This window comes from Sceloporus undulatus, chromosome 1, assembly GCF_019175285.1.
Source record: "Sceloporus undulatus isolate JIND9_A2432 ecotype Alabama chromosome 1, SceUnd_v1.1, whole genome shotgun sequence".
Classification (NCBI taxonomy): domain Eukaryota; kingdom Metazoa; phylum Chordata; class Lepidosauria; order Squamata; family Phrynosomatidae; genus Sceloporus; species Sceloporus undulatus.
The window spans coordinates 218,803,080-218,875,168 of record NC_056522.1 but is presented as its reverse complement, the minus strand read 5'-3'; the positions used below and the strand labels follow the sequence as shown (position 1 = coordinate 218,875,168).

The following is a 72,089-nucleotide window of genomic DNA, read 5'->3' as shown; positions in this document are numbered from 1 at the left end:
CTTTAGTATTTGAAAATCAGTGCTATCTTCATGTTTGCTATATAAGCATATTAATATTTTACTTAGGGCTTCTTAACAAAAGATGTACACATTACAGACTGCTTGTCCCAAAGCTGAAGGCAGACTCTCTTAACATAGACAAATACATAAACAAATACAAGATTGCTATGCCTCTTGGTTCAAACTGTCACTTAGAACATGACAATAGATATCCACTTCCTTCCCAGGACTTCAAAACCACCTAGACCTGAAGCTCTGGGTTCTAATTAGGAGAGGAAAACAGAAAATGGAGTCACCACACTATACTGCACTTCCCAGAAAGATAAGCTTCTTTGCTCCTTCTTATGTGGTCAACAGTGGAACAAAACTGAAACCTCCAGGACAAAACTGGGCCTCCTAGATCCCCTTTTGCCCAGTTGAGAAACAGTTTTCAGAATAAGTTCTGTTCTCCAGTTTTATTAAATGTCTCCCTCCAGCATCAGACCACTGTTGTTGTTGTTGTTGTTGTGGTGCCTTCAAGTTTTTCCAATGTATGACAAACTTAAGGTAAACATATCACAGGGCTTTCTTGGCAAGTTTCTTGGGGTGCAAGGAGTGTTGCCATTGCCATCTTCTGAAGCTGAGAGAGTAGAATTGCCCAGTAGGTTTCATGGCTGAGTGGGGATTTAAACCCTGTTCTCCAGAATCATAGTGCAACGTTCAATCTACTACACCACACTGCCCACTGAACCATATCCAGTATCATTCCAGAAGAGAAATAAGCAATCCTGCTTTTGAACATTTAGATGTTTTGGACTCCAGTTCCCATACCCACAAGACAGTCATGATAGTTCAGGTGGTACCATACTGCTTTAATTCTGCAGTGTGGATACACTCTAAGGATCATGAGTTTCAAGTGGCGTTACCCCCATTGCCTCCAAAATTGCCAGTGCTCTCTGCATATGCTTCTCTACTAAACATGCTGCACATTGCCCAATGCTGAAAATAATGAATTAACCCTAACTCATGGAGAGCTTCATGCACACCTGAAGCTCCCGAGCTCTCTCTCACACACAATAGAGTTGTGAGATTTGGGCGACTGCATTTTATCCTCCCATATTTTAGTAGGTTTTCAATTTGTCACATGAGAGCTTAGCTAAAGAAAAAGAATAACAACATGATTCATAGCGCAGCCCCGTACTCTCAAAAAGATACCCAGTGGATAGGTATGTAAACCAGGTGAGCTGGCAGGTCAAGTAATTTCACAAATGGTTGCAAATTTAAACATGATCCTTGAAATATGCATCCACATGGCCAAGCTGTTCACAGATGACAATTTTTATAACCAAACCTTGAGTATTCTCTCCCTTATACTCTGAGCTGAACTTTCAGTATATGATTTTGCACACTTTACATTGCAATTCATACTTGCTGGGTGGAAGTGGGGGTCAGAAATAGGCTTGGATTAAGATTCCACAATTCTGTATTAGGCAATCATGTGTGTGTAGTATGGTAAATTAAATTCAAGATCCTATACATTTAATAACAGAAGAATTCACATCTTACTACAGTTGCATTTGTCATTTTGCAGAAAAACAAACTAGCATGTGGAATGTTTTATTAAGATGACTGGGCTGTTGAGAGAAATGATTAAGTTGCTATAAGAGCAAAGACAGACCACAAGACCTCATTCATTGTAACACTAGTATTAATCACATACATAATATAGGTGTCTCACTATAAGCCACATTCCCTTAAAATATATATTATACACCCTGAGGGCAAACAATAGCACAACAGACGTGAAATAAATCCCTCCAAAGCCATGGTGGCCAGACGAAAATCATTTATATCCTGACAGATTAATGTACTTCCTTCTTATGCATAATAGATGAAAATATTTACAACAATATCAGAAACAGCTATAGAAAATTAAACCTCGCTAATCAACCTGCTCCAACCAGAATTTAAAAATTCTCTCCAAATTTTATAGTATTGTCAGAATTCTTGCCAAGGAAACAATATTTCTCTCACATCTGGAATTGTGGGCACTCATGGTAGAAGAGTTGCTTTTAATTAGTTTCCATTTGTTAAAGCCTTGCCACAAGGCTGAGAGAAAGGTCATCCTAGAAACCTAACGGTGAGTCCTGAAACAAACTCCAAAAGTAGTGGGAAAGTATTGAGGTAGAGTAGGGCAGAACATACAGCACTCCAGAGGTTGTCAGAGTGGAACACCCAGCATCCCTTGCTATTGGCTATGCTGGCTGGGAATTGTAGTTCAACAGCATCTGAAGAGCCGCAACATTTAGGGAAACATCGTTAGCAATGTCCAAGCTGGCAAAGGTCATAGTCTGTTTAGGTCTAAACAACCCAGATAAAGACCATCTGCATTGTCAGACCTTAGCAGCATGGACTGTCTCTTTTGCTAGGGCATGGTGATTGTAGTAACAAAATGCATCAAATCTGTATTCTTTTTGAACTGTGTGTAGAAATATAGTCCTCTAGGTGAAGCTCTAATCATCTTTCACCATTGGCTATACTGACTAGGGCTGATGATAGCTGCAATCCAAAATATCTAGGGGACAATACATTTTATAGAGACTCCAATTTTGGAATCATACTCAGCTTTCATTTAGGATTTTGGATGTAGAATGGTGGTGGGGTGTCATTTTATCCTTTACTTTAGACAACAAAATGTTTTGTGCAAGCCCTGTTAGGATGGGCTTGTAACTGATATTGGTTTAGTTGACCTTGATGCATAGCCTGGATTGTCAAATGACAAATATACTATATTTAGTCTGCAAGATTGCTCACCAGCTTTTAACACCAAGATCTGCTGAGCAAAAACTTTCTGGAGCAATAGAACTATACAGATGGGCCACACCAAAATAGATTTGCTCTTTTTGATCAGAAAGGTCCAGAATTTAAGTGAAGAGTTGTTGCACTTCTAATGAACACAAGTCTCTATCTTGTCTGCATTTCTCATTAACATCATCATAAAGCTACTACAGTAGATCATCTGTAATTCTGGAGTGCAGTGTTATCAATATGATGATGATATCCATCTCCATTTTAATTCTCCACCACCTTCAGCGGCAAAGAATGGTCTTCCAAAGCCAAAATCTGAGAGTTGTAATGTACTAGATGAGGAAGAATTGTGAAAAGAAAGTTTATATTGGAACTAGTGATATCTGGTGATCCTTAGAATCTGGTGGACAGAGAGTCCCTGTTACTTAATAAAGTAACTGTATCTATGATTGATCAGATCCGCCATCGGATTTTCTGCTGGATCTAATACTTAAGATGTACAAGCACAGGCACTAGCTCCATGTGCCTTTTTTCATCTGCACTTGCTGTGAAAATGTCCTCACAGCAGGGACCTAGCAACTTTTATCCATAACTTTTAAACTGTGGATGCTTTAAATAATTGTAGCTTCCTTCAGAAACAACCTTCAGGGACTGACCCTTTCAATATACATTTTGCGGAGGTAGTCCTGGAGAACTGTTTAGACACTTCAGTGATGTGAAACATTGAAGTCTATCTGGTTGGAGAAATAGAAATGTCAGCATAACACCAGCTTTGAAAAATATTACTCTGACTTCAAATGACTTTTTACATAGAATTTAAGGTGTGGGCTTAACAGCTATAAAACTGTAAACAAGGGGTGTTGAATCTGTGGCTATGGGTTCCCCATCCCTTTCTTAAACAGTTTAAGATCAGAATACCTTACAGCAGCAGTGGGGAATCATTGGACCTCCTCATATTTTGGTTTTTGACTCCCAACAGCATGGCCAGTGGTAAGAGCTTTCTGGGAGTTGTAGTCCAAAACACCTGAAGGGGCAAAAGTCTCTGCCCAGTCCTTGCAAAACACCTGTCCATTGGCAGCACCGATCACAGAAAGGTTGAACCCTAAGGCAGGCCCCATGTCATGAAGATATCATGGGGTTTTCTAAGGACCTTATCGCACTCACAATTTTCAACGTTTTGGGGACGGAAGGAGGATGCTCGTGTGCGCGCGCGTCCTGCAAAAAACAGAGTTTATCGCACACGAAGATGTCCTCCAAGAGGCCCCATTCCACCCCCCGGCACGCACCCGTTCGCATCCAGGCCTGACGGGTGTGATTTTTGCCCGACTCCGTTGGCAAAAAATGGCACCTGTCAGGCCTGGACGCGAACGGTGCGTGCCGGGGGGGTGGAATGGGGCCTCTTGGAGGACGTCTTCGTGGTGTAATAACTCCGTTTTTTGCAGGACGCGCGTGCACACGAGCATCCTCCTTCCGTCCCCAAAATGTTGAAAATTGTGAGTGCGGTAAGGTCCTAAGGCTGTGAGTAGATGACATCCAAGTTCACCCAATGGTTTTCCATAACTGAATGGGGAATCAAGCCCTGGTCTCCAGGGCCATAGTCCAGGGCTAAAACCACTACATCATGCCCATGTCCCCTTACTAATGTGTATATGTATGTATCTTTATTTGAATGTAATCATAAAATCATAGAATTGAAAGAGTCCACCAGGGCCATTCAGTCCAACCCTCTGCCATGCAGGAATACACTTTCAATTCACTGCAGACAGATGGCCATCCGGTCTCTGTTTAAAAACCTCCAAAGAACTCCACCACACTCCAAGGCATCATATTCCATTGTGAAACAACTCTTACTATCAGGAAGTTCTTTCTAATGTTCTAATATTAAACTCTGCAAGCAACATTTGTTTAGTCAAAGGCTTTCATGGCCAGCATCCATAGTTTTTTGTGGGGTTTTCGGGCTATTTGGCCATGTTCTAGACCTCAAAATTCTTCTAGAACATGGCCACACAGCCCAAAAACACCACAAAAAACTAACATTTGTTTAAATTTTGAGGGGGGGATTAATTTCAATTTTTAGTTTAAATAAATAAAGAAGCCATGTTTTTTTATGTATGCCCCCCTGCAAAGCCTTTCTAGCCAGCAATAGTGTCCATCTGGCTTGTCCAAGGTTGGAAAATTGATTTTCCAATCCCAGTTATGGGTAGCCTGCAGTGTTTTGTTCATGGAAAGCTGTTCTCCCTCCCTCTCTCTCTCCCTCTCTCTCTCTCTCTCATGTCACTGGTGACCTCGACCTTCCTCTGCGATTCCTCTCCCCATGTCATGAAGATATGATGTAGCGCATTCGGGCTGACAGTTGGGAAAGACCAACTCTATTTGCATCTCGTTTGTTCACATCGCTGGAAAAGAATTATGAGCAAATAGATAAAGAGGCCCTCCATTTGGTTTGGAGAGGGGGCTGTTAGGAAATCTCACCAATGTTTATATAGATGACCTTTTACCTTAATAACAGACCATCAGATTGACATCTTTATTCAGCTCCAGAATATATATTTCTATAATGTCTACTGCATGCTTGAAAGGCCCGGCTCTGCTCCTCTGCAAAATCAGAACTCAGCAAGAAATTTAAATACCTATGGAGAATATGATCTACAGAGAATTGCCTGAGACTGAAAGTTGTAAGGATGGGAAGAGGATTTTTAAAAAATATATCTAGGATCCGATGAGGACAGGATCTGATGCACACACGTTCCTTATTTAGTTTAACTGAGAATGGAGAATGCACATGTTTTCTTCTTATTCCTCTAGTGAAATGCATGAGGTTCCTACTGAAAGTGCTCATTTATGAGTATCACAGCTCCCAGAGAATCATTTAGGATACTGGCTCAGCCTTTGCACCTTTGATGTATGCAGTGGGACACAGAGAGGAGAGTCTGTATTTCGTGTGTACACAAAGGTCGGGTAACAAGTGTACACACAGTTTTCGTAAAAAGCTGCCCCATCAGGAAATCTTCTCCAAGTACCATTCATATAATCAGTTCAGAGATAAAATAGCATTGCTTTTAAACAGTTGCACTTTTGCACTAAGGGGAGATATAAATGAATTTAGTTGCAGAAAGGAGGCTTGGGAGCAAATTGTAAATAGCCTATTTGAAAATGTGTCCCTGATGGGAAAATAGACAGTTGACATCTTTAGAAAATAAGTCTGGACCTCTAGGGGGAAAAAAAAATACTTTGCATACTACCCAAAACTTTTGTTAGGTCTTTCTCTAAGGGCAGCATACATTGTCTTGAATTTCCCATCAAAGCAATTATGTGTGATTCCACAGTATCAGTGCACATTGTTGAAGCTCTCCTTCTGTTTGCCAAGGAAAAGAGGAGATAATGGAAATCTGTTAGAAGAGATTCTCAAAGCATATGGTCAGTAATAGCACTCTCATTGTTTGTTTCCTCAGCCATTTAATAGAATTCTAGAACAGCAAAATCACATACTTAACCAGGACTGCCAACACATAGCCATCAATGGCTTGGCTGAACACTTTGTTCAAATGTTAAGAAGCAGATTATTGACTAAGAAGTCAGAAAAGGGCACTTTAGCAGAAGCAGTTGGCTCAGAGGGAGGGTGCTTGACTTTACCTTTTCCCCATGACTGGTGGTAGATCTATTTTTTAGGGGAGATTTGCAATGAAAACAGGTATGGGGGATTAACTGAATTAACTACTGGAGCTCTAGACAAGCACAGTTCAGCAACTTTCAGAGCAATTAAGCAGCGTTGGATCCATTAGATCCAAAGCTATGTCAGTCCTGCATTGTCCCTCACCCAAAACATTCAATTTCAAGGCTTACTACCCAAAGGGGCATGAGCTGCAGTGGATAAATATACAAGGATGGGAAGTTTTAAAGAGCTTGGGGACCAAAGTTTGAGCTCCATCACCTATTGACGCCTTCACTAAGTATGGAAATGGCCAAAATTAAACAAAATTGGATGTGACTAGACATCCACTTCCAGTTTTGAAATTGAGGGTTTTGGCTGTCCCCATGCCAAATTTTTTTAAAAGGAGATGGTATAGGAAGCTTCCATGAGCTGAAATTGGGTGAAAAAAATGGAAAAAATGTAAAAAAGGAAGAAAATCAAATATGGAATGTGTTATTTTAGCACAGATCAATAAAATCTTCAAGACAAGGTGTTTATATATTCTCCAAATCATTTCTAAAGACTTCGTACAGTATCAAATTATTCTAATTTCTGTGCATTGAATGAGGACAAGCAAGTCTTAGGTTACAAACTGAACCCTCCAAGGCAAGAGCAAGATGTATTTCTTCCTTTTGGCAGCACTGAAAGAATCTGGTCTATTTTTGGAAACACACACTAAGGAGATTATCACACATCTTAATAACACGACTACATCCAGGTCCTACCGCATGGCTTTGTCGCCAAATCCACCATCCAAGTACAGGCTGGCTGCAGCTCGGGTCCTTTAATGCGCTTCGGTGGCCTTTTTCAAAGTTTGGAGCTTTCCAGCTTTGAAAAAGGGACCAGGGCCACAGCTGGGCTATACTTGGATAGTGGATTTGGCAACAAAAGCCATGCAATAGGACCCAGATGCAGCCCAAATTAGACTTCAGTTTGGGAGAGGTAAGTCACGTTATTAAGATGTGTGATCACCTAAATCAAGAAATAAACTGACATGTGACAGGGTAGTGAAGCTTCTTTTAATCCAGGTACACTTTCAGTTTTTAGATGTCCATGATAACTGCAATGATGCCAAACATAACAAAGCACAAGCAGAGACTGAAACAATACTGATAACCAGGACTGCATCCACACTGCAGAAATAATGCAGTTTGGCACCACTTTAACTGCCATGGTTCTAAGGAATATTGGGATTTGTAGTTTTGGAAGACAGTTAGCCTTCTGTGTTCTGGTGCCACAACATACTAGAATTCCCAGGATTCCTTAGCACTGAGCCATGACAGTTAAAAGTGGTGTCAAACTGGATATTTATGTAGTGCAGATGCAACCTAGAACTTGGAAATTGAATCTGATTAAATTTCATGCCTATTAATTGAATCTTAGTCCCTCCACCCTTCCACACATTTCCTCCATTCCCTCCTCAATTCTTTTTAAGGAAATTGATGATTTATGTATATTTGATACTGTGGAGAAGCAATATAAATATTTTTTTTTTTTTTTGTTATTAATGTTGATGAATTCTTCTGTGGTTGTTTTTTGTTTTGCTTTGTTTGGCCTGCTCCATATAAACTAGCAAAACCAAAATTCAGGAGATTATTACTCCATTTGTTACAAATCATTTAAAAAATAAAAGTAAATTCTGTTTGTAATAATTATTTGAATACACTGTGTTTTAATATACCAGTTGTGATAATTTTATGTCAGATCAAATTGTACATAGTCACATTTTATGTTCCTAAAGTAACAGTGTGAATTTCAATCTGTAAAAAGTGCTAATGTTGCATTTTTTTAAGTTTTCCAAAAATTTCCATTTTGGAAATTTTGAACCGTGGCTTCAACATTTTTGAAAATTTTACATCTGTAGGAGATGCCTCCTGCCTGGCAGCAAGGTACCATAATATTCCATCAAAGTACCGGAGTACTGTAATACTCCATCAGGATGGATGAAGTTATGTGTATTCACTTACCTTTCAAACTCAGACTTCCAGCTACAGATGTTCTTTATCAACATGTCTCTTGCTTGCCCAGTGGAGAGTAGAGGGGAAGATGGCAGAGAAGCGTCATGTGCTGCAAATCCGATGGCTTTGTTTAGATGTTCCAAGAATATCAAGTTTGAACTAGCTTTCCATGAAACTAGTTGAACTTTGCAGAAAAAGTCTCAAGACAGCTCCAAGGCCCCCTCAGAGTGACACACTGTCTAGTCTGCTATGCTCCCCCATTTTGCTGTTTTCTGCATGTCTTTTGTTCATGCCAAGACTATATGTGGGCTGTCTTTTTCTTATCTTCTCTACACATGACACATTTTCCCTAGCTTCTGCTTATTTAGACTTCTTGCCAAGTTTACATGAATTTCCAGTCTTGAATCCTACCTACTCCTGAATTCAACTTTCTAAACCTTCTGCTACTCCTCCTTGATATGGAAAAAAGAATATTATAACAGGGTAAGATGTGCTGTTTGGTCAGAAGACCAAGGGTGAAACTGTAGAAATTTGCAGTTTGACAACCCATTAAATGATGTAGCTCCATCCAAAGGAATCCTGGGATTTGCAGAATTACAAGGACTTTACTTCTCTGCTCAAAAGTGTTGATGCCTCACAAAAGTACAAATCCTAAGATTCTGTAGGATGAAACCATGGCCGTCAAAGTGATGTTCAGCTGTATTATTTCTACAATGTGAGTGTACCCCTAAATCCTGCATCTAGTGACTTTTTATACCTCTTCCAAATTATGCCATGAGCTCTTTCTTGGCTTAAATCCATCAGAGAATTACTACTTTGAGTACTGATACTGTGAGAATTCTGACCATGATTTCAGTAAGGCCCTTGACAAAGTTCCCCATGACATTCTTGCAAACAAGCTAGTAAAATGTGGGCTAGACAAGGTAACTGTTATATGGATTTGTAATTGGTTGACTGGCCAAACCCAAAGGGTGCTCAACAATGGCTCCTTTTCATCCTGGAGAGAAGTGGAGAGTGGGGTCCCACCAGGCTCTGTCCTGCGGCCAGTACTATTCAGCTTCTTTATCAATGACTTGGATGACAGCATTGGGAGATACATATCAAATTTGCAGATGACACCAAATTAGGAGGAGTAGCAAATACCCCATAGGACAGGATCAAAATTCAAAATGACCTTAATAGATTAGAAAGCTGGGCCAAAGCTAACAAAATGGAATTCACCACTGAGAAAGGGAAGAAAAATGAAATGCACAGATATAGGATGGGGGACACCTGGCTGAATGAAAAGTGTGAAAGGGATCTGGGAGTCCAAGTAAACCACAAGTTGAATATGAGTCAACAGTGTGATGCAGCAGCTAAAAAGGCCAATGCAATTTTAGGTTGCATCAATAAAAGTATAGTATTTAAATTAAGAGAGGTAATAGTGCCACTGTATTCTGCTCTGGTCAGGCCCCACCTGGAATAGTTCTGGGCACCACAATTCAAAAAGGACATTGAGAAACTGGAGCGTGTCCAAAGGAGGACACTAAAATGGTGAAGGGTCTGGTAACCATGCCCTATGAGGAACAACTTAGGCAGCTGGTGATGTTTAGCCTGGAGAAAATAAGATTGAGAGGTGATATGATAGCCCTGTTTAAATATTTGAAGGGATAGCATATGGAGGAGGGAGCAAGCTTGTTTTCTGCTGCTCCAGAGAACAGGACCCGGAACAATGGATGCAAGCTCCAGGAAAAGAGATTCCACCTCAACATTAGGAGGAATTTCCTGACAGTAAGGGCTGTTCAACAGTGGAACAAACTTCCTCGGAGTGTAGTGGAGGTTCCTTCCCTGGAGGTCTTTAAACAGAGTCTTGATGGCCATCTGTTGGGGATGCTTTGATTGAGAGTTCCTGCATGGCAGGGGGTTGGACTGGATGGCCCTTGCAGTCTCTTCCAAATCTATGATTCTATGAGAGTTCCTGCATGGCAGGGGGTAAAATGGGTGGCCCTTGTGGTCTCTTCCAACTCTACAATTCTATGATTCTATGTCCATAATTACTTACAGTTGGACTTTTGAGAAATAGGATTAAAATTATAATACCATAGTTACAGTCTATTAGTTGCATTTTAGTTGGGCATGCTGTGTGGTCATACACATACTATAATTGTGAATATCTGTGCCATTTTCCAGTGCCAAGAGTAGTTTTCATTGTAAGTTAATTTCTCAAAAGTAACTAAATAGTTATTTTACATTATTTCTTCAGTGTGCATACTACAAGATGGTCATGAATGGTGCAAAACAACTCTCCTCTCTTCTACCTCATGACTTGAGAAAGCATGAAACAGCAGCACAAGGCACAGCATGAGCCAACATTTGAACAAGGTGGTACTCCTCCTCCACTATTCAGAAGCCACACTTTCATAACTATAAAAGCAATATAAAAGTTACATTCATCCCTTTTTGAGTTATGATCTTAATGTAATGTAATTGTACCTTCATTATTGTAAAAAGCAGTACCTGAAAGTCACTAATATTACCAATTATTTCCATATTCTGTCTAGATTCAGAAAAGAAGAGCCATATCATTGTGTATCATAAATAAAGTGTCAATGGGAAAAAAAATTGGAAAGAGACAGGTTTTTTCCTAGTAGCCACACTTCATACTGTTTATTCAAATTGACAAATGTACATTACAGCAGAACAGGTTAAGTCAGGGACTTCTGGGAGTGAATAAAATCTAACCAAACAGTTCAAACGCATGAATTCTAACCACATTCATTGCACCTATGAGAAACTACATTATCATTTTGTATCCATGACCTCTTCTCTGTGCTTGTGACAATACCTCTTACCTACACTATGAGATTATATAGAATAATTAAAGTCTTTACATCCATCGTGCACTTTATTTGATCTAACTGTGATTATAACTCTTACTTGGCTGGTGTGCTATATGCCATCATAAACTTTATGCTCCTTGAAATCATGTAGCCAGCAATATTCCAAAGTGTTAACTTAACACATGTTAGATGACATATTTGCTAGGAAGAAATAAAAAAAGGGGACTCAAAATGCAGTCCAAAAGCAGTAGTGATATAGCCCAACAGCTTTTAAATTAGATATGCTCTGATTTAGGATACAAATCTCTGCCACCTTTTCTTACATGTGTTCTTTGCACATCTTAAAACAGAGCAACACATTATGAAGCTATTAATCACCTCTTTCAATTAATTGTTTCAAAACGACCCAGGCTTTAGCAGTTGTGTTGCGATTGAAAAGCTTGCTGATATTTGGCAAGGTAAAGTAACAGGCCATTGTAATTTGAGACAGCCAGGCTATTAGCTGGTGTTTAGAATCTCAATTACTCTTAAGATGAATAATTACAAATAAAGTAAACCTGTGATCTAACATTAACAAGCACATTTCTCCTCTTATGAAATTTGCAAGCAATTTTCAGAGACTGGATTTAATTTCCAGATGAAAAATTGACCTTAACAGTATGAAGTATGGCTACAAGGGGAAAAGCTGTGTTTCCACTGAAAAGAATAAATGCATTTCCTGAACACTAGCTGTTAAAGCTAATTGATTTATTGGCTCTCTATATCATGTACTATTGTCTTTAAACTCATGGGACAATGAAACTCTTCAGAACAGAAGTAAATTCTGCCACTCTTGCATTGATAACCAAAGAGTATTTAAACATTATGTGTGGGCTTCTTGAAACTACAAGGAATTTCTGAACTATTGGAATAAACAAACTAGACGCATGTCCACTGGCTTATTAAATGTATGTTTTAAGCAATTTGCTGTGTTATCCTGTGCATACCTGCTGAACCCAGTTTCGTTTTCAGTGGAGCTCTGAACAGGGTAAAGGTGTACAGGATTGCAGGCTCAATATTCTTCAGAACTGATAGGGAAGTTTAATCTAATCAGATTCCTTTCATTATAGTAAAATATTTGTTCAGGCAAATGTGAAACACCCCTCAAAGGAACAGAAGTAAGAAATTTCCATTTAAAAATAAAGTTTATAAGTTTATTTTAAAATTCCTGAGTTTAGTCCACAACCCCTCAAATTCCTCTTTTGCATTACGAATGATTATAAAATACATGGCTTTGTTATCACCTTCATCCCATATCTGGGTTACTATGCAAATTGTGTATGGGTATAAGAGGAAAGGAAATGCTTATCTGCAGATGGAATCATATTCACATAATCATAGCTATTTTAAAAGCTATGAAGAAAAACAAATAGGAAAGTGGGAGGGGGGGATCAGAACACAAAGATGATGTTCCCAGGAATAATATTAAAATGCATTATTTTCTCATCTGACCAAGGAAAAAGTGATTTTCATCCTGAAGTATTTATGTATGCTGAAGTAAAGTTGTGGAAATCAAAGCAACTATTCCACATATGGATTCATACAATGAATTACATCAAATCAGTACTGTTGTCTCTTAATTGTTATTTTGAGACTACTACAATTGCCTTAACTTGTCTGTCACACTCTTTCAAGGCCACTAGATCTGCATGTGTTGTCTTGACATAGACAGGCACCTGAAAGAACACTGCACAGTTTTACAAATCAAAACACAACTGCTGGCTTTGTCTTTTATGGCTGTAAACCAACAACATAATCTGCTCAATTAAGAGAGAACCACATCTCGTGCAGTCACATGTGCTTAAGAGGTCAATGTGAGTTATTTACTCAGTATATGTAGATATGTAACATAGGACTGGGAAGGACAGCTATGAAAGAAATGCACCAGATCATAAAGAGCAAAAATATCACTCTGAACACTAGAGTGAGAATTGTCTAAGCCACTGTATTCCTCGTCACCATATATGGATGTGAGATCTGGACGGTGAAGAAGACCAACAGAAAGAAAATAAATTCTTTGAGATATGGTGCTGGAGAAGAGTGCTGAGGATACCATGGACAGCCAAAAAAACATACAAATGGGTCCTTGAACAGATCAAACCAGAACTCTCCTTGAAAGCCAAGATGATCACATTGAGGCTGTTGTACTTTGGCCACATAATCAGTGGTGCCACTAGGGGGTATGGACCACACCAGGTGACACTCCAGAAGATGTGACACCTGGCTGAGCACTCCCACACACCTACCACATGCCATGGTGCACAGCATGGAAGGAGAGGCCTAGGGCACCCCTTCCTCCCTGCCTAGCACAGCTTTACAAGTGAGTGAAACCATGCCAGGCAGGGAGGTGAGGGCGTGCCTTTTGGGGGCCTGCCCCCTGAAGCCCCACCCCTAAATCCCCACCTACTGCACTGGGTGACACCCCAGTGTGGGATGCCACTGCACACACTGCACATAGTGAGAAGGCATGAATCACTAGAAAAAACAATAATGCTAGGAAAGGTAGAAGGTATAAGAAGGAAGTGAAGACTACATAACAGATGGATGGACCCAAGCAAGGTAGGCTTGCCATATCCCACCTGGGAGCAGGACTTTCCTGGTTTGGGGCGGGTCTGCACGGTCCCGCCCCAGGACAACCCCCCCTCCAGCAAGGCCCTGGAGGCTGGGGCTTGGGAGACGCTGTCTCCCAGGCCCCAGGGAGGCCTTGGAAGCAGCTCCGCAATCGCGGAGCACTCCTCCAAGGCCTCTGGGGCTTGGGAGACACTGTCTCCCAGGCCCCTTTGGAGGCCCTGGAAGCAGCTCTGTGATTGCGGAGCACTCCTCCAAGGCCTCTGGGGATTGGGAGAAGCTGTCTCCCAGGCCCCTTTGGAGGCCCTGGAAGCGGCTCTGTGGTCGGAGCTCCGGCCGAAGGGTCCTCCAAGGCCTCTGCGAGGCCGGGGAGGAGGCCGCTTGCCACCATGGTGATCACCGCGATGACAAGCGACCCCCACACTCCTTCCCGGCCTGGGAGCAGGCCAAGGCTTCCTCCCAAGCCGGGAAGGAGAAGGAGGACAAGGTTCAAAAATGTAGGACCTTTTTTTTTTTAATTTCCTGGCCAAGAATTTTTTTAAAAAGTCCTACATTTTTGAACCTTGTCCTACATTTGTCCCGGTTTGGAGGTCCTCAGCTATGGCAACCCTAAAGCAAGGGTGTCACAGTCACGGGTTTGCAGGGCCTAAGCAAAGCAATGGAGGATAGGGAGCCATGGAGATGTCTCATCCACAGGGTCACCATGAGCTGGAGTTGACTCAATGGCACCTAACAACAACAAGTAAAATGTTGCCCTTTATATAAAATGGCAAAATCGTGGTCTGCTTTCTGAATTTTTTTATTTTTTTATTATTATTTTTCATATTCACAAGCTGTGGATGGTACAATCTGTGGATATGGAGAGCTGACTCTAGTGATTATCATCTCTGCAGACTTATTGGTAGATGTGGTTCAGTTGATCTAAGTGCCCAGTTGCTTCCTTGTGGTCTTGCCTCAGTGGGATACCTCAGGTTGTGGAGTTCTGGGGCAGAAACCCACTCAGCATCCCTGCCCCACTGCTCTCCTTCTACTCTGAAGATGCTCTGCTTTACAGCTGCAGCACAAGTTTCAAAAAAATGGAGACAACAGTCTAGTTGACACATTTTCACCCTGTAGCAGTTTCCAAGCACTCTTTAAAGGCAACCCTACTTAGAGCAGATCATAGGCATCTAATCCAATTGAAATCTGCAAATTTGGGCCAGATGTATTCAAGACTCCTGCCTGAAGAATTATTAACCTTTATTTAGAAAGTGCTGTAAATTTACACAGCGCTGTACATACAATCTTTTTAAGTAGACAGTTCCCTGCCCTCAGGCTTACAATCTAAAAAGACACAACACAAAGGGAGAAGGGAGTGGTGGTGGGGAAGGGGATGAGGTCCAGCAGTTCTTCTCTATCTCCAAGGCCTGGACCAAGGGAGATGGACTGGAGGGAGGGCTTGGCTTCTTAATGGATGGTTAATCTTCTTCCAGGCAGGCCTGGTGGAGCTAGCCTGCCTCTCTCTCCCTCAAGATGGTGGAAGAAGGGAGGGCTTGTCTTCTTCCAGGCAGGCCTGTTGGGGCTAGCCTGCCTCTCTCTCCCTCAGAATGCTATACAATACCATTTAAGCAACTGTTTTATTATTATTTCCTCCAAGATAAAGGGACACTATGGAAAAGGTTAATATTCTGGACGATTTCATGCAGTTATTTTATAAAAGTATCTCTAATCTATGATTGAGAAAACTAATATGGAGAAGGGGGAATGTGAATTGGAAAATGCACAGATACAACACAGAGGTTTCCATAGCTTCAGTGGCCAGAAAAAGAGAACATCAATAATGTCTATAATCAAATATTGTTTTTTTCACACTTCTGTTTCCCTTATGATGGCAAGCAGACATGCACATATGTAGTCAAGGAAATGCCATGGTGGGTTTCAGCCTTGTATATATTTACTGAATCAGGGCTTATCTATACATTCCAATAAGACAATTAAGAAAGATTTCTTAGTTTATAAACCTTTAAACTTCAGGCAGAGGGGCTGAGAAAAGTGGCAGGGAGAAGGTTTGTAGATTCATAGATTCATAGAATCATAGAGTTCGAAGAGACCGCAAGGGCCATCCAGTCCAACCCCCTGCCATGCAGGAAATGCAAATCAAAGCATCCCCAACAGATGGCCATTCGGCCTCTGTTTAAAGACCTCTCCACCACACTCCGAGGGAGTTTGTTCCACTGTTGAACAGCCCTTACTGTCAGGAAGTTCCTCCTAATGTTGAGGCGGAATCTCTTTTCCTGTAGTTTGCAACCATTGTTCTGGGTCCTAGTCTCTGGAGCAGCAGAAAACAAGCTTGCTCCCTCCTCAATATGACATCCCTTCAAGTATTTAAACAGGGCTATCATATCACCCCTTAACCTTCTCTTCTCCAGGCTAAACATCCCCAGCTCCCTAAGTCATTCCTCATAGGGCATAATTTCCAGACCCTTCACCATTTTGGTCGCTCTCCTTTGGACACGCTCCAGTTTCTAAACATCCTTTTTAAATTGTGGTGCCCAGATCATTTGGAGGTTGTGTTTCCTCACCAGTTTCCCTATTCTGTCTATGACTTCTTTAATGTATGGTAAAAGTACCTTTCCTTTGGGTGGTTGTTTGGGTCTGGCAGCCCTTCTGATGTCTGAGCTGGAGTAACCATTAGCCTGTAGAGCCCAATCTAGGTGCTTCAATTCAGATCCTTTTTTGCCCAGTCTACCAGTGTTTTTATTCTGCTTCTGTTTTGTCCTGGGTGATGGTTAGAGTATGTATCCATGTGTGTAGGTTTTCTGTATACTGTGTGGCCCAAATTTTGGTTTGGTTTGCGGATGACCAGGACATCCAAGAATGGCAATGTTCCTTCCTTTTCTTTTTCCATCATGAATTGGATGTTTAGGTGGATGCTGTTCAGATGGTTCAGAAACATGGTCAGATTCGCCATGACTCCAAATGGTGAAAGTATCATCCACATGTTGAAACCATGTTGTGGGCTTTTTTGGTGCTGTTTTCAGGGCTTGCTTTTCAAAGTGTTCCATGTGAAAGTTTGCTATTGCTGGGCTCAGGGGCCTTCCTATGTCTACCCCATCTCTCTGCTTGTAGAGTCCATTGTCCCACTGGAAGTAGCTGGTGGTGAGGCAATGTTCGAACAGGGCTGTGATGTCTTCTAGAAAAAATTGTCAGATGAGTGCCATAGTGTCCATTACTACCAGGTCAGAATGCACAGAAAAGCCATTGAAATACATAAACACCTAGACAACTTCAACAGGAAAGAAGAAACCCTTAAAGTAAACAAAGTTTGGCTACCCGTCCTGCAAAATATCAAACTCAAGACCTAGCATGTGGAAATGAACATCACCCAGGGTCAGGGGTTTTCACAGCAGACAATGGATCATTAATTAGACACCTTGAAGCCTTGCCATTTAATAACAGACCAACACAGAAATTAACATGTAAATCACTTCTTCTCAATCAAGGGTCACACAGTACATATACCTCACTCACTTCCATGTCACCATTCTCTGAAGATGCCAGCCACATATGCTGGTGAAACGTCAGGAATAAACTCTTCCAGAACATGCCCACATAGCCCGAAAAACCCACAAAAACCTATAAAAATAAATGAAAGTTAATGTCTGCCCCAAGCAGATTAAGACAAATCTTATCTGCCAAAAAGGAAGGAGGATCACATTGATCAGATGGCCATCATCCAGTATCTCTGTGGATAACTCACAAACATAGTTATTCCAAGAATGTAGTTATTTCAAGAATGTAACAACTATTCACATTTTCCATGATGGAACTGATTGGTTTCCATTCAAATTCATTATGGGAGTAAGATGAAAAATTATATAAGTCCTTCATATCTCACCCCCCCCCCAAAAAAAAACCAATTTGTTCACCTGGTAGTTCCAATAAAAAATAAGATAATATTGTTTAAATGTTGCTCATAATAGGTCATTTATTCCAAACAGACTGAAGCATGTCAATGGCCATTAAGTAGTGTTTGCTCAAGAAGATATAACAATATTATATTCACCAATAATATATTTTGGGGAGATTTTTAAAAGAAAAATGGAAAGATAATTCAAAAGAATACAAGTCTCCCAAATGCTGTGTCTGCTCCCTTCATTTCTCAATCATCATATATTGCTTATGTCAATAGAGATGGTCAGCTTTTTGTATCCCAGTGCAAATGGCTTTGCTTTTGTTTTATTCTTATCTTTCCTTTGTCCCACTCCAAGACATAATAAGGCAGTGTCCCACGTAAGCTTAAACAAAATTTAGCTAAAACCAGTAAGTTATAAAAGGGTTGGTTTATGAAAAAAAGTTAAATAGCTACATCACATCAAAACCAAAAATTGAATTAAAAACTGGTGTGGATTTCTGCTAAAGCAATACAACTGAATTGAACTGAATTTGAAGCAGTTTTAAAGCATTCAGAAACATAACAAAAATGGGATGGGAAGGCATTTTTAAAAATCCCCTGCAAATCAAAAAGGTCCTTGCTTGCCTGCAGCAGAAGAGTAGGGAAGGTGCAGGAGAAGGTTTCTGTGGGAGATAGGTACGTTGTCTGGGAGCAGCCACCAAGAAGTCCCTCTACCATGTCTCCACCAGATGTGCCTGTGAGCATATTGAAACCATGAAAAAAATTTGCCCTGAAAATCATAGAGCCCTGATAGGTTCATTTGGAAAATGCAGTAGATAAGATAATTTGGATCCTAGATACATGTGGTTTTATATGTCATAATTGTGCCTGGAAATGGACCAGTAGCCAGTGAAGCCACCGCAACCTGAACACTTGCCAAAGACAGCTCTACAGATAGTGTGTTACCATAATCCAAATGGTATACAACTAAAGCATATGTCACTGTGGCCAGATCAGATATCAGATACAGTTGGCCCTTATTATACACGGATGTTGTATACACAGATTCAAGCATCGATGGTTTGAAAATGTTCAAAAAAAGTATAAATTTCAAATATCAAACCTTGATTTTCTATTTTTAATAAGGGACACCATTTTTCTATGTCATTATATTTAATGGAACTTGAGCATCCACAGATTTTGTTATCCATGCGGGATCTTGGAACCAAACCCCAGAGTATAAAAAGGGTCCACTGTATCTCTATTAATGTGTGCAGCAGGTGTGCTAGTTTTAATTGCACAAATGTATTCCTGGCCACCACCAAAACCCAGGCATTCAAGCTGTCCAGTAATACACCCAAGTTACAAGCCTATCTCTTCAGGGAGAATATATCTCCATTCAGCACAGGATGAACCCTCATTTCTTGATCTACCATTGAAATGACCAGGAATACCACCTCCTTGTTTGGAGTAGAATTCAATGTGTTCACCCTCATCCAGTCCGTTTCTGGCCCCATGCATAGCACAGAAATTAGATGAATTTGGAATTAGATTTTAAAAAAAGAAGATAAAGAAGATAGAGTTTAATATCCATTGGGACATGGGTGACACCAAATCCTCGAACTGCACAATTTTTACCACCATGTTCTGCCTGTCCAACTCCCACCGTAGATCATTAACAAAAGTAACCAGATGTTCTCATCTAGGCCTGAGGTCAGACTGAAATCAATCAAAATAACTGATGCTTACAATCATACCACTGTTAAATATGTTGTAACTACTGGTACATCTTGCCCATCCACCTGAGGGGGATTTTCTCTATTCTACCCAAGGTGAGAAAACCTATAATCTATTGTTGCATACTGGATGTTAGCGAATCATTCAATCTCAGGCTGAATCCAGACAAAACAGAGGTACTTACAGTAGGGGCCCCCAAACCAGGTATAGGGTTGCAACCTCCAGTCCTAGATGGGGTCAAGCTCTCCACAAAGGACTGTGTTCGCAGTCTGGGGGTGCACCTAGATTCGTCACTTCACATGAGAAATCAGGTGAATGCGACGATCAGGAGCGCCTGTTATCAGCTCCGGCTGATACGCCAGCTGCGCTCTTTCCTGGAAGTAAAGGACCTAGAAACTGTTGTACATTCACTGGTAACCTCAAGACTTGATTTCTGTAATGCGCTCTACATGGGGCTACCCTTGTGCCTAGTCCAGAAACTTCAACTAGTGCAAAATATGGCAGCCAGGCTGGTCACTGGAAAAACTAGGAGTGACCGAATAACATCTGTTCTAAAATCTCTTCACTGGCTGCCTATTAGTTTCCGGGCACAGTACAAGGTGTTGTACATAGCTTGGGTCCAACCTATTTGAGGGATTGCCTGCTCCCACATAATCCGCCCCGCACCCTCAGGTCCTCTTGGAGGGACCTACTGCAGCCTTTAAAAACCAAACTAACTGCTACCTCCCAGAGGGCCTTCTCTGCAATTGCTCCCAAACTATGGAACGGCCTGCCTGACAAGATCCGTCAAATTGCCAGCTTAGACAGCTTTAAAAAAGCTATCAAGACGGATTTCTTCCAGCAGGCCATTCCTGAATAAAAGTGCCCGGCCACAGAATGTCTGCCCCTCACATCATGTATTAGCCCACCGCTCTGTCTTCGTCATATTGTATATATTTTCTTTCTTTTTAATAGATATTTTAATTGTAACATGTTTAATCCTGTTTTAAGGGGGGGGGGAATTGGGATACAATGTTGTAAATGTGGATTTTAATATGTTGTGAGATGCTTTGATTGTCTAGTCACAGAAAAGTGGGATATAAATAAAAGTTTTATTTATTTTATTATTATTATTTATCATGCCAGATTATTCATTTTACCTTAGATAAGTCCCAAGCCTTTTACTTATTCAAATAGAAATGTTGTAGTTCTTTATTCAGTTATTTAGAATTTTCCAAATTAGATTACTCTAGGTTTCCACTAACCCAGAATAACCTAACAGTGAGCATTCTGAATAAATGTCCCAGTTAATCCTTTAAAAAAGGATCATATCATAAAAACTCTTATTCTTTTGAAGCATTTCAAAATGCTTTTTTTAATAGGCCATCTGTTGCTTTATAACCTTGAGAATAGTAGAAATGTTGGCTGTTTTCTTTACAGTTTTACAAACGTATCCTAATTTTGTTGACTGTGAGATACCAAGTTGCTAGGTACAGAAGTGTGTGTACATATTTTGTTTATGTCAAGATAGAAATGAAGGCCTGAATCCCATTGGTGACTTCAAGGGTTAGAGTTAGACCCCTTGAATCAATTGTTAAATGATGAATCAACACATAAGGAAATCCCCTTGATTCAATGGGCCTACTCTCATCAGGGCAAACAACTGGATGCTGGCCAAAGTGTATTAGGAGAACATTACAAGGAAGGCAAGAAAAGTGGAATTACAAGCCCTGTACCCTTGAAAACTTTCAATAAAAGAAGCAATTCACTTTAATGATAAATGAAGTTCTTGTGTGTGCCAGTGGTGTTGGAGAGGAAAACAAGACTAACCAGGATTTGATTTTTCCTTAAAATATAAAACCAAAGCAAAGGTAGAGAGGAAGAGCAGCTAACCTCTAGTGACTAAAGGTGCATTTGATCTGTTATTTTGTATTCCACACTCTTCAAAAGAGCAATATAAACAGAATTATTTATGCCCAGCAAAATGTTGCTTAATTACTTATGCACCACTGTTTGCTTGTATTTTAAGCTTTCTCTACCACCCACAGGCAGACGTTAAACAGCTGCTAAAAGCTAGCTTTAGTCTTGCCTGTTTGAAATTAGCATACTTGAGCTTTGAAAAAACTTTGTTGCCAATTTACATATGCATAGAGACTGATATTTAGACTCACCATATGATATGTCCCTCAAGAGCTTTTCTTATTGCTTCCATCCTCAGGTCTCAACCTAGAGACTGTAAATCTAGCAGGTGATTAATTCTATACCCTTGAGAAACTAGCAATTAGCACTTGCAACCAGTAAAAAATTGTCATTTCAAAACCTGTTTACTATGCCCATGTATCCTCTATGAACTCACAGTTAACTCTAAATAGATGTATATGGGGAGAGATTTACTGTCATTTCTTTCCCCCCTTTTTATAAAGCAGAATACTGCTCTGAACTAATCAAGCTATTAAAATAGATTGAAAATAAGAAATAATTGTCACCCTCAACCTCCCTCCCCCTTATACAAAATTGCAAGATGTAGCAAGGACAGTATGAAAATACTATATACACAATGTTTTAAGTAACCTAACCTTAATCAGCTCATTTCAACAGCAGATCTTTGTAGGTTTTACCTGTTCTGTGTCAATTCTTATCTCTGATAGCTGAAATTACCGTACTTCCAGATGTTCTTATGCATTATTGAGGTCTTCTGCAGTAGATGCTGGAAAAGGTAAGATAAGGTTTTATTTCTTTGTAGTAGTCACAACGCTGAGATCAAAGACGGCAAAGTGCAGTGCTTAGTACGGAAAACTATGATGAACTTAACATTTATTTTTCAAGTCGCACGTCTGTCATAAAACTGTTCATCAGTCTTCAGTTACCTATTTAGCGTTATCCCTGAGCCAACACCGAGCAGTTTTAAAGACTTGAAAATATGTGTATCTGTGTGTGTGTGTTTGTGTGTGTGTGTGTGTGAGAGAGAGAGAGAGAGAGAGAGATTTTTTAAAAAATGGGTGAATGTAGGCATCAGCACAGAGAGTAGAAACAGCACATATTGTAATGTTATAGCAACATTTCAAGAATCACTCCAGACATATGGAAAAGTCATAACTTGTGCATTGAAGTCACTGCTCAAATTAAACATTTCTAGAGCCATCATCAATGAGTTTCCTTTAAAATAAGTCTCTCTGATTCAACAATGGTTATTAGTTTCTTACAACTGTGCATAAGGATGAAGGTTTCTACTTCATATCAGGGTCACAGGCCATCATCTGAAATGTTTATTAATGAAACTTTGTTTTATTCTGTTTAAACCAACTAATGCCTTGAAAAGTTATTTAGCTGTGCTAAAGGGTGGGACAATGTTTTGGCATTTTTTCAGTGCAAATTGTATGTCAAATAAAAATCCAATGATAATTACTAACAAAAGGCCATTCTTGTTCTAGTCATAGAATTATGCTTTCTTATTTTTCATTTATTTCATTTTTATTTTAAAAAACAACCTTTATTTTAGGAATAGGATACTTTCCTTCTTCAGAAGGAAATGTTGCTGTTCTGTTAAGAATAAGAAGTCTCTTTAATCAGTAGCAAGTGTGACTAAATGCAAATCATGATCTCCAAGCACATGCAAGCTTTTTTTTTCCTTTGAAGCCTCACTCCATAATGCATCACAGTATTGCACTACTGTGAATAAGTGATTGAGTGCCCTCAATCAGACATGTTTCTGAGTAGACATGTTGCACTCACAACTCAGTGTACTATTGGGCTACAAATTGTGTGCACACTGTCTTGGCAGTAAGCCCCACTGAATTTAATGGGACTTGCTCTTGAATGCATGGGTATAAGACTGGGCCATTGGTGGAACAATATCTGCCCTGTTTCCATTCATTTAGGTCTGAGTGTAAGAAATCAGAAGCTGGAATGATGGTTAACGAAAGTATTGCTATACTTTCAGTATAGCTGCCATCATTAGGCCATGCACTGCTAAAGCCTGCTAGACTTTTACTTTCCACTAATTACATCATCAGATCATCATACTGGTAATATCAGTAGCAGGGTACTTGTATACAACTAAATCCTGCCTCTAATTACTATTTTAGTCTCTTTTCCTCATGACATCTTGGTGATAGATCATTATTTTTTCAGCAATTTGTTCGCATTTATATGCAATATAATTGGATCTGATTAATTATTATGATTAATGACTGCAGAATTTTCTTGCAAAGCTATTAATACTGGTAGTATCAAATGAAAGACAGGGACAAATTAAAGCCAGTGGAGTCCTGTTGCTTGCACTTACAATGCCTAGGCTAAAATAACCCTTTGCTGAACTGGTGAGGGTGGGTGCAGGGGGAGATATGGAATCTATATTTGCAGCAAAATGGAGGCAGACTGAGACAGGAAACATGGTTGGGTACCATATTGAAATACTTTCATGTCTGCACCAGTTTAACTGTCCAGTTATCAATATGAATTTGTTCCCTAATTAGGTGACTGTATGAGCACATTTGTAAATGGATGGAACTATAGGACAAATGTGTCAGATCCAGGCACATTTGGGTTTATCATTTTTGCAACGAACACAATAACATAAAGCATTTAATTTCCACTAAATGCCATACTGTAAATTTTTCAAAGGACATATTTATGTAGTAGATGTATTTTAAATTACCTTCTGGTTTAGAAATAGGATATTTCAGGGTTTTTTTTAAAAAAAGCAAACAATGACTGAGTAGCTTAGGGGATCGACTTTCCTGTTACCTCTGGGACATGACTTTAAATCTGGCTTTGAGCAAACTGAAGAAAAATCATTTCAATATATAAAAGATAGCATGAGCCCCATGCAGGTAGCATAAAGCTCTTCTTCTTTTTTCTTTTCTTTTTTAATGGTCCAGAATCAGATGTGCCTTGAGAGTTTTCTGACTTGGAGGAGCCGAAGGATTTTTGCAAAGATTGTCTAAATCTCAAAAAGAAGAAATGGATTGTGATTTCAATCTATAATAAGCAGCAGTCCTAATCACATCCTGAGCCAGAATAAGGTCACTGATATTTTGGATGCCATGTTAACGTAGAAACAGGTAACATTTCTTGAGGAATTTACCATATTTGAGAACTAGAAATATAGACATATAGATGCAAAATGCTTGCTGAGAAGTGGTCTTAAGCACCACATAGTTGCTCTGTTTAATCCCATTAGAAAATTGTGAAGAAAAACTGGAAGAGGATTATGGAAACATGGTGTGCCTTTTAAAAAATATGGACAATACAAGGCAAAATTAAATTATTGAATCTTCTCTAATTTAAACAACCTGGATTTTGCAGGACAATTTGCAAGAAAATGTGAAACACTTATGACAGGGTCACAAACAAGTCCAATGGAATAAGAGAAAGAAAGAAAGAAAGAAAGAAAGAAAGGTTAATTGTAAATAGTTGCCAGGGTGTACAGGTGTACATAAGTCTGCAAAAGTCTTCATAATTTGGAATCTCACTAGTACAGTATCTTGCTATGTCCAGTTTCTTTTGCATACTGTATATTCATTTTAGACAATCATCAGTAATTTCAAAAACACCACCTATATTCAAAAGAGGCAGTAATACACTCAGTATAAATTACATAATAATTATTAACCGAAACATGCATTAATTCCTTTTAATATTTACTGAGAGGAGATGCTTTTATTTAAATCCCAGGAGTGGCATTAGAATAGTCACTAGTGCATTGCCAAAAAAAAGAAGGGGGGAAAGACATAGATTTTCATATAATTTGCATGTGTTAATGGAAAGAGAGAGAAATGCACATTTGACTTAATTATCATAAACAGAGAGAGGCAGTGTTGTGTAGTGGTTTGAACATTGTACTACAACTCTGGAAATCAGGGGATGATTCCCTGCTCTGCCATGGAAATTCATTGGGTGATCTTGGGCAAATCACACACTCTCAGTCCCAGAAAACCCCATGATAGTTTTGCCTTAGGGTTGCCATAAGGCAGAACCAACTTGAAGGCACACAGCAACAACAAATCATAAACATTGTAGATGTACAATGAATCTCACCACTTGGGGGAAGTCTGTGACCTGTGTGTATCTGGCCAGTCCCTTGTTCGGTGTGTGACTATTCCTCAGCAACTTCAGGACCCCTTTTCTACCTTTTGTTGACTTTTGACATGTAAAGAGACTCAAACTGGAACCCTATCAAATAGAAGATGTCTTCAAATAAAGGATTGTAAAGGGGGACAAATAGCCACCCTTTGTGGTAACAGTCTAATGCTGCTTTGTTGGCTGCACCCCCCCCCCTTTTAAGCAAAACTATTTAATCAAAACAATAACTAAAATCACTTTCAGGTTTACAGTACAGAATCAGGGCAGTAAAAATGTGCCCCATGAGCCACATGCAGCATCCTCAGTGCTCCAGGACATCTCTCAGCACCCAGCATTCCCCCTGAATTTTGTTTAAAATGCTCATAAGGAGGCAGGGGGCATTTTGCAATGTTTTTGTCTTTTCTGACCTTCTTGGTGTTTTTTTTTCCAGTACTGGAAGTATGATTTAAGTAAAAAGTAAATAATAACAGATCATGAATTGCATATATCAAAAATCAGAGTAAAGTTGAATAAGAAAACAAAAACAGTAATTGTACCAAAATATGATTTGAACAACATCCCAGCAGAATTTGCTGACAATGGAAGAAACAGATTCCTCTATTATCTATAATTGATCAAGAAGCAAAAGAATTATGTGGAGAAGCCAAGGACATAATTAAGGAAGAATGCAGGAAGACAATAACAAGAGCCAAAAAAGAAGAAGAAGAAGAAAAACTTTGGATGATGGCAAACAAAATACTGCATGCAATAAAGGAAAGCAAAAGTTAAGGAAGACAGAAACAAAACCAGAACCATGAATGCAACTGTGCAGTGACTAGTGTGCAAGCATAAAGAGAACTATTATAACGATCAATGCAGAGAAATAGAAGAAAACAACATAAAAGTAAGAATGAGATATCTCCTACATACAATTCAGGAACTCAAAGGGAAATTCTAACAAAAGGCTGGGATGCTATGATAAGAAAAAGACCACAACTACAAGCCCAAGAATAAATAAAAAGACACTGGAGGCTATTCACAGAAGAGTTATACAGACAGCCCCTCATATACACAGATTTTTTATACACGGATTCAAGCATCCACAGTTTGAAAAAGTTCAAAAAAGTATAAATTTCAAGTACAGTGTGCCCACACCATGCGTGAATGCATTTTACATGGCTTCCTGCTTACGCGAAAACCGTTTGGGGAGAAAAACAATGGCACGTGCACCCGTGGCACATGCACGCCACTGCGCCACATGCATGCACCCCATTATTTCCTATGAGGCTCAAGCATAGGTGGATTTTCCCTTATGCAAGGGGATCCGGAACAGATCCCCTGCATAAGAAGAGGGCCCATTGCATTAAACCTTGATTTTCCATTTTTTTTTAAGGGACACCATTTTGCTATGTCATTATATTTAATGGGACTTGAGCATCCACGGATTTGGTTATTCATGGGGGATCTTGGGACCAAACCTCAGCATATAACAAGGATTCACTGTTCAAAAGAGATGAAAAAAATTAACGATACATGGAGTGAAGAATAAGAGAAATTAGAGAACACAAACTAGCAGGAACAGACTATATTCCAATTGAAGTGCTACAGTGCACACAGACAGAAGCAACTCTAAGGCTAAACTGACATATGACAACAAATATGGAAAACGACATGGTGGCCAACAGATTGAAAATGATCCATATATATCCTAATCCACAAAAAAGGAAACATAAAAGACTGCAGTAATTACAGGACCATACTATTAATCACTCATGCAAGCAAAATTATGCTAAAAATTCTGTAGAACAGACTCCAACCATACATGGAGAGAGAAATCCCAGAGGTTCAAGCAAGTTCAATAAAGGCAGAGGCACTAGGAGCCACGCTGCAATCATATAATGGCTAATGGAGAGTAGCAAGGAATTTCAAAAGAAAATCAGCATGTGTTTTATAGACTATAGACAAGCCTTTGACTATATAGATCATGAAAAGCTATGGATGGATCTTAAAGATTATCACATGTGCCTTATCTTTATTTAGGAAAAGAGGTTGCTGTCAGAACAGAATTTCAGAGAAACAGATTGGTTCCCAATTGGCAAAGGGGTCAGATAAGGATGCATTCTATCACCCTACTTGTACAACATGTATGCAGAAAACATCATAATGTCAGGTTTAGACTCAGAAGGAGGAGGAGTGAAGATAGGAGGAAAGAATGTCAATAATTTTAGTAGATTACTGCACAACACTCTTATATTCCACTTTTACTTCTGTGGTTGTATCCTGTTGCATTCTAGGGTTTGTAGTTCAGAAAGGCCTAGGAGTTCTCTGGCTGAGAATTCTAAATGCCCCTCCCTAAATTGCAAATCCCAGAATGCAACAGGAAGCAGCCAGAGCAGTAGAAGTGGAATAGCACTATAAGAGTGTAGTGTAGTAATTTCCAAAGATATGCGGATGACACCATATTAGTAGCAGAAAACATCACAAACATGGAACAATTACTAAAGAATAACAAAAATGAAAGTGCAAAGGCATGCTTAATGTTGAACATAAAGAAAACAAAAATAATGATCGCAGAAGAAACATGTAAATTCAACCTAGACAATGAAGTAAATGGAATAGTTTAAGAGTTCCTGTACCTAGGCTCAAACATCCACCAGAATGGTGACTGCAACCAACAAATAAGAAGATTAGGAGTGGGAAGGGCAACTAAGAAAGTGCTAGAGAAGATTCTAAAGAGTAGAGACAATTATCATTAAATTCAGAATTGTCCAAGTCGTAGTATTCTCCATCACCATGTATGGATGTGAGAGCTGGACAGTGATGAAACTGTATCAGGAAAAGTATCAATTCATTTGAGAGGTGGTGCTGGAGAAGAGTGCTGAGGATATCATGGAAAGCCAAAAGGACAGCAAATACTGTATTTGTTTACCTATACCAGATAAAACCTGAAACTTCCTTGGAAGCCAAGAGGATGAAACTGAGGTTGCCAAATTTTGATGACATCATGAGAAGGCATAACTCATTGGAAAAGACAATGATGCTAGAAAAGGTTGAGGGCAGTAGAAAGAGAGGTAGACCACCCACCAGATTAATAGAATCAATCAGGGAAATCACAGGCATGAATTTACAGGAACTGAGCAGAGCAATGAAGGATAGGGGGGCTTGGAGATGTCTCATCCACAGGGTTGCCATGCCAAGGCAACAAAGAAAAAAATAATTGCAATTTGGGGGAACATGGGACCTACCCTCCAAGTCTATGGGAAGGTCTATGTGGCCCCACGCCTCTGGAAATTGCCTACTCTTGCAGTAAACAGTAAAACTCGTATCACCAGCATTTCTTGGGAATATGATTTCTTGGGAATATGATTTCTTGGGAATATTTCTCCCAGAGCTCAAAACTGTTTTGAATTCCTGAACTCCCTTTCTTCCTCCTCCACAAGGTCAGTGCCAACAAGATCATTATTGATTTGGTTACATTTACATCCCCCCTTCCTCCTAGTAACACCAAGATAGCATATATGGTTTTCCCACTTCTCCCTACAGCAGCTCTATCACATAGGTAAGACTGTGTACAGTCACCAGGTCAGCTAACTAATGTTCAGACGTGGAGATCCCTGGTCTTATAGCACCTTTCTAACTATTGCACCACACTGCCTGATTAAGAGCCATCATTTGTAAGGTAGACAAGAAAGAGAGCTTGAAAAAGTTATCTGAGGACTACAACTCTCAGAGTTGCTCCCTTACACTACGACAGACTATTGGTCAATTTAGCTCAGTATTGTCTACACTGGCAGAGGCTCTATGGGGTTTTAAATAAAGGCTTTCCCAATCCCCATCCTGCCTAAGCATATCAGGGATTGAACCCATTAAAATTTGCAGGCAGAGCATATTCTCTCTTGCTATTATCACTTCAACCCTGAGTTATGGACTTTCCATGTGAGAGGCCCAATGTCTAGAACTTCCTTCCTGGCTATCTGCCTTCCAAGTCTAGCTATATTTCCATGTAGTTCTCATTGCAACCCACCAGTACAAGTCTAGAACAGATTTCTCTGCCCCCAAGTCAATAGAGAATTAAATATCTTTCCTACAAAGGTGTCTAAACTCAGAAGATTAGATCAGACAAAACATAAGCCTCATTAAGCAGATTGGCAAGAGCTCAGCTTTCCTTTTCAAAGCAAAGGGTGTTATCATTTGTTTTTTGGCTGCCTAAAACTCATCATAAACCACATCAAGCAGTCCAGTTAGTTCTTTGAGCCAACCAAAATTGATCTATACCACTGGTGTCCTGGGAATGAAAATACTTCCAGAGTGGAATTAATGGCATGCACAGCTCAAGGTTACACATACACATCTTGTTTTGGATGAGCCCAAAGGGCTATTTAGTAGACCTTTCAAAATTTCCCCTTCACCAGGCAGCTGCCAAACCCTGTGAGGCACTGCTATAGCCAATAAATGGCCAGAAGGGAGTGAAGGAATATCCAGAGGAGAAATCCTCCCATCCATGCTGCAGTTTTCTAGATAGAGGGAAGAAAAACAACTCATTCTCTTTCTCCTCTCTCTGGAGAACTGTAGCAGATGGGAGGCAGTCCCCACTGATTAGTCACCTCTCTTACTCCATCCATAGCAGCCCCCCCCCCAACCCACAGAGTTTGACAACTGCCTGGGGTGGGAGGCAGATAGCTGCACATGTGAAGTTTATGCTCTGCATACCTGGATCATTCTGTACATTAAATGCATCTCAAAATTCCACATACCATTATGAGTCAAGAAAGAACAATTAATACAGAAAATATCGAAGCTGGCCCAAACTAGATTGGAATCAATGAACTGATAGCTGAAAGATGAGCTAACACTTAAGTAAATCCAACTGATTAAGTATTTTGTTTCTCACCATTGTTCTGATCGAAGTTGAGTCTTTCCTATCTGGAATTCCAAAATCCAAAATACTCCAAAACCCAGAATTGTCCACATGGATGGCTGAGATAGTGACACCTTTGCTTTCTGATTGTTCAGTATACACAAACTTTGCTTGATACATAAAATTATTTAAAATATTGTGTATAAAATTGCCTCCAATTTATAAGGTATATACATAAAATAATTTCATGTTTAGACTTGGGTTTCATCTCTAAGATATCTCATTATGTAAAATAAATAAATAAAAAGAATCAGAAATCCAAAACACCTCTGGTCCCAAGCATTTTGTAATGTGACATCCCACAAAAAATAAGATAGATCATAGAATCATAGAGTTGGAAGAGACCACAAGGACCATCCAGTGTGAATGCCATATGTGAACCTGAGGGGATCTATGAACTACAGGAAGCTTAATTGAAGTATGTAGGACTCTTGGTAGCCTGAGCAGAGCAACTCAACAGTCTGAGATTTGATGCTCTTACCTCCCCCATACCCAATCTTCTTTCCTTTTACAGAGAGGTGTATGACTGATGGCTTGGAGAGAATGAAAAAGCAATGTAGCCTGTTCAGATTGAAATATCAGCTTACAGTTAGCCATTTTAAGAGGGCACACAGAATCCTATTGACCGTGTGCCACTCTCAGCAGCCTACAGCAGTAAAACTGCAATGCGGTAGATGTCATACTAACAATTTCCCTGGGGAGTGACAGACCTAGTAGGCCCTATTTCCACATCCCTACTGCCTTCTAGAAATACTATGGGGAAAATACCACTTAGCATAAATAAAATTTGTGAAATATTTACCACCTGCAAAAGTACCTACCATTCTTTGAAAAGTCCCAAAAGTGCAGGGTGGCAGCAGTGCCACTGTATACAGCAATTTGGAGGCCAGATGATTGCTGTAGATCAGAACTCTGGATGACAGCTAATATTTGTGTGTACTAGTATTTGTTTGTTTTAAAAACTGAACAGAGGGTGTGTTCACTTAACTTGTCCTAATAGTGCGCTAAAGAGTGCACTGGGTCTTGCCTTTAGGCACAACGACAAAGAATGCCACCCACTGCTCTTAGGACATCTATTAAACCTCTTGTCTAAAGCTGAACATTTTACAAATAAAATAAATGAGGGAGTCAAACCAAGATCATCTGTCTCAGCTGTTTGTTATTGTTATTAACTGCTGTCAAGATAACTTCCACTTATAATGACCCCATAAATGAAAGACTTCCAAGTCACACTCTCATCAACAGCTCTGCTCAAGTCTTGCAGGCTCAGGGCTGTGATTTCCTTGATTGAATCTATCCATCTGTAATGCTGTCGTCTTCTTTTCCTACTGCCGTCTACCTTACGAAGCATTATTGTCTTTTCTAGAGAGTCATGTCTTATGATATGCCCAAAGAGTGACATTCTCAGTTTAGCTATCTTAGCTTCCAGGAAGAGTTCAGGCTTGGTATGCTATAGGACCCATTTATTTGTGTTTTTAGAACCACATTTCAAATAAGTTGATTTTAGTTCCTATCTGCTTTCTTTACTGCCCACCTTTCACAACCACACATAGAAATGGGAAATTTAATGGCATAGATGACTGATCTAAAGTAACGTTATAGTATGACAGGCAGAAATACATCCAAAATATGCCAGGCACTTCACAAATACCACTATTCCTTTTCCTCCTTCCCAGAGGAAAAAGGCCAGGGGGGGAAGCAGGGTGACCAAAGATAGCTCCCGTGTACAAGACTCCAGGAACCAAACTTCTATAATCCAATATTGTAGCACAGAACAGGAGTTAATGAGGTTCAGAAGTAAGAAAAGAAGCAAAAAGGTTCTCTCTATTTTTAATCTCATATTGCAGCTACAGTCCAAAGAACTACTCAGTTACTTCCTCATCTTGGTGGGCATTTGTTCTCAAGGTTCTTCAAGACCTATAAGAAAAAACAAATTGACTGCAAACCTGAGGTTGGGGAAACTCCAAGATGCATTTAACAATCTATGAGATGAGACTGAGGTACTTTGAATCCAATCCTATGCATTTGTGATAGTCTAAAACCAGAATTACTAGGTAGATCAGTAAATGACTATTTTACTTTTCCTTCCCTCTTTCTTTATTTCCTCTGTCCCTTTTTTCTCCCCCTTTTCACAAAAATTGGACTGTAATAAGCAAACTGCATTAAATGAAATCATACGACCATAAAGTAGGAAGTTGAGACCAAATAGGTGAACGGGAAATGTTGGATGGAAATTAGCACTTGAAAATGAAATAAATTGGTTTTGATAGAACTTACTCCCAAATACTTATGTATAGGATTGCAGCCTGACTCATGCATGTTCTTGTGCAATCCTTTGTTCAGTTTCTAGATTGTGTTACACCATTTAATTTAAGTTGGCTTACCATATCCAAAGATATGGTGTTTGCTCTGAAATATAAATAAAATATAATTTGTATGAAACAAATTAGACAAAGCTAATGGGTTAAAGCTTGAGCATCGTTCCTTTAGGTTATACCTCCAAGCATATTTGTTAATAGTAACAGTTTATATCCCAGGTTCAGACATATACAGGGAAATATACCAGGGAGCATAGCTTTCTAACAGTTATGGGCAAATCCTTGTTTTCTAATTATAAAGACAACATTGAGGGGAAAAGGAAATTGTTCTTTCAAAACCATTTATCAGTGCCATTTTTTCAGGTATATCACTGTAGTTGAAATTGCCTTCCAACATTTTGCCAAGGTTAATTAGTGTCACTGATGTTAATCTGCCCACTTGCTTATTCCCAGGAGTTGGTAATGGCGCCACACTAAGAATTATCAAACTTTTGCTCTTAATTTTATCTTCCCTTAAAACATGCTCATTTGTTATCAGGAAAGCACTGTAATTCTTCCAAAAGACTATAATTATACTGCAAGTGTTGTGAAATGTAAGTTATAATCAGTAGCATCACTAGGGGGTGCAGGGGCTGTGAGCTGTACTTGATGAGACCCCTAAAGGGGGTGACACCCAGTGAACACCCCCACCTCCCTCCTGTCCCTGCCCCAAGCAGCTTTACTTCATACTAAAGACATAGACAGAGAGGGGGAGGGCATGGCTCCCCTACCGTCCCTGCCCCGCATGGCTTTACTTCAGAGTAAAGCTACATGGGACAGGGGGTTGGGAGTGGGCCCATTGGCCCCCCCCCAAAAAAAAGCCCAGCCTTCTGCACCAGATGACACCCTGGTGCAGGACACCACTGGTTATAATCAAGGGGAAAGGATATACATATATAAGGAAACTACCACCAAAAATTTGGTTTGAGAAACCTTAAGACAAATGATGATGCATTGCATATACTAGCTGATTATTCCAGTGCCAATGTTACACTCAATCCCTGATTCCAATTTAGGCCATAATTTTTAGAAGTACATCTTGCACAAAGACAGGAATAGAGGGAGAGGGAATGTGATGCACCTGGTGGCTTAATGCCAGTACTGCAGGTTGTGAGTTCGATCTCAGGCAGGGCTCCAAGGTCCACTCAGCCTTCCATCCTTTCTTAGGTCGGTAAAATGAGTACTCAGCTTGTTGGGATCAATTGGCTAACACACTGTAAACTGCTTAGGGAGTGCTAGTTCACTAATGCACGGTATAGAAATGAACTTGCTATTGCTATGTTACAGCTTATACAGTCAGCACATGATGTTGTCATATCCAGTACTATGTAAACTAACTCTTTACAGGATAAGGTGCAAAACAAATACATATGGACTAAGTATAATGCCTCTGTTTATTCCAAAGCAGAAGAAATAGCACTGTTATTCTATTAAACGTAAAAGTTATAGTACTTGAAAAAGGTTGAAACAGTTAAAATGACCACACAGACAAAGAGGAGTCTTGTAACTCATTCAAGAGATATTTAACCTTCTCTGTCACAGAGCAATGGTTTCACAGCAAAGTACAATTCCCAGAATTCCACAGCATTGAGCCATGGTAGTTAAAGTGGTGTCAGACAGGATTATTTCTGCAGTGCACATGCAGCCTAAGAGCATCACTAAAGCTGCAATCTTTAGTGGGAGAAAGTCTCAAGGAACACAGTACTTTAATTGTTATTGTCAGATGACTGAAAGTCAGAACTCCAGTCCATCTCCAGCAAGGTACTACAGTGATCTAACAGTAGACTGAAAGCTATTTTTCCCTACTCCTGATATAAATAATACGTACCCGTATATACTCGACTATAAGTCGACCTCATGTATAAGTCGAGGGCAAGTTTTGGGGCCGAAATTATGGATTTTGATATGACCCATGGATAAGTCAAGAGTAAAACTTAAGGGCATATAGCAAAGGATCTGAAGGATAAAGCAGAGCAAAACACTGTCAAAGAATTTACAAAATTCCAGCAGACATAACTCTTTGTGCTCAGTCTTAAGGCTGGATGGATGAGAGAGTAGAGGAGATTATACTCTTGCCTTTTACCAGGGGATAGTTCCTTCTATTAAATAAGTATTAAGATATAGTATTTATGTCGACCCATGGATAAGTCGACTGAGGTTTTTTGCATCAATTTTTTGAGCTAAATTTCTAGACGTATATAGTGTATATGCAGTAGGTTTGTCTACCCAAACAATATCAGATGCATAACAAATAGCAACAACAGTAGCAATAAAATAACAATGGCTGAAAACAGGTTTGAGTTTAGATTTGTGGAGGCCCTCACAAACCTGAAGATATCTGTTAACTGTCACTATATATTATAGCATTTGCTGTGTGGGGTATCATGTGATAGGGAGCATATAGCATGTACTATAACAATAGCAACGTAATTTCTATACTGCTTATCAGTGAACTCAATACTCTCTAAGCCGTTTACAATCAGTAAGTTAATTGCCCCCAACAAGCTGGGTATTCATTTTACCAACCTACAAAGAGATGGAATGCTGAGTCAACCTTGGAGCCCTTGTGATCAAACTCACAACCTTGTGGCTGCACTTCCACTGCACCACTGGGCCCTTCTTTGGAGAGTAAAATGTTGACATGTTTGAAAATCCAGTGTTGAAAATCTGAGTGAAAATCTCCCCATGAAGACAGCCTCTTTCGCCAATAGACTGTGTTGTTTTCCATTTTGATTATATGATTATAAAAAGTTCTGAAAGCCTTATTTAGGACATGTAAAGATGGCAAGTTTTGAAATATGTGAATATTCAAACATTACATATTTTCTTTTGTATCCTCTGACTTCCCAAATTTTCCCTTTTCACTTTCTGGGTAACATTAATCCAAGTTGTGAATAGAAGAGACTATATGAAATCATTCATGCCTGTAAAATGGAAGAAAAAAATCTTTGGCTCTTTGAGAAACCAGGATAATGGCAGGGTTATTTTTGTTTCCCTGTTTTCATTTTTTGGATGTGGTTTTTGTCATTTTTTACAATAAAGGCTGTCGAGATAAGTGAGAGATCAGTTCAGCTGTCAAGTCAGGAAACAAAATTTAGACCACACCAGTCGAATGAGCCTGAAGTTTCATAATTTGTTAGCGACTTTTGCATTGTATTAGCAAAATACCATGTCATCAATCTCCTCACGCTTTTTGTCCGACTCTGCCACCTTTAGCTTGCACACCCTGAGGAGCATAATTATAGTCATGTAACATATGCATTGTGAGCTTGAGAAGTATGGAATAGAATGGACTTTGAGACATAAATCACTGTTTGTGTATTTTAATTCTTCTCCTCGCCCTCCTCCTTCTCCTCCCTTTTTTAAGTACTGAAGCCAAGAAAGACTTTTTAGTGTGTTTGTTGCACTTTCTGAAATAAATCTAACAGTACTGTTTGCCTGTTGAATAACTTAGATTTCATAGAATTTAGTAACAAGTATGACTTGAAAGCCATATTTAAAATACTTAAAAGTGATTAAAAGTTGCATAGTGGTTTGAGTGCTGAACTACAACTCTAGAGACCAGGGTTTGATTCCCAGCTCGGCCATGTAAACCAAGACTTTGAACAAGTCACATTATCTCAGCCCCAGAGGAATGCAATGGCAAAACTCCTCTGCACAAACCTTGCCGAGAAAACCCCATGATAGGTTCACCTTTGGCTTGTGATACATTGGAAACAACTTGAAGGCACACAGCAACAGCAATACTTAAAAACATGACTGGCCCAAAATAGGCAGAACTAGCTCATGAATACATTTAGGACTGAGTTAGTCAGGCATTTCTATCACACTGAATCAATAGCCTGGACTCCACTGAAAAGTGTTTCTGGAAAGAAAAATAGGCTGCAATGGATATATCTTTTTAAAGCTCAACAACATGCATGCAGGCACACAAATACAAAATGCTGGCAAGGCTGCATAAAGCAGAAATATGTGGATATACGTGGCAGGGCTATAAAGTTGCAAAACAATTGGGGGGAAAGTGTTAAATTTGCTTAGAGATATAATTAATCCAACACCTGCTTCAGGTGTATTGTCATTATTTATCAATATTAATAAAGCATCAGACCTTGCCAGACACATTACATTTCTGCTTTTGGCAGCCAGGCTGGAAGTGGCTTTTGTTTGGGAAGATAATAAAAAAGAAGCATTGATGGGTGGTGGACTGAGGTTTCAAAATCCTTAGTTTTGAAGACTTATTTGTTCCTTCAGATATAATATTTTGGTCCAGTTTGAACAAATGGATTTTGACTCTTCTTCTGCCTGAGCTTAGCTTCCAATCTAACACCATGCTCACTTTCTTTTTCTCTCTTTCTTTCTAATTCTCTCTTTCTTTTCTGTTTCACTCTACAAAATATTCCCAATTACTCCCCCCATCCATGCTTCTACTTATTAACTTGTGTTACTCAAACAAATTTCACTTAAATGTGGAAGATCTGGACCACTTCCATATGAGCCCATTCTTGAAACAAATGAGGATCTTCTTGAAGATTGGGAAGTTCTGTAGTATGCATTAGAACTTTTGAGTACATGCATAAACACAAAAGAATCCCTGGAATATAGCATGCAGCTACCATTCAAATCCTTTTAGAATCTGGAGCAAAAGTGCCACTAGTGTGTGTTTGTGCATGTGTGTATGTGTGTGTTAAAGCAAAGTGGTTTGTTAAGAAAAAAGGGGGAATAAGAAGTAAAGCGTTCTGGAAAGCAGAAGAAATCTGAACCCTGCATCCATTATTTTCCAAACCTAACACAAATAGAATACTTAGACCTTAATCTTGCCCTAATTTAAGATAAGGAAAGCTAGCAGAACATCATTTTGGCTGTAATTATTATCTTCTGAAAGCCAGTGGTGCATTCTCTAGGGCTTGTGCATCTAGGGAAGATTAGAGTTCACTAAGAGGCCCCATTTATTTCTGCTTACCAATTTAAACAGGGATAACATATTACAGTTTGAAATAAGAAAAAAAAAATTGATATGTTCTGGTTAGCACAATCACTTCTTTCTCCCCATTCCCTTCTTCCTGCACTAACTATACTGATTGCTACTGCATTACAAATTGAGACAATAAGCTGATTTTATTGGTGTTAGAAAGATAATTTTAAGCTACAGTTGAAAGGGACTGGTTATGAAATATTCACAAACTGGTTTTTGAACAGGAAAAGACACTTCCTCTCTCCCTCTCTCTCTCTCTGTGTTAGAGAACAAGATGCATTTGATTTTCTATTAGTTTGTTGTGTATGTATTCTGGAATACGCAATAACAGTACAGAGATCCATCTGAAAATCTCGACATTTCCCATGCAGAATGATAGCATAAAAATGAGGAGGAGAAAGAAATTAACACATAAAGATGCACTCAGACTAAATTTATAACAGCAGGTGGAAATCGTAATGTGTGTGCTTCAAACAAGGTAGGCATTGTGTACCCTAGGGAGTCTTAACTGCAGCCTTTCCCCCTCCTGGTGCCAAAGCTCTTCTCACTGGTTTCAGCAAAAATCAGAGCAAATGTCTGATTCCATTCTCTATCCCTTCTCCAGAGTTATTTAGCTATATTCAAAATCAGGGGCTTAAAAAGGATTAAGTTGTTTGTGGCATGGTTTGGCTGGATATGTTAGCCAGAAATAGCAAGTTTCTATACACTCAAGGGAAGCCACTCCATTCTCTGAATAATGATTTAAGGGCAATCCAAGCCCTTCATAGATCAGTAGGCTCTATGATAAAGTTGATTTCAATGAAACACTTGCAGGTATGAAAGATTCTGGTGCTGTAAATTTCTTGCTGTGTCTTTTTGTGTGTCTCTGTGTTAACAAAGAACAAACATGAGTCTTTACATGGTAGATTGGAAATGTTGTTTCCTTTCCACAAAACATCCATGAGATGGAATTATATGGCTTGCACAGAGACAGACTGATTCTTTGACCTATACAGGGAGTCTCACAAGCTCATTTACTGCTCATTATTTGACTAAAGTCAAATATTCAAATAATGCTCAACCTTGGAAAAGTTCCTGGGACTTCAACTCCTGGAGTCACCAAACTGACTATACTGGCTATGGGGTTCTTGAAATAGTCTTTTAAAAACAACTCTAAAAAGCAACTTTTCCAGACTGGAGATTATCACTTTCTTCCATTAAGTTATCTCTTAGCAGTGGAAGGAATGAAAGCAGCTGCCCTAGCCTTGCAGTGGTCAGAGGAAAATCAAGTAGCCTAGCAAAGCTTCTCTGACAGGCTTCCTTCTACAACTAAAGCCCCCTCCCCCCTCCAAGTGGTAACACAAGCATTCATTATCATCTAGTGAGCAGAGTCATACTAGAACCAGGAAGACTCAGGTTTGATTCCTTATCTGGCTGTGAAGTTTGCTAGGTGATGCTGAATGTATCAAATGCACTCAGGCTGTGGGTTGAGAGAGAAGTGGAATTAAAATCTAATAAATATGTCATCACTTGAGGACTAAAATAGCCTTGGCCATCCCTCTAAAAACTTACTGGTCCTAATTTTATTCTTTTATCTGCACAATGTTAACTATGTCAAAAACTATGTCACATGCAACTGGTTAAATCTTTTTAGATTAAGGAGATTACTTCATGGGGCTTTGGCAATATTTATCCTACAACATCATCTCTGACTCATAGCTTTTGTGTCTGCCAAGTATAGTTAGGACATCCTTTTTAATTGACAGGGGAAGCCCATCAATAGCTCCCAAATGCACAGCAGTTCCAGGACTCCTCAAGTGGCTGTTGCAAGATTAACAGTCATGTGGTATCACAGTCCCTCCCTCCTCTCCCTCTAACTATTCAAGCAAACTGGATCACCTTTTTATTTCTTTTTTATTAAAATTTAAACCACATTACCAGAACAGCAGAATTGAGTTTTTTAAGAGTACAAAAATATATTCCAATGAAAGACATGCTGGGTAGGGAAGAAGGGAGGAAGGCAAGGTTAAGGGGGAGTCCGAAAGAGAACATGGTAGCAGCAGCAGCAGCAGCCCCAGTCATGTGGTCGTGAAGATCACACCTACTTAAGGGATCGCGTCCTTCCATACAATTTGCCCCATATCCTCAGATCCTCTGGGAGGAATTTGTTGCAGTCCAGAAAGACCAGATTGATGGCAACCTCCCAGAAGACTTTTTCCACAATTGCTCCCACTTTATGGAATGGCTTGCCAGACGAGATCCGTCAAATTGCCAACCTAGAGAGCTTCAAGAAAGGTGTCAAGACGGATCTCTTCCGGCAGACTTTCCCAGAATAGAACCCGACCATGTAATGCTCCCCCCACAGACATATATAAGCGAAGACTCTGACCATCGTTATTTTATTATCGTATTATTGTTTTTAGATTTTATCGTTTGTAATTTTAATGGATAGAATTGTTTAATCCTTTTTTAAGGGGGGACTGTATATATTGTATTTTTTAAAGTTTGTACACCGCTTTGATTGTGGTAACAAAAAGCGGGATATAAATTAAAGTTTTATTTATTTATTTAAATGAACATGGGTACTCATGAAATTGGTTATGTTTGTATTTTCATTGGTTTGTGTGGCTGCAAGAATGGAGCTCATGTGGTAAAATCCTAAATGCCCAAGCCTACCATAGTGGATAAGTAAAGTTCATTCTGATGACATGTATCAGAGGAACTGCCATGCTGCAGGAGAGAAGTGGGAGTCATGTGGCCCTCCAAATCTTATTTGACTATGACCCCCAGCATTTCTCACCCTGAGCCAGTGATACATGTAATCCCACACTATGTGGAGGGCTACATGATTCCCACTCCTGGTGTAGCAGCAAATATGCTGATATTTCCATCCTAAATCCACTCACTCTAGTCAACATATATAGGCTTGTAATTTAAATTATGACTCAAGTAGTCCCTGGCCTTCTTTACAGTCTGATTCACTTGGCGATCCCAAGCTTAGTGCATATGCCTATGCATATACCTAAATTAATGGACGTAATCATGGTTGCTCTGAGGAGCACAACAATTTCAATATGTGAAGCACTAAAATACTATATTCATTGTTTCTAGTGGCAGTAGTCCTAGTGGAGGAGGTACAAGTAAGAGGAAATCAATTAAATTCCTTTGTAAGAATGATGAAATATCTGTGATTTGGAGAATAGTGGGGTAATTATCCGTAAACTTCCAAACATACCACTATAAAATGTTCTGGGTATATTTTTAAAACTCCAGAAGCCTGCACGTTAATTGTAAACTGTGTATTTTCAAGTCCTGAGTAAAAAGGCAGGGCAGTCTTGATGGTTTCTCATCCACTATCCTTTCTACATGAACTCCTTCTCTGAACTGATCCATAAAGACTGCTCTTCCAGATATACTTCCTGACATTGCAAAGGTTATTACCCCTGTGAATAATGGATAGACTGTCCATTTGTAAGCACAATCAAAAAAGTAACAACAATCCTATTCTCATTGCACATCACACACAATGTTCCCCAGTTTTTTTTCACATTCTGCATTGATCTAATGAAAATATATAATATTCCACATTCACTGTGGTCCTAACAGAAACCAGACATCACTTTATCTGAATGTTAGTCCTTTTTCAGTGCTAATATCTTTACAATTTTCAGAAGCAAGCAGGAAAGCATTTACTGTTAGTCCAAATGAGATATTAGTCAAAATATTTTTTCTACATACCTTCCCTTTCCTGAGAGACAAAAAGATTCAGGGGAAGGTTTTCACAGAGCTGATGGCTTTGCAGGGCTTGCCACTTTATGCAAATCCACTATACCTGTTTGTTTATTTATTTTAATCAGATTCTTAACCTTTTGGCATCATGGACCCTTTGAGAATCTAAAAAATGTTACGGACCCCTTCTCCTGGAAAAAATACACATAAAGATTTACACACACAAAAGGTACATGCAATTTATTTTATGGCATTGGAAATTGATTTCCTTCACATAAACTTGTTGTGGGGGGGAGATGACAGGGAATACTTGAAAAGATTATAATTTTCTCTCAGAATTCATTGTGCTCAAAAGTAAGTGATAGGACACTGAAGGGGGGGGATCTTCTTTTTTTGCATCTAGTTCATGGAGCCCTTAAAACCCATGCATGCAGCACAGATGAAGAACCCTTGAGTCATGTTTTAAATATCACAAACTGAACATGACATGATCATGCTACTCTTTAAAGAAGATCAAGCATGTCAAACAGGGGGGAAATTTAAATGACCAAGCCTTTACAAACCAGCTCCAAACCCACAGACCACTTTGTGCTTCACTGTTTGCATTCCGACTGCCAAATTTTCTCTAGCCTACCAATAGCTTGCCAATAGTCTTTAAATAACCATCTTTAGTTTTCAAACTAAGTAAATGCCTAGTGAATGTTTTACTCTTCATGTCTATACTGGAATCATACAATACAATATAGAATAAGTGGAGTTGGAAGGGTTCATAAGGACCATGTAGTCCAGTCCCTGCTGTGCAGGAATCCACAATAAAAACATTCCTGGGAATGTGGCATCCAACCTTGGTATAAAAACATTTAAAGAAGAAGAATCTACCATCCTATTTCAGTCTATTTTGCAGTCAAATAGCCATTGCAAGAAAGAAGATCTTCCTAATGTTTAAGTGGAATTTCTTTTCTTATAACTTGAATTCATGTTCTAGTCTCTTTGAGCTCAAACCAACAGATAAGCTATTTTTACTATTTACTATTTTTATCCACCTTCTTTACAAATCAGTCTTTCTCTTTACTCTTTATGTTTGATAAATCATGCTTTATGGAGTGTTAGATGAGTACAGTCCATTGAAAAACTGAATGCATGTGGTGACTCAGATATGCCAAGGGAATCTCAAGTCCTGGATATTAGCTTCAATGGATTCTCTCTAAGACATTTAAAAAAAAAACCTCCCCCATCTCAAAAATGCTGGTCTTCTTCATCATATCATCCTGCTTATTGCTGGGTGATGTCCACATGGAACTATTATATATGGTTCTCAATTTAGCAGGCAACTAAAACCACTACAATGAGGCCCAGCAGTTTCCACAGGTCTACTGCGACATGGCTTTCCCCATTCTCACTTTATCGGTTAATTCTCGGAGTCTACCCTATGCACTGTTACCAAATAAGAGGAGCTGTAACTGCTTTCAAGTGGCACCAAAAGCAACCACGAAGTGAATCTAGAGAATCAAATAAGATCTCCAAAAACTGCACTTCTGTAGCAGTGATTCTCAAATTTGGGTCCCAGGATCATGTTGGACTACAACTCCCAGAATACAGTATTTAATCATTGGCTATGGTGAATGAAGTTTCTGGGAGCAAGTCCATCAGCATCTGAGAGCCATGGTTGTAGAGACATATCCAACCAAAGGTGTGCTATTGTAATGTTTCTGATCTCTCAGTTGAAAGAAACTGTGAAAACATAGACTACAGACCTCAACACTGGATGAGTTTATGAGGATCAGCTGTAGTGAATGAGTTTGACCAGGACTGGAAAGGAAGAAGGAAGATCTGAGTGCAGTTTCCTATTGAGGGATAGCAAAGACATAATGGCATAACGTTTCAAATATAACCCATATTATAAATTTAATTTTAATGTTTTTAAATTTTAATTAAATAAGTGTATTAATTGTTTTAAAATTTCAATGTTTTTAAAACAGTGTTTTTATTGAAGGTGCTGTTTAATGTCTTTTAAACTCTTGTACTTCATACCTTTTTAACTGCTTTGTTTTCATTTATGCTGTAAACTGCTTTGAGTTCCATTCAGAAGAAAGGCTGGATATAAATAAAATAACTAGGCAAACAAACAAACAAACAAATTGAATATGAATACTATGAATAGGAGCTACTTTGCTTTTGCATATATTTGATAAGTCTTTTTCACATTGCTTGTTTTAAATTCTGAAAAGAATTTTTCAAGTTTTATTCCATTCTTTTACCAATCCCCTTCAATGCACCCCCAAAGGTACTAAGAAAAGTAACAAGTTACTTTTTAAAATATATTACAAGTTCATTTTTGGAACATTTTGTAATGAGTGACATAACAAATTACTTTTAAGAAGTAACATTACAAACATTGACCAAACTTGAGACAAGAAAAATCAATTAAATTTTTAGAGAAATGTTTTTGCTCCAAACATTATTTACCTTTATTATTAATTAATTACAGTTATACATATATATATATATATATATATATATATATATATATATATATATATATAATGCACATGACACTTTCCAAAGAACATTTCCCACAAGTTCTTTCCCTAAGGGATAAACAGGGGAATAATATGCAATTATTTCACTTAGACATTGTTCAGTTTAATTACAGTTTAATTAAATACAGATTCTAGCCTGTTCAAAGTCAGTTAAAATGCACCTATAGGGGTCAATAGAATGAAGGACACAACCAGTTTTTGTTGGTACTTTTTGTGTGAAATAATTAAAAAGTGCCTCTTATTCATGGTCTTTCTGCAGTTGCTAGCATTTAAAACACACATGGCCCACACACAAAAATTACAGAGAGTTGCAGTATGTTGTTCAATGACAATGTTTCTTTGGAATTCCTTTGTAAATCAGAATATAGATATGAAAGTGGAGAGCTGGGAGTAGCTCAACATATCCCTTGACCATGGTTCATAGCCCCCAACATGCTGTCTTGGTTTTATAAATTAGAAATCTTGTCATCTTATCATCGAGATCACGAAAATTGTGGCAAACTTTATCCGTTAAGTGAACCGTAATAACCCAAACTTTAACTTCAAGAAAATTACACTTGGAAACACTTCACAGAGTTGCAGCCTGCACAGAAGATAGAAGATTCCTTCTTTCCTTCATTCTCTCAAAAGTATTATTAACCCTCTCTGAAGAATCTTGGATTCCCAACCATTATGACTCTTCCCAAGAGTGGAACAATGCATATGTCACCATTAAGACAAGCAAAGTATTTCTAGCAATAAATAAATAAATACAATACAAAAGCTGTGGCCACATTAATTTTAAAATGAAACAAGCTATACCATCAAACTATTGATTAACTCTAATTACAGATTGCCAAGGTATCACTGGTGGGAAATTCATTTTTATTATGTTATAACTTTGTATAAAGTAATATTAAGATCACCTTCTAATGTAAGTGACTCCTAAAATGGCAGACTATGCAAAGAACGTGGACTTTTATGTGGAATTAAATATTAAAGATTGGGGTGAAATCCTATTTTGTAGGTATGCCAGCCTAACTATATGCTGCCTATTACAAGTTCATTTTTATGACAATTGATTACTTTTGCGAGGTTTTGTGATGAATTTCATAGCAAATTACTTTTAAGAAGTAACGTTACAAATTTTGATGAAACCTGAGACAGAAAACAGCCAGTTACATTTTTAAGAAAAGTATGGACAATGAAAATGGTTTTGCTCCCAATATTTTTTATCATTATCATTATTAATATTAATTATAGTTATCCAAATCATCTATTATATCATCATCATCATCATCATCATCATCATCATCAATATCAATATCAAAAGGCTCAGGCAACCTATTTCTCAAATGGCAGCCTCTGGTGTGCAGGAGAATCAGAAGGGACCTCAGAGCTAAAGGTGTCCTGGGAAATGTGGGTAGTAAAATTCTTTCATGTGGCAGAGGGAATTTTGCAAGCTGCCCTTCTAAGGGCCAATATGGTGTAGTGGTTGAGCACTGGACTATGATTCTAGAGAGCAGGGTTCAAATTCCATTGGGTGACCTTGGACAAATTGCTCAGCCTCAGAAGATGGCAATGGTAAACCCCCTCTGAAGAAACTTGCCAAGAAAACCCTGTGATGAATTTGCCTCAGGGTCACCATAAGTTGGAAATTTCTTGAAGGTACACACCAACAACTTCTCAGGGCACCTTCAGCTCCAAGGACCCCCCAGAAAGCCAACAATGTAGAAACAGACTGCTCAAAACAGAGGTTTATTCATTTATTTAATATCCCACATTTCTCCCAGTATGGGAACTAAGGTGGCTTACATTGCGCAACAGAAACAAAAATACAGTGGAAACAAAGTATGGCACAGAAATTTAAAAACCATTAGGGAGACAATCATATTCCACTATTTAAAAGATTAAATGGTAAGTATTTTATTAATATTAAATAATAATATCATTAATACATACTGCAAATGTGTAAATGAATAATAAACTCCTCCTTTTCCCAGTGATGGCCACAAAGAATCTACCTTGCCTTTTTTCCCCCAGTGCTATGCAAATCTTGGTAAAGGGGCAAAAAAAACCCTTGGTCTATTCTAGCACAGTAGGGTAGTACCACAACATGATGCTCATCTGTATTTGTGGTTTTCCTGAAGGATTTTCTTTTATCAGGTCAAGGATCTACAGCCCACTAGAGTGGAAGATGGGTAGGGCAAAAGGGTCCTTCCCAGCCATTCATCTACTCAAAATATATCTCATACACACAGAAAGAGAGAAATGTAGGGGGAAAGAAAAAGACTTTGTCCTGGGAAAATTAATGATTCCTGTCTCCATCACTAGGAGAGAAACTGCCAGGGGATGAGTCTGAATGGACAAATGAAATGGAAAGGATTAAGGAGCCCCCTTCCCCACACCATTTTCTCTTCTATCTAATGTTGCCCACAGCTGCTTCATTACCTGATGAAAATAAAGCCCCCAGGGAAAAATTATCAAGGGTTTACAGGTAACATGTCGTTTTTACCCTTCGAGCCGAAAAGGGCTAAAGAGCATAATTACTCCAGGAAAAAGAATAGGATGGCTGTCACTAACTGCAAATCAAGAGCACAACAAAAGCAAATGAAATAAAAATGCAGGTTATCAGCCCATTGCTCTAGATCAGCCTTCTTTGCACTGACGCCTTCTAGATGTGTTGGAATATGACTGCATCCACAGGAAAGAAATAATCTGGTTTGACACCACTTTAACTTCCATGGCTCAATGCTATGAAATTCTGGGAACTGTAGTTTGTTGTGGCATCAGAGCTCTGCAAACTACAGTTCCCAGAATTCCATAGCAATGAACCATGGCAGTTAAAGTGGTGTCAAACCACATTATTTCTTCCCTGCGGATGCAGTTTATCTCTCCCATAATCTCCAGCCAGCACAACCATACTCTTAATATTATTAGTTCTGAAAAGGATATGTTGCACAAAAGTTGTTCATAGATTGTCTAGAAATATATTTTTCCTTTAAAATAAATCTTTTTATATATCAACTTGAGACCTAACCTGAGTTCTCTAGAGATTATAGGTAGATGGCAGCATGCCCATTTGCACCAGGCTTCAAATCCCAAGAGACAGAAAAGCATCTGGGAAGGCTATATGCCCTGGGAAAAGACATAGCCATGAAAAAAGGAGAGAGCTGATAAAATGGAAGAGGATATCCCCAGCATATACACTAAATATACTTTTTCTATATAATTCTATGAAATTATAGGACACAATGACATCCTGAGTCAGTTCTTCAAACGGTATTAGGTGTTTGGACTGATTTTTTATTTTCTATATAACAACAATAGCAATGCTTATTTCTAACACCCTTTCCACCAAAGAGTGGAACATATTTGACAATACTGACCTTACGAACTAAGCTACAGGGTACACTGACGGTGTATAATCAGATCTCCAAACTTTTTGTTGTAAGTCTAAAAAATGCCTAGAAAAAAGATGATTGGGCAGTGCTGACAGGGATGGTTAATACTTTACCTCTCATACCATTTCTATGGTTTCAGGCCAGTTTGAGGGCATGGCATTTAGATGATGCACGTTCTTGAAGCAGCTGAACACTGCACTGAGGCCATGCTAAAGGGGGAGGGGGGAGCCAGACTAAAAAGAAGCTGAAAGAAATTGCTCCTTCCAGAAAAGTATACACCTTCAATCCTTCATATAAAGGCCCTGACGTCTGGCTCCAGGTATCAGAAGACTGGGGAAGTATATGGGAACCTCCCAAGCAACTGCACAGGAAAATGATAGAAGTACAGTATTCTGAAAAGTCCTGCATCCACCTGGTGAAACGTCAGGATCTTGGTCCACAAATCCATGTAGGCTTGAGTGTGTTTCATCTCACGTGTGAAGGACCCCATGTTGACTATTAGAAGGGTTCTGTGGTCATAAAGACAGAGCCCTACATGCTCTTTTGAAACATATACAGGCCAGCAAGAGAGAGAGAGAGAGAGGTTGTTTGCTCTTGCCAACACACACACACACACACACACACACACACACACGTATTTAACTAAAAAGAATGATTTTAGGAAATAGGACTTGATTAAAGTATATAACTAGTCCAATGTAAGCCAGATGGTTTGAGGATCTCCACACACCTAGTAAAATTCAGAACTAAAGGTGGACAATGTCACTGAGGCCCAGCATATGCCAGTCATGCCCTACTCACTGGACTACCAACATCCTGATTGCCACCCAAGCTGTGTCAGCAAGCCTTATCATCAGCTTGTTCTTTAACATGTTGACCTTTAGAAGAAAGTAGTAAAAGGACCACCACCTCGAAAGACTTCTATTCTTTTTAGGAGATGATTAGTAAGTGCAGCTTTATCTGTCACTGGGCTACAGTGACAGCAGAAAACACACCTACTAAAGTGCTTTGTGTGATTCAGCTTTAAAAGCTCAGACACACTTTACAAAGTTTTGCCACTGTTCACTCTGTAATTGATGGTGCCTCCATTCTGCACTATGCCAGCCAGTTTAATGGATGGAAGACAATTCAGCAGCCAACTCCCATTGCAACTTTCTCTGCGTGAATTGCAAGTGCATGCTATAGTCTTGTATTGGTGCTCCTCTATAACCTGTTAAAATTATGGGTGCACTAAATAATCGTATTATAGGATCCTATTATACCCCCTATAACAGAGTGTATAATATTCCATTGACACAGAGCATTTTCATGTAACTATTTTATAAACCACTTTAAATTTCCCTTTTGAATTCCACAGTCTCTGAACTCTAAGGACTGTGCTGCATTTTTTTAAAAGCAGCACAATCCAGAGTTTCTTCTGAAAGCTTCATAGATCGAATGACAGGTTATAGCAGAACATAAAAAGAATCACTAACAACTTAGTAGCCCTTTAATAAAATACACAGATTTGGGGCCTCTGTGTTAAAGTAGTGCCTACTTTGATTTAGGAAGATATAACTCAAAGTGAAATTCACATATCTGGTTGGCCTGGTGTTTGAGAGTGTGTCATGAACTGGGAGGTTATGATTCAAAACCTAGCATGCCCATGAATGCAACGGATGACCTTAGCCAAGCTGGATGGAGTAGAAGTCCATCAGTATCTTCAAGAGACTCGCCCAGATGGACATCATCTTTCTGAATAAATGCAAACAGCAAGGCATCATTCATATGGAACTAAAGGTGAAAAATCCACTACAGACAACATATGAAACAAATTACAGCAACACGTTGTGCCACATCCTCTCCAAGAAACTACTTAACCATCTCCTCAGCATCCTACACAGCAATCCAGAGAAAATAAAAAAGGAAAGATCTGGAACTACACATACAGAAGCATCAGTTTTCTGCACAACAGAAGACTAAACAGATTTCCTCCCCCCCCCCCCCCAAAAAAAAAAAAGAAAAAAACACATTATGAGATGCATGCAAAGGGATTTTGTAGCACCTTTGAAACTAAGGGAAAGAAAGAAGTTGGAGCATGAACTTTTGTAGACTTCAGCCTACGTCGTCAGATGCATATTCCACCACTGTATACGTATTCATAACTACTTCAGTTGGGGAATAATATGTACATCCAAGTCAGTGGCACTGCCATGAGCACCTATATGGGACCACAGAATGCAAACGTCTTCATGAGTGACCTAGAACAACTGTTCCTCAGCACATGTACCTGAAAACATCTCTACCTTCAATTTCTTGATGACATGTTTGTAATTTGGCTACATGGAAAGCAATCACTTGAAAAGTTTCATCAGGGTTTCAACAATTTACACCCTACCATCAGCCTGAGTCTGGAACAATCCACACAACAAACTCACTTACTTGACACCACTGTGCAAATGCACAATAGACTTTCAGAAGAAGAAACATCCATCCTGTCCAAAGGAGACAATTTTGCAGTGACCACCACCAGAATCCCCAGCTAAAGACATCATTGTCCATATTGAATCCGCCCTCCACAATCTCTCAGAGGTAGAAGTGGAAGAGATAAGAGGAAAAGGAGCAAGGATTCTGTGTAAGGGAAAATCACCACCCAGCAACATAAACAAAAAAGAAAGGAAAGCCATCAAGGATCTCAATTCAGAACCAGAAATCATCATTCCAGCCAACAATGCAATGCTATGGTAATCATGGAAACAGAACAATACAAACAAAAAATCAAGGAACTCCTGGATGCTGCAATATAAAACTGAAACAAGACCTGACCAACAAAATCACCAAGAAAATGAACACCTTGCTCAAAATCTCCTCAGTTCAGCCTGCCACATGCCAAAGGCTATGCAAATATGAGGCTCTCCCACCCAGACTGTATGGAATTCCCAAGATGCACAAGGATTCTGTTCCACTCTGTTCCTTTGTAAGCACCACTGATCCTCCCCACATATGACCTGGCCAAGTTTCTAGCCATACAATTAAAAACTCATATAGGGAGAACCCCCTACTACATCAAGAACTTAGCTCATTTCATAGAAAAAAATCAACAACTTCGAACTGAAACTTGGAGACAAACCAATCAACTTTGATGTGGTCTCCCCGTTCACCAAAGTCCCCATAATGGACACCATCACATTCATCCAATATTTTTTTCTGAAAGGCTTCAGAGCCCTGTTTGAATATAGCCTCAACACAACCTACTTCCAGTGGGACAATGAATTCTATGAGCAAAGAGATGGGGTGGAAATAAAGGATACACTCACTTGGACTTCCAAAAAATGTGATATATGTAATCCTATGCCATCAACACCCTTCTACAATCTACATTGGGCAAACAGAACAGTCTCTATGCATGAGGATAAATAGGCACAAATCTGATGTTAAAATTGGAAATACCCAGAAACTAGTTGCAGAACATCTGAACTTTCCTGGACATGCAATAAGGGATTTACAGGTCATGATCCTTGAACAAGGATATTACAAAGGAAGGCTAGAAAGAGAAATGGCTGAGCTGAATTATATTCACAAAGTCCAGTCCATTAGCAGAGGTATGAACAAGGACAACTGCTTCATGGAACACTACATACAAGAGTCCTCACTACTGCACATGTAACAAAAAGAACCTTCTCAGAGAGGGGTTTGAACCCAGGAAAACTTATTTTGGTAAGGAGACTTATTGCTTTCACACATCAACACTAAATGACCACTGCAAAGATCTGATAGACTTGTATCACCTTATGCAGCCCTTTGAAAATTTATGACAAGGGTCATGATTTGCATCTTTCTGGATCCTATTACATTTTATCTCACTCCCACAGCTGTATATATTTGCTTTATACCTCAGCCCTTAATAGCACCCTGTACTGCATCTGAAGAAGTGGGTTTACATCTATGAAAGCTCATGCTAAAATAAAAATCTGTTCATCTTAAAGGTGCTGCCACATTTCCGTTCTTCTCCCCTCCCTCCCTCCTTTTTATGGCTGCTTCTTTGAAAAGCTTTCAGCTATATTCTTAGGACAATAATAATGGTTTATCTTGCATAGCTGTAACAAAAAATTGCTGAGATCATATATTTGAAGTGCTTTGGGCAGATAGGAATCATAGAATTGGGAGGTACATTTGAGTACTTCTAGTCATATCCCTGATCAATACAGGAAAAACATAACTTCAGCCAGTAATACATTTTTTTGCTTGTGGTCACTGACCATTGCAAAACATAACACAGGTACAAACACCCCAGAAAAATACAGTCATACATGCCTACCCATCTACATATGTATATAGTTGTGTACAAATTTATGCAATCATCTGTGAAACTATCATAGGACCAACAAAGAAGATTTTGCAGCTTTTGTAGCAATTTAGGGGCAATTTTGACTTAGTCAATTAGAATTCTCTCTGAATTAAATTAGATAATTCCAATATTTATAAGAGATTATTTTGGTTAATACAGAAATTACATAATCAAAATTACATGTGCATTAGAGCTGAGTATAATGGAGCCTCAAACAGAAGGGCCCTAGTGGCGCACTGATTAAATGCCTGTACTGCAACCACTCACCCACAAACCGTAAGGCTGAAAGTTCTATACCAGCCCAGGGGCTCAAGCTCAACTCAGGCTTGCATCCTTCTGAGGTCTCTAAAATGAGTACCTAGCTTATTGGGGGCGGGGAAATTAACTTACAAATTGTAAACTGCTTAGAGAGTGCTTAAGTGCACCGATAAGTGGTATAGAAATGAACTTACTATTGCTATTAAGTAAAGGTCTGTATTTACAATGGAGTCAAACAAGTGTGTATTCTGTCTCTCCTTCTTTCTATTCAACCTTACATATCCTATCTTATAACACCATCATACAACATCAAAGATTAGGGATGGAAAACAAGTGCTGTTACTATGGAATCAAACAAGTAGGTATTCTGTCTCTCCCTCTTTATATTCAGCCATGCCTATCCTATCTTATACCACTATCATGCAACATCAAAGATTAGGGATAGGAAACAAGTGCTGATACTACAGCTTGATCATACATTGTAGATGTTGCTTTCTCTGGAGTCAAACCCATGCTATCCTGGCCTGGTGCTAACTCAGATCGGTCTCCGGGCTGGTTCAGGGATGATTGGATGTTTTACACACCTACCCCCTGCCACAGTCCTGCTACCCCCACATGTCCCTTCCCTTTCTCTGCCAATGCCAGTACTGAGCAGACCCCCATCACCACATCTGATGTGGAAATGGAGTGCCTGACTGCACCCACATGGCCAGCCACCCCGTTACCACATCACAAAATGTGGCAATGGGGGGGGTCTGTTTATCAGCAGGAAGACAAGGAGAGGATGGGCCCATCTGGTCTGCCAAAACTCTGTGGCAAATGACAGGTCATTCTGACCTACGCTAAAGGTCCTTTGCACCAGAATTAGACCAGGACTGCCAGATTGGTGTTCAGTCTGCCTGATCCCAGCCTGGGGCCATTGGCCTGCTTCATCTGAACAAGACAATGTGAGGCCAGGGTGAATACAAGCCTTCTGGCCTGTGCAGACCGCCCCTCAGATTGTTCTTAAATGTATGTTAGCACAATTTGGCTAATTCTGAAAATAAGAATATCTCAAGATTAACTAGACAATGACTATAATGGTGGTTTTTAGTTGGAGGATACTGGACAATAGATGATAGAACAAGTAAATATATTATTATTATTATTATTATTATTATTATTATTATTATTATTATTATTATTATTATTATCTTTATTTGTATACAGCCATAAATTTACATGTCCCTTTACAGAAACAATATTTAAATGTTTTATTTAGTGTCACCTTTTACAGTGGACCCTTATCTTACGCAGGGGATCTGTTCCGGACACCCCCTCCCCCATGTAAGCCGAAAAATGCATAGGTTCAGGCCCCATTCAATATAATTGGGCTCGTGGTCCCGGCGCGGGAAAGCGCGCACATGGGCATGTGCTCCATTCATTCCTTTGCGTAAGCTGAAAGCTGTGTATAGTGTGCCCGCTTATGGCGCAGGCGCACTTTACTACTATTTGTCGTCTGAAGGAGGTGGATCGGACACAAGTAATCAAGTAATCAAAAGTAATAAAAAGTAATCAAGTAATCAAAAAGGCAACTAAGACATGGGAAGGCGGCCACAAAGTAAGGTTATCAAATGTAAAGACATATAATTAAATCTCAAGGTTAACATTGCCCAGCCCATTGTATTTCTGAATTTGATGTTTGAGTGTAAAAGCTGGACAGTGAAGAAAACTGAAGGGAATAAAATCAACTCATTTGAAATGTGGTGCTGGAGAAGAACTCTACAGATATTGTGAACAGCTAAAAAGACAAATGAATTTGGTCTGAGAACGAATCAAGCCTAAATTCTCACTAAAATGACTAAACTGAGATACTTCAAGAATATCATGAGATGCCATGGCTTAGTGGAAAAGAAATGATAATACTGTTCTCAGTAAAGTGGAAGCCAGTAGAAAAAGGGAAAGACCACATTACAAATGGATGATTCAGTCAAGGACCTGCAGCTTGAGTATGCAAGATCCTGTCTAATCTTGGAAGCTAAGCAGGATCAGCCTTGGTTACTAGTTGGATGGAAGATCACCAATGAATACCAGGTCCTTCAGAGGAAGGAACTGGCAAAACCACATCTGAGTATTCTTTGCCTAAGAATACCCTATGAAATCTATGGGGTCACATACACAAGCACATACACACATGGCATCATACATGCATTTCATGATGATGCATTGCAAGTAAGATGTTAGACTTTCATAAGGACTGAACCTTTATACTATCTGTATCTTTTATCAGGCTTCTCTAAAATTAAAACATAAGAGACTATTACTATCTTACAATATATATCTTAGCCATTTATCCACTACGAAATACACTTTCTTCTATTGAGAAACCATACCTCTCTACAAGGCATCTTTGAATGCACAAATATCCAATGAGTTAATATCCTTGGACATTGCTATATCTTCCAGCATCCATTACTACTCTTAGCAGAATGGGAAATAAATCTACAGTGCACCCATGTCATATGCAGGCATGCTATACGTGGATTTCAACTTATGATTAAAGCCGTGCAACATACAGGAAATGGTGTGTGTGCCTGTGGCACACACACTGTGCATTGCCGTTGCTGCATGCACTGGCCCCAATATTTAAAATGGGGCTCGAGCATACATGGAACTTGCCTTACGTGGGGGGGTCTGGAATGGATCTCCCGTGTAAGGTAAGGGCACACTATATTTAGCATGGCCTAGTTGAGAGCAGAGATTCTCTGTCTTACCATCACTGTCTTACCACATAACTTCTATCACCTTTCAGCTTGTTTTGAATCTTTCCTGGCCTAATTAGTTGAGATATCTGGTCCAATGAGATAACAACGCTTAGAGTACTCAGTTTACATAAGCATATTTTTCTCCTCCAGTAAGATCTTTAGAGATGATGTAACACACCAAATACTGTTGACTTCTAGCTCATCAATAAACAGGCCAGTTGGTTGACACTGGGATCTGGACTCAATCCTACTTACAGCAGGGACGTAGCCAAGGAGGGGGGGGGTTTCTTGGGGTCCGGACCCCCCCCCTTCCGTTAGATAAAATGAATGGTGTGTGCTGCCACGCCACCGCACCCAAGCCCCATTATAATGGTGGACCCCCCCTTCCCAAAATCCTGGCTACGTCCCTGCTTACAGCTGTAACCAATAAAAGTTGTGGCCTACTTTTTCCAATCATGTGTGTGTGTTGGTGTGTTATATTAGGAGTGGGAATCAAAACATGCAGATTTTACTTTCATGAGTTAACATTTTATGTGCTTTCATTGTTCTGTGATTAGATACAATTGTGCAGCCTCTTCGTGCAGCTTTATTTCTTCACTTGTAAATAGCAAATAGTCTGTGGTCTAAAGCAAAAGTATTCATTTGTTTACTCCACACATGTCAAAATATACTGTTCTGAACCATCATTATTCCTTCTTCACAGTGCTTTCCAGCAAAGTTTTTTTTCCAGGTGGTCTGAGGCCTTTTGCAATCTGCTTTGACTATGATGTTGAACTTTTGGAAACACACATTTGCTTTGAGAATAAAGTCAGTCACATCATTGTGACTTCAATGCTGTTCCTGAATCTGTTCTGTCAAAGGATTGGATGTGTCCAAAACCTCATCTGGTGGAGTATTGTTGCATAAATTGCTGCTATTGAGGCCATAAGATGAGGATACACAATGTCACCCTTATTTGTTTATTACCACAGAAAAGGGGAAGGTCTGGCTTTCTATATCTTGTGAGGTGATAAATTCCTCCTTACAGAAGAGCATTGTCTCAACTGCATTAAAAAAGGTGAAGATATTACCACACCTGAACCTCTGCATTGCCCTTCCCAAACAAGATGGTTAGACCCAGTGGCATCACTAGGGTTGGCCTCCCCTATCACACTATAATGTTTTTGTACTAATGTTATTCATAAATTATAATTCCCATATATCACTGAATATAATGGCAATATGTGACATAAATAACTAGCAAAATTAAAATGACACTTTTAAATTACAACATCATATGCACATCACAGCCTACATGTATTTACATGTGCATTGTTTCATGTGGTTAGAGTGAAAATTTGGTAAGATGTGATATTTTTAAAGAAAAATTAAAAATAATGTTTTTTCCCAAAATAAAAAATAATTAATTAAAAACTTTGGGTCTCGCCTTCTTCTTCCCACTGAGCCTTGCCCCATGTGCACTATCTCTTCAGCATTTTATGAGAACGCAGGTGAACACCATAGCTAATTTCTGCCAGAAGGCAGATGTTTGGGGAGCAGTGGTGTCACACACTCCTTAGCACCCTAAGGAGTCACCTGGTACAATCTGCACCCCCTGCACCCCCATAGTGACACTTCTGGTTAGGTGTATGGTCATCATGAAATTCAAAGCAGTAAATTGGAACAAATTTTAGAACTGCTGCTAGGAGAAAGGCAGAGGGGTCACTCCTGATCTTTCAATAGTTGTCGATGGAGATTATCAGACGGAGGAGGCAAGCGCCCTTCTCATGTCATTAAACTGTCCTATTCGCACGATTGGGGGAAAGATTATCACACCCCCACATGCTTCTCCTGTCCATAAACAATAATGGACCCATCATTTGGTAATCACAGGAGTTTCCGTTATTACCAAATGATGGGTCCATTACTCTTTACAGATGGGAGAAGAATGGGATAAGCATGTGGGGTGTGTGATAATCTTTCCCCCAATCATGCAAATATGACGGTTTAATAACAGGAGAAGGATGCTTGCCTCCTCTGTCTGATAATCTCCATCGACAACTACTGAGAGATCAGGAGTGACCCCTCTGCCTTTCTCCTAACAGCAGTGCCAAAATGTGTTCTAATTTAGTACTTATTGGGGTCATTCCCACTATGAAATACAGCAAATTGCCAGTCGAATTATAGGACCCTTGTTCCCATTCGAAACCAATTTCATTATGACCATATACCTAACCAGGGGTGGCACTATGGGGGTGTCACTGTGGGGTAAAATTAATACCAAATGATGGCTCCATAACACTTTACCTGTGGGAGAAGGATGGGAGAAGTGCACAGGGATGTGATCCTTGATCACTCGATTAGCCAAGTTTAAGGACGGCAGAAGCATGGCAGAAGGACACTTAATTAAGCTGCTGTTAGTGGGTAACTCACCTACCTGGGTTTTCTTGGTTCTAGCTTTTTCTCTGAAGACAAAAGTTGCATCTTCACTATCATAAGCACAAATGTGAAAGGGAAGCACACACACCAAAACTGTAGATTATATTTTGGAGGAGCACAGTACTTTAAGGGAGAGTTATCTGCCAAAAAACACTCCCCATCCTGGAGCCTACCAGGAGCAGGAGAGGAGGACTTCTTTTTTATGCTAACAGTTAGCTGATTTCAGAATAACTTTGCTTAAAATAGGTAAAATAAGGCAGTGCATTTGTGACAAACTCACAATTTCTTCCAGAGGTCTGGGACTAAATAATACTAAATTTTCACACATGTATATTGAAAAGTTGTGTGGTATGCAGGAAGCCATTGCTTCTGTTGCTGCTTGGCCTTTTAAAAGAAGAATATCTTCTCTGTTTCTAAACCAGACTACTTTTCCTACCCTCTCAAGAAACAAATGATCATGAATGCTCAATACAAAGGGCCTTAGAGGTATGCATAAATGCTTGGAAACTAGCTTGCAATCCACACAAAGCTGCTGCACTGGATATGGATTGAGAGGATCCATTATTAAAAGAGGGATCAGAACAAGCTGCAATTAGGCCCAGTTAATCCTCTCAAAACAGTGAGGGGTTTCTTCTCCATAGCAATTATTTGTGCAGGGGTGAAAACAACAGCCATATAGAATGAATTAAAACTTTAAAAAAAAAAACCTTCAGATGTTACCTCAATTGTCATGCAGATTTTACTATATTCATTTGAAATGTGTCTAAAGAAAAAAAAATCAGGTACTGTAGTCACCTACCCCTCCAAGTCACTTCCCTTCCACCAAACTGTGCTTTTAAGAAATTTTTAAAATGCATGCAAATTGAGTTTATTGGTATGTATCTTCACTTATTTTAAGCCCATTCAAAGTAAAGCTGTGATCTCAAAAGCTGTATACTGAAAGGCTGAGCAAAGATCAATACTTCTTAGCATATCTGTAGGCACCTGAATAAGTGTGTGTGTATTCATGTGTTCGTGTGTGTGTGTGTGTGTGTGTGTGCGTGTGTGTGTGAGAGAGAGAGACAGAGAGAGAGAGAGCACAAGCTGATATCAAATGACCATTATAGTGTACAGATTGCTTGTTTGGGCTATTTTAAATACAACCTTCACATGTTTAAATGTCAGGCTTGGATTTAGTTTGCTAAGGTGGCAGATTTTTAAAATATAGAAAATATGAAGACTGAAATCTTCCAAATGTGAGACTGGGGGGGGGGGGGGGGGGGGGGGGGGAGAAGGAGGGAAGACAAGCCCTATGCCAACTCTTATTTATTTCCTATATAAATATAAGCAATTTAGTCCTTCTCCCAAAATAGAGGCAGATTAGATGACTTAGACAGTAGTCAATTCATTTTGCATAGGAATGGCTCATTAAAAAAAAGAGAGCCCCACATTTGTATTATCCTCTGATTGGACAGTGCACAAAATGAATTTACTGTGTCACTCCAAGATGTAGCAGGACTAATGAGGGAGGAAGAGTGTATGGTGGTAAAGGGAAATCTACAGTACAGTATATTCTTTCCTCTCTGCTGGTATAGCTCATGGAAACGGAGGTGTCTCTCATTATGTATGTGTCTCAGGAGCTTTCTTTAATATTTTAATAAATAACAACATCAGCCCAACAAGAAATTAATGAATAGTATCATTAATAATGAGCTAGAGTCTTGTAGTGATAGGATAGATATTAAATTGAACCACTGTGGTGCTATCTCTAGAGACTTGGGATTTTTCCAGCGGCAAACAAGGCGGCTGAATGAAGCAGCCATTGCTCTGTGCCAACAGCTTTTACAACAGGTTGAGAGTAATAAAAGAGGATTTTCTGCACGATAAAGTTAAGCCCTAGAAAATCTGCTGGTGTCGATCGGTGTGAAAAGTACTGCCAAACGTGATCCTTAATTAAACTTTAATTAAGATAAAGCTTCCCACTCTTTCTCTCCCCCCCTCTCTTTAAAAAGGGTTAGGAGAAGCATTGAGGGTATCAGCTACTTTCCTGCCACCAAGTTCTGCCCTAAAATAATTCTATATTAAACCATAGAAAAGTGTGTTCAAATAACGTTAAATCCACTATAGCCAGGAAACTCAGAGTTAAGTCAGATGCTGCATCCTTAATTCACCCCCTTTGTCTCTAGGTGTATTACAGCTTGTGATATGTGAGATCAGGCACAATTTGAAGCCTCTAAAGTAATGGGAAGTGTTAAGGGAGGGAGGGAGGGAGGGAGGGATAGAGGGATGGAAGAAAGGAAGGAATAAGAGCGTGGAGCACTCAACACTGGATTTCCTCACTTTTGATTTTTAATCACCCACAGAATAGTTTTGTATCTATCTTTTTCTTTCTGTGCAGTTTCATTTCAGTCTTTCTAAAAGGAAGAGGAATGTGCCTTTCCTTTATTATTTTGCCAGATAAACAGTAATGGTCCTTGCTTAGAAAACAACATACTTGACTGCAGAATTTTTCTTCATTTGAACCCATTTTTTTTGCTGGCTTTTAAGACCATTGATTGCCCAGGGCGGCTTTGTAGTGTTCTTACAACATAAGAATAAAACAAGGATGTATTATGTTTGTATTGGTGAAACATTTAGGAATTAAATGCGGGGAATAAATTGGCAATTTAGCAACTAATAAATAATGCTTTCTTCCAGTCTACAACAAGTTCAGTTCCCTTGTTCAAGTATGATATGGTATGTAGTCTTCAGCTCATGTAGCCATGTCATAGAGACTTTGTTCTTATTCAGTACCATAAGGATTGTGTTATTCTCCTGCAGCCACACCAGCCAGAAAAATTAAATAAGAAGTGTGAACTGGGAGATAATTTGAGAAAAAGGTACAGGATTGCCATAGACTCAAGGGTGGATAACAACAACAAAAACTTAGCTTCTCTAATAGTTGAATGAAAAAACAACATCCTGAACTACTGCAATTTCAAATAATTTCTCAAAGGGAAGAAATTCACACAGACAAAATGGATGGTACAGCTATGATAAATGTGCTAAAAATATCATTATCATTGTCATTATCATTAATATTGGTTTCACATTCTGCCTGGTGTTGCTGACTGGAGTTTTGAACTATCAGTGTTTTGAAACAATGAGGAATCACCACATAATGTGGCCAAGCAGTGTCACATATTGTAATTGTGCTATTGTGATCCTACTTATGGAAATTTCATTCAGATGTTTTCTTACCCAGATGTAGTGAATCTCAAAATTATTATCTTCAGCCCTGTGCAGGCCGGGTTGGGGGTGAAGTCGAGGTGTAGCATCCATATGATGCATGCCTCAGCTCTGCCCCCAGGGCAGTGTGATCCTAAACAGACCACACCACACGGTGTGAGGCATCATGGCGCTCCTTTGGTGCTGTGTCCGCACGATGCAGCCCTGAAGGAGCACTGTGAAGATGCAGTGCCACAGCTATCATGCTCTTTCCAGGACACAAAAGGAGCCACTTTCTGCAGCTCCTTTTCACACACTGGAAAAGCCAGATTGGGGCCACAGTGTGCGGTCACCACGGCCCCGATCTGGCTGTAAAAGGTGTGGTTGGATGCCGCCCCTTCAGGATTGTCTGCACAGCTCTTCTTCTTACTCATTTTCTTCTTCTTTACTCATTTTCTTCTTCTTTAGTTTATACTCTACCTTTTCCCCAAAACTGGGATTTAAGATGGCTTGCAAATTAAAGCAAATTGAATATATCTAAAACGTACAAAACATCATCATTAAAATAGAATATTAACAATATTAAAGCGTACAATTAAAAATAATAATAAATACTTCTGATTCCACATATGGACTACTCCTATGGAATGAATTTTTAATAACTGAAAGTGATTAATGTAATGAATTGTTCAAAATGAATATACAGAATCTGATCAATGAAACTTCTCAGACCAGTACATCTACTTTCTATCAAGTCACCACTACTAAGGTCCAAATTTTATAGGCAATGTATGTTTCACCTTTCCAAATTCTGTCTTGAAATTGACAGACTTGCCCAGTTTCTCCAGGCTCTGTTCCTGCTTCATGTGTCCATTCATATGGACAGTTTTTTTAAAAATTTGAAAACTACCAGAGCTAGCTCTGATATTGTTTTCAGCTGAGCACTTTCTCGTCACTTCTGCCATTGCTTGAAAGATTTCCAAAAACTGTCATGTTCAGTTTACAAACCCTGGGCATCAGTTGGATGGAGTTTGTGGGTAGCTAGTGCATACTCCCAGTAGGGTTGTGGCTGCTCCTTTTCCTTGGTAGTTATTCCCCACCCACGACCCATTCCATAGGCTTCCTCTCAAGGAATACTGAGAGATGATTTTGTCCATTCCTTCCTCTGAAGTATAGCCTACAGCACATGGTATTGAATGGTATTCTCCCATTCAAGTACTAACCAGAACTTAACCTACTTAGCTTTCAAGATCAGACAGGGTGTGGTACATTTAGGATATTTAAGCTTATCTTATCACAAGCAAATCAAGAGTAAAGAGCAGCAGAAAGGAATATGTAGCACAAATCTGGTATCTCTCCAACAAGAATAAAAGGATGCAGTGGGAGACAGGAAAATCAGCAAGCTGGAGACCCAGCAGGTGGCAACTGACACAAAAAGGCCCTTTTTCTACCCCTGCTCTCATAAATCATGGGGCAGATCCAGGGCAGGACTGGTCATAGCAATAGGAAAAATGAGGTCGGCGTCTCACACAGCTCATTTTAGGTATCAAAAGCCTGGTCCAGATGGGCCTATAGGGTGCCCTCGTCACGTGCTAGGGGTTGGCCGAGTGCTGCGCCCACACGTGCCTCAACCCTAGAACGTGAGGAGGGCGTCAAAATGGTGGCGCCCTGTACAGATGGGCGCTGCCATTTTGAGGTGATGGATGCCTAGCGTTCACACGTCATACGCCATAATGACATCACACGTGTGCCATTGGCGCACTGCGGCATCATTATGGCACCACAAAAAGAACCCGCTTTTCGCGGGTTCTTGCTGCTCCATGAGGGAGCTGAGCGGTGTGTCCACTGCAGCTTCCTCGTGGAGCAAACCAAGGCGCCGGCAGACCGCCCTTTATGGGTGCTCTGTACAGGGCCATAGAAAATACAGATTATTGTTGGCTATTTTACTTATTTTTATTCTATATTTATTGTTGGGGAGGGGGATTTTCCGCCCAAATAATGTGTAACTTGGCCAACCTTGGAAACTGCTGTATATCAGAAAAGTTGCTGTTGTGCCTAAAGTAGCAAAATGTCTTGGGCTGGCCCTGGTTCGACTACAAGATATTGTTGCAGGAAATAAGGCATAGAGTATCCTTCACAATGTTTAGAAAAGTGACCTTCCAGAGGCTCACAACACCCAGAATCCCCAGTGACCACTTTGGCTGGGGGGAAGCTAGGAGTAACAGTTCTAAAAGTCATTTTTTGGAGCTTTGGTCACTCACAGCCAATAAGAAGCTGTTTGTGCTTTGTTCACCATCGTTGTTTAAAATTAAAGTCTCAACCTATTCCTATCCCATATATTAAAACTGAAATAAAGTGGAGTGGTTCCAACTGGGACTACATGGATGTGGCTTTAGCTGATCTTCAGCAAGGGCAAAGCAGGAGCAGCCAAAGATAATGCAGGGTGTTATATTAAAGTTTTACTCCAAGATGTGACCAATTTTTTTGCAATCCATGTCCAAAGCGCAATTAAAGGGCTGGGAACAATAAATATTTCAGAAGAAGCTGTCATTTGAAAATAAAGCTTTAACCCTGGGTCTTGCTGGTTATTACATAAAGAATCTGCAATACTGGGTATTTCATAAAAACTAGGTCATATTTTTATACCCATTTTAATATTTATAAATGACCCTTCACTCTATATCCTCAAGGTGGTTTACAGCCATTTAAAAGCACAACACAGAGTTAAACATGATCTGGCCAAGGTTGCTTTTTAAAAAATATATTTTAGAGAGTAATCTGCCCCATGTAAAATATTTTAATGCCCTGTTATTTTCAGAGGAAAGAAGTTAAGCCTGTGCAGTAATGAGCTGGATGAGGAAAAACAAACTCAGGCTGAATCCAGACAAAATAGAGGTACTTACAGTAGGGGCCCCCAAACCAGGTATAGGGTTGCAACCTCCAGTCCTAGATGGGGTCACGCTCTCCACAAAGGACTGTGTTCGCAGTATGGGGGTGCTCCTAGATCCATCGCTTCACATGAGAAATCAGGTGAATGCGATGATCAGGAGCTCCTGTTATCAGCTCCGGCTGATACGCCAGCTGTGCCCTTTCCTGGAAGTAAAGGACCTAGAAACTATTGTACATTCACTGGTAACCTCACGACTTGATTTCTGTAATGTGCTCTATATGGGGCTACCTTTGTGCCTAGTGCAGAAACTTCAACTAGTGCAAAATATGGCAGCCAGGCTGGTCGCTGGAAAAACTAGGAGTGACCGGATAACACCCATCCTAAAATCTCTTCACTGGCTGCCTATTAGTTTCTGGGCACAGTACAAGGTATTGGTTATAACCTTTAAAGCCCTACATGGCTTGGGTCCAACCTATTTGAGGGATCGCCTGCTCCCATATAATCCGCCCCGCACCCTCAGGTCCTCTGGGAGGAATCTATTGCAGCCTTTAAAAACCAGACTAACTGCTACCTCCCTGAGGGCCTTCTCTGCAATTGCTCCCAAACTATGGAATGGTCTGCCGGACGAGATCCATCAAATTGCCAGCTTGGACAGCTTTAAAAAAGCTGTCAAGACGGATCTCTTCCGGCAGGCCTTTCCTGGTTAAAGTGCCCAGCCACAGAATGACTGTCCCCACATCATGTATTAGCACATCGCTCTGTCCTTGTTATATTTTATTGTGTTTTTAATTGTGTTTTTAATAGATAATTTAATTGTAATTTGTTTAATCCTGTTTTAAGGGGGGGATTTGGGATATAATGCTGTAAATGTGGATATTTTAATATGTTGTGAGCCGCTTTGATTGTCTAGTTACAGAAAAGTGGGATAAAAATAAAAGTTTCATTTATTTATTATTTATTTACTTAAAGCTTCCATCATGTTAACCCAAATGAGTTTCTAATACATCTGGATCTCACATGCGGAACGCAAAAGAGGAATGTGGGATCACATCTGAACAGGTTCTACAACACCCATGACATCACTGTGACAAGTTGCCTCCTTTGTTCGCTGCTCTTCTATAGTCTTCCGTGATTTGCTAGTTTTTAGAGGAAGTTATTCCCCAAAGGCACCGAAGGTAACTTTGGAATTTTCTTGACAAAGGCACGAATGTAGTCATTATTGCTGTGATATAACCCTAAACAAACTATCTATAAAGGAAGAGAAGCAGGGTTTTCTGTTACTCTTCCTTGATCATACTCTCCAACTGTCCCAGTAGGCAAGGACAGTCCCAACTAACCCTCTGTCATCCTACTTTTTCAACTGCTTTTAAAATGTTTCCATTTCTATCTCCTCCTCCCACTTCCCTGCTTTGTCCTCAACTTACTTCAGTTGCTGCAAACTGAGTTCAAAGTGCAAAAGTAGTTTTCATTAAATTACTTCAACAGGGTAGAAAGGAGAGGTGGAATCTTGCCAATTCCTGTAGGTTCAGGCAAAAACAAACTTCTCAAGCCTCCCCTAGCTTGTGTGTTCTTCCTTATTAATAACTTTTGCCATCTTGACCACCTTCTGATGTTGTTTGGTCACATCTGTCCAAGCTTTCATCTGTGGAATGTTGGAGGACTTACGGTACCTTGATTAATAGGGATTCTTCTTTCATTCGTCAAAAACATGAATGTTGAACTACCAGGTTCACAATATCGGAGATACAGACTCAAGAAATCAAAACGGAGATTACTTCTTTAAATGCGCCATCATGTAAAAAATACTTCCTGGTAGTAGAAATCATATGGCAGAGAGATAAGAAAGCTGCCCTCTACTAAATCAAATTATCTCCACCCTATAGAGTGGGCCCTTGGTATCTTCTGTGGTTTGATTCCAGGACCCCATGCGGATACCAAAATCTGTGGAAGCTCATGTCCCATTACAATATACAATATACAATATATATACAATATACAATGATGTAGTAAAATGGGGTCCCTTATATAAAATGGCAAAATCAAATTTTGCTTGTTGGAATTTAAAAATATATTTTTTCAACCTATGGAAGGTGGAATCTGTGGATGAAGGAGGATACAGGGGACCACATTTTTTATCTTTAATCTTCTCACCACATTTTAAAAATGGTATTTCTCTCAGGATTTTTATTATAGGTGCCCAACCTGCAAGACAAGCACATTAATTTCATATGACATGGACAATGGAAGCTTGTGGACAGAGACATTAAGGGCCTATACAGTAGAAGCCAATCAAGGCACACCTTCTGCCATGCTCTTCTGATCTGTATCTCAATAGCCTAGAGAGAAAAAGTATCCTCCATAGATACTAGGATCTCTGTATCTACATTCTCTTTGAATTTTAGACTGACTTTCATTAATTAATTTGTCAAAACTGAATTCCTCTGATATCCCTATTTACAAGTGAGGCTTCAGAAACTTAATCTAGAAGTCAAATGCATACTGTAGTTGAATATCTGTCATGGGAATGAAAACAGTATAACCACTGGTCTAGTTTGTTTCTTAAAGGTAATTTTTCATTTCTATGTTTCATTTCTCAAAATTGACAAAAATAGCTACTGTAACGAGGTGTTTTTTTTTAAATTAATGCCACAAGGCTGTGGTACAAAATATCTTCTTCTCTTGTCCATTTCTTCATTACCTCAACATTTAAGACAGCACAAGATACAGTACAAGACAGCTTTGAAGCATGAATATTCTTCCTCTTAACCATTAAAAAAGGCTATACCACCATAACTACAAAACTGACTCAAGCACTAGTTACCCCTCGTTAAGTTACAATTGTAGTGTAACACAGTTATGCCTAGTTATTGAAGAACTGAACTAAAATAACTGGTTTTTTTCTAGTTACTTCCAAGTTCTGACTTTCATTAAGTTCCCTTGAAACATAACATAGTATGTGGGCTTCACAGACATGTCACATCATTGCAGCTTATGATCATTCTCAGGCTTGAGCTCAAATGCTCTTATAAACTGAAGTGATTTTTTTATATAATAATATATTCACCATGCAACAGCTAAGACCTGACTTTGAAAAACAAACAAATGCTATAGCATAAAATGGAGATTTAAAATGATTGAAAGTAAATAAGGTAACAAATCCCAATAATTAAGTGTGATGAAGTTATCTGAATTGTTACATTATACCTTCTCTGTGGAATATTGCGGATTAAAACTAGAGATCAGAATTACAAGAAACTAATTGCTGCATTGTTACAGATTGTTCTGAAGTCTTAGGCACATGAAAGCATCGCCTCATTCCTTGTGTATGCAAAATTTGAGAAGGCTCCAGTATGAATCCAGCAGGTGAAACCTATTCAGGCTGCCTTTCATTTCATTTATTTAATATTTCTCATTGCTTGGAATTCCCATGGAGTAAATCATTTTCATGCTCTGACCCCTGAGATACAGTATTGCACAAGTTATGAGTTACTACAGGATAGTTGCCAAGAGACTAAGCTATGAACTAGGAAATCATAGGGTGAAATCTTACCTTTCCCCAAAACCCACGAGATGCCTTTATGCAAGCCATTTTCGTCCCCACCACCATGTTTCTGTATTTGCAATATTGGAATGATAAGGTTGTGGAAATGATTAAAGGGAAAATGTACCTGAGCCACTCTGAACATTGGATAGTGCTATATAAATGCTATTATTAAAAGCTTTGTGTGTCTGTGTGGACAAAATATTGAGTGGCCAGTCCCTGGGACAGCCTTTTTGTGAAGAGATTGTTAAATGAGCTACATACATATTAGGCTCAACCGAACATTTATTGCCAGTCTGTGTCAATGGATGTAACTTCAGAGTACACTTTAATAACATTTCTCCAATATAGATTTTTAATTTCAGGAATGTCCAAGGACATAATGGGAGAATCAGAATAACACCAGCTTTAAGTTTCTAACAGTCGAAATCAGAGGAAAGGATGTTGTATTGCAGAACAGCTAATATTCAGCAGGAGATCTGCAGAGCTGCTGAATATCATAATGATTGCATTAATATTTTTATTGAAGTGTATTATTAATTAGAATATAATGAAATGGTTGGGTGGCCTTTCCATCTAACTTCCAGGAGTTAAAATTTCAATGATTTTCTGGTGTCAACTGTGCCAATCAGGAGACACTGTCTCAGAAGAGATGCTTAGAAAGAGGAAGGTGTTTGTTCCTAATTCTCAACACAAATTTGTTTGCTTTCAAGTTTTGGTCCCAGCCATTCTTTTGAAGGACACTGTTCTATGCATATGCCTTCATGTGCTTATTCACTTACTTAAACAGCTTTACAAATATATTTCAAAGTAGCTACCAAAAGAAAAGAAACATTGTTATAATAAAAATGTATCCACAACACAATAAGCCACTGAAAAATTATACTAAGAAGAAGGAACAGAGCAGAAATTTTAACTTAATAGGACAGGGATCCTGTTGAGAAAGGAAGGACTGGCCTTTCCTTGTACCCCTTTGATCTCTGGCAAACCCCCCCCTTCATTTCCCCACCTGTGGAACAGTGCATAAAGGCATGAGATCCCCCACAGATAGTGCATACCCGATATACTTGTATTACCACTCCTGATGCCTTTAAAAAGGCTGTCAAGATGGATTTCTTCTGGCCGGCCTTCCTTGAATGATCCTCCCAGTCCACTGATATGGATGGTCCATTGATTGCCCTAGAAGTTTCTCCCAATTATGTCTGCTTTAACTGATTTTAATCTGCATTTTATAATTGAGTTTTTAGTGTTAAATACAGGAATAAGGGGATTATGTAAATTTAAAGTATGTATGTATTTTGTATTTTATGGTGTATTTTTGTGTTGTAACCCACCTCGACCCTTTTGGTAGAGGTGGCATATAAATAATAATAGTAATAATAATAATAATATGTGCTTATATCTGCAGGGATGCAGGATGCCTATTATACACATCTTGGCCCCAAATTTCCAACTCAACATGGAAGCTCTCTTCCCCACCTCCCTTATCCTGCCATGCTGCCATCTAGAATTCTGGTGGTAGGTTTGAGAACTAGATGGCCATTATATTATTCTCCCTTCATTGGCCTAGTTGCGGTCATGATCTGTATTCATAATTGTGGTTGCATCTCATCTCACCAGTGAAGGAGTCAATGGCCTCTCACATTTTAAAGGCCTCATTGCAGTGAAGCCAAATGGGACCCAAAAAGACCACATGCTCCCTATAAATATTGTAATAGTATTGTAATAGGGTGTCATAGCTGACCACTAGCCCAGCATGAGTAAGGTAAGCAAAGAGCCTAATGGCTCATGTGTGGTTAATTTTTTTTTCTGTTACGCACTTCTTATCATCCAGCTCCTGTATATCCTTTTTCTTGATTTCCCCGAATAGCAAGGAGAAGGCATCTATGCAGTTTTCCTCTAAGAATTTCCCTAAGAATTCCTCTAAGCATTTCCCCCTTAGTCAAAGTTCTCACAGGCTGCACCCAGACCTTGCATACTGTGGTTGCAGTGAAGCTATGGACAGCAAACAGCTGAGAAAAATAAAAAGGAGCAGGGAGTTTCTATCTGCCAAGAAGGTCTTCCCCACTTTATTCCCTTGCTTCCTGGATTTCCCATGAAGCAAAAGAAGAAGAAGAAGAAGAAGAAGAAGAAGAAGAAGAAGAAGAAGAAGAAGAAGCTGCTTTGTGCAGTTTCTGTTCACTCAGAGCAGCAGCTTGGCTGTATGAGCATGAGGAGACAAAAAGCTTCTTCTTCCCTTATGAAGCCATCCAAAAGCTCTGCAGCCAGATCAACCTAGGAATTTGGACTCTGAAGTGTTGTGAAGCTTCCTGGTTCCTGGAAGCACACATAGCTGAGAGGGACTGGGATGGAACAATGTACATTCCAGAATTTTGTAGGCTAAAAACAGCATTGTCTATGGGGAAAAGGTACTAGATTTTTCTTGGGACATATACCAGGGTTGCGGGAGTAAAATGAAATGAATACACATCACTTTATGGCTCAATGCTGTGGAATTCTGGAAATTGCACTTTGTTGTGACACCAGAGCTCTCTGACAGAGGAGGCTAAATGTCTCACAAAACTACAATTCCCAAATTCCATAGCATTGAGCCATAGCCATTCAAGTAGTCTCAAACTGGATTATTTCTGCAGCATGCAAGCAGCCATAATTTTATTTTAACTTCAAAACTGGTGAAGTCTGGAGTAAGATTTTTGTATTCAGTATGAACAGATAATTAAGAAAAATACTGTTAGAGTTCCTGTTTAGGAGACACCACATACACACATAATTTAAATTGCATTCCTGTCTGAACTCTTTCTGCTATCATCAAATTTCTCATCCTCAAACACATGATTCCCACCTTTCTTTCAACATTTCTCTTCTAGAGGCTATAAAACTCCAGTACAATTTTAGCTTGCCATTTTCCTATTCTCCATTTTTAGACATGCACATAAAAAAATTGGGCTTTCCAGATAACCTATACATTGTGTCCAAGTGACCAAACAGGTAAGAGGTTCTGCCTTGAGCATCAGCTGGTTTCCCCCATTCCTTGGCACCTGTCAGTTTACCACAAAATGACTTTACACAGGTACATGTCAGCCAGTGAGCTTGCAATCTTTGTGAATTTGACTGCAAGGTTGACATTGTCAGATTGCATTGTATTTAGTATCAACTTTCCATGTCAACTTATATCCACTGCAAAAGACCTCTTCTTAGCATAGCTTCAAACATGCCTCAATTCCAAATCATGTTATTTCTTCATGAATTGCTTATAGCTAACCTACAAGGAATGAATAGGACGTTCCCCCTTTAACCCAAAAACCATCTCCGCAGTACAGGAAAACAGGAAGCTCCCTTATTACCAAAGCAGACCACTAGTCCATCTAATTCAGCATTTCTCCTGGATGCCACAGAGGAACCTTATCCAGCCCTACATGGGGAACGTTGGAATTGAAGCAAGAGGGTTTCTATATGCAAAATTAGTGATCCACCACTGAACTATACAAGTTTCATTTTTAATCCATGTCAAAGCAGAACAGAAACCACACAAAAAATCTCCACAATCCAAATTCTCCCCTGCAGAAACTAATCTGAGCAAATTTCTTTCTAAAATTTTATCCCAACCTTCAAGAAAACCCACCAGCCCAGAATTATTAACAGATTTTTTCTATCTGTCTGTCTATCTATGGTACTTATCTATTGACTCAACCTGGATAGATCGTTGTACAATAGATAAAAGAAATTTAATCTATAAAATGCACAAATGAAAACATTTAGAAATAGATGAAAGCAACTTCTTAAAAATAGTTTTGAAAATTATTTTGATGATTGAAAACCAGCCATTTTTCTGGCTATGCTCTCAGTGGAAAAGCAAGCAAACACACTGTTTATTAAAGCACCAACCAGAGCAACATTCTGGGCTCATGGATATAAATTACAGCCCTTGCCCTGCATCTGTATTTAATCAGGATACTACCGCTTAATGAGAAAATGGTTCATTTTAAGCTTTTATATGCAAGATCCTAAGGTTCCCTCCTCGGTGATTACATTGAGCAAGTCCCTCTCGCTGCCTGGAAGCACAGGCAGTTTTTCCATAATAAAAACTGGATTAGCATGTATCAGGAAGCGACACCGCCAGCTGTCACTTTGAAATCAGACCACTCTATCCTAAGTTGGGGGGTGATAATGGATAAACCAATAAATGACAAGCAGTTTTTCTGTATTTATCTCATAAGTGACTAAGGCAAGCATGCATACGTCTCCTCTTCTCCTTACAATAAATTGAAATAAGACGGCAAAAGAAACAGGACTGGCGCATTCTCTGAGGAAGCCCTGTATTGCCACCGGAAAACAGAATATGGCAAATGGCATTTTCCTCTTTAGTTCTCACCTATTCCTCCCTTCTGTCTCTATTATATCCAGACTTATATTTCATCTTAATAACAAAACTCTTTCAGGTAGAGAGGAGGGTTTTTTTGGTTGTTTAATTAAATCATATTTAAGGTCTTCTGAAAACCAGAGCATTTCTATCTCATTTCAGCCACTTAATTTTTTAACCTCTTACTTCTGGCATTTGTAAATGAGTGGACATAGTCAGCAATTAAAATTGTACTTCCCCGCTAGTCAGTACAGCTACAGTGCCTGTGTTATCAGGGGGGGGGGGGGGGAGAAGAATTCACAAAAGAGCTCCTTCATGTTTCAAACATCAAGTGAACAAAGGCCTGTTTTGAATCCATTGTTTTCTGACACTCCATTAACTTACACTGTTGTGAATGCAGTGAACACAGACCCACATACATGTTCAATGTTAAAAGTTCTGGCAGCAGATTAAAGTCTAACTCCAACTGATAGTCCCAACTCATCAAATCAGTTAACTCAATTGATGAATAATAAGTCATTCTCATTGATCTAATGGGTTTACTGTAGTTGGGAATAGTAATTGTACTCAGGCCTAAATGAATTTTTCATTCATTTTTATAACAGTGTAAAAGATTATGACAAAAGACGACTTGAGGCCAAGAGAGCTGAAAGATAGCCCCAAATCAGAATTGGAAAAAATGGCTACCAAAGTGACTTACGGGGCCTGAAATCAACACTGGAGGCAAAGTGAAATGATTTTGAGGGAAAAGTCAACAAAATCAGCCAAACCTTCAAATTTGGCTCAAATTTGGAAGAGGTAAATCAGACATAAAGTCCTAAATTGTTACCTGTATTTTTATTGATGTTGTTTCTACTGTCTCTCTAGTACATTTCTGTAGTAGAAGGGGAAGAATAGTTTCACTCTCATTTCTTTTTTAGTCAGTTTCACTTTCTACTTCTTGATACTATAGAAGCACTAAGCATATTTCCC

General features: G+C 39.3%; 1 long non-coding RNA gene across 1 annotated transcript; it reads left to right on the top strand.

Moving 5' to 3' along the window:
- The first annotated feature begins 13,745 nt into the window (after positions 1-13,745).
- On the top strand, positions 13,746-68,261 carry LOC121933202. Its single transcript, XR_006104521.1, has 5 exons — positions 13,746-13,853; positions 22,101-22,168; positions 24,333-24,515; positions 64,186-64,391; positions 68,166-68,261. It is a non-coding gene; the product is annotated as an uncharacterized LOC121933202 (long non-coding RNA).
- Positions 68,262-72,089: the final 3,828 nt, after the last annotated feature.